General features: G+C 40.3%; 5 protein-coding genes across 6 annotated transcripts in view; 2 read left to right on the plus strand and 3 right to left on the minus strand.

The window, feature by feature from the left end:
• Positions 1-658: 658 nt before the first annotated feature.
• On the plus strand, positions 659-16,145 carry LOC308090247 (plastin-3). The gene is made up of 16 exons (XM_080435315.1): positions 659-817; positions 6,057-6,164; positions 6,520-6,671; positions 9,943-10,072; positions 10,316-10,448; positions 10,604-10,685; positions 10,772-10,937; positions 11,162-11,304; positions 12,037-12,132; positions 12,290-12,485; positions 12,809-12,887; positions 13,028-13,145; positions 13,242-13,375; positions 14,573-14,696; positions 15,055-15,179; positions 15,396-16,145. The coding sequence occupies exons 2-16, from the start codon at positions 6,104-6,106 to the stop codon at positions 15,526-15,528; spliced, it is 1,872 nt and encodes a 623-aa protein (XP_080291441.1). The 5' UTR covers positions 659-817; positions 6,057-6,103; the 3' UTR covers positions 15,529-16,145.
• Positions 16,146-18,687: 2,542 nt separating this feature from the next.
• On the plus strand, positions 18,688-23,578 carry cnga2b (cyclic nucleotide gated channel subunit alpha 2b). The gene is made up of 7 exons (XM_080435314.1): positions 18,688-18,813; positions 19,953-20,058; positions 20,266-20,376; positions 20,795-20,974; positions 21,183-21,290; positions 21,444-21,550; positions 21,934-23,578. Exons 2-7 carry the CDS (start codon positions 19,961-19,963, stop codon positions 23,406-23,408), a joined length of 2,079 nt encoding a protein of 692 aa, XP_080291440.1. The 5' UTR covers positions 18,688-18,813; positions 19,953-19,960; the 3' UTR covers positions 23,409-23,578.
• A 1,430-nt stretch (positions 23,579-25,008) lies between these two features.
• On the minus strand, positions 25,009-31,866 carry rraga (Ras-related GTP binding A). 2 transcript variants are annotated; one of them, XM_080435330.1, is made up of 10 exons: positions 31,791-31,866; positions 30,195-30,319; positions 29,609-29,708; positions 29,428-29,494; positions 29,102-29,324; positions 26,114-26,209; positions 25,905-26,027; positions 25,710-25,801; positions 25,487-25,602; positions 25,009-25,376 (listed from the first exon to the last, which is right to left on the minus strand). In XM_080435330.1, exons 2-10 carry the CDS (start codon positions 30,219-30,221, stop codon positions 25,273-25,275), a joined length of 948 nt encoding a protein of 315 aa, XP_080291456.1. In that variant the 5' UTR covers positions 30,222-30,319; positions 31,791-31,866; the 3' UTR covers positions 25,009-25,272. The 2 variants fall into 2 exon arrangements, with proteins under 2 accessions (XP_080291456.1, XP_080291455.1); XM_080435329.1 differs by having other exon boundaries at positions 31,786-31,848.
• Positions 31,867-34,260: 2,394 nt separating this feature from the next.
• chmp1b (charged multivesicular body protein 1B) lies at positions 34,261-38,617 on the minus strand. Its single transcript, XM_080435345.1, has 8 exons — positions 38,436-38,617; positions 37,160-37,257; positions 36,911-37,057; positions 36,667-36,735; positions 35,996-36,103; positions 35,854-35,897; positions 35,682-35,754; positions 34,261-34,985 (listed from the first exon to the last, which is right to left on the minus strand). The coding sequence occupies exons 1-8, from the start codon at positions 38,449-38,451 to the stop codon at positions 34,941-34,943; spliced, it is 600 nt and encodes a 199-aa protein (XP_080291471.1). The 5' UTR covers positions 38,452-38,617; the 3' UTR covers positions 34,261-34,940.
• An 8,493-nt stretch (positions 38,618-47,110) lies between these two features.
• The window catches only part of brwd3 (bromodomain and WD repeat domain containing 3), a 23,942-nt gene continuing 597 nt past the window's right edge, over positions 47,111-70,455 (minus strand). The window contains exons 4-40 of the mRNA XM_080435310.1: positions 70,237-70,296; positions 67,772-67,922; positions 67,502-67,600; positions 67,252-67,412; positions 66,942-67,163; positions 65,000-65,100; positions 64,809-64,879; positions 62,671-62,771; positions 62,531-62,571; positions 62,292-62,396; positions 61,567-61,717; positions 60,724-60,858; positions 60,243-60,371; positions 59,896-60,121; positions 59,650-59,790; positions 59,332-59,512; positions 59,043-59,136; positions 58,737-58,919; positions 57,289-57,359; positions 55,151-55,349; positions 54,916-55,026; positions 54,351-54,458; positions 54,137-54,261; positions 53,955-54,037; positions 53,726-53,837; positions 53,556-53,617; positions 53,075-53,230; positions 52,761-52,881; positions 52,531-52,656; positions 52,360-52,435; positions 52,194-52,247; positions 51,694-51,837; positions 51,335-51,487; positions 51,041-51,219; positions 50,791-50,879; positions 50,561-50,689; positions 47,111-50,142 (exon numbers count right to left, since the gene is read on the minus strand). Of these exons, the coding sequence (XP_080291436.1) occupies positions 49,334-50,142; positions 50,561-50,689; positions 50,791-50,879; positions 51,041-51,219; positions 51,335-51,487; positions 51,694-51,837; positions 52,194-52,247; positions 52,360-52,435; positions 52,531-52,656; positions 52,761-52,881; positions 53,075-53,230; positions 53,556-53,617; positions 53,726-53,837; positions 53,955-54,037; positions 54,137-54,261; positions 54,351-54,458; positions 54,916-55,026; positions 55,151-55,349; positions 57,289-57,359; positions 58,737-58,919; positions 59,043-59,136; positions 59,332-59,512; positions 59,650-59,790; positions 59,896-60,121; positions 60,243-60,371; positions 60,724-60,858; positions 61,567-61,717; positions 62,292-62,396; positions 62,531-62,571; positions 62,671-62,771; positions 64,809-64,879; positions 65,000-65,100; positions 66,942-67,163; positions 67,252-67,412; positions 67,502-67,600; positions 67,772-67,922; positions 70,237-70,296 (5,259 nt within the window). The 3' untranslated portion in view covers positions 47,111-49,333. The remainder of the gene's footprint in view (positions 50,143-50,560; positions 50,690-50,790; positions 50,880-51,040; positions 51,220-51,334; positions 51,488-51,693; positions 51,838-52,193; positions 52,248-52,359; positions 52,436-52,530; positions 52,657-52,760; positions 52,882-53,074; positions 53,231-53,555; positions 53,618-53,725; positions 53,838-53,954; positions 54,038-54,136; positions 54,262-54,350; positions 54,459-54,915; positions 55,027-55,150; positions 55,350-57,288; positions 57,360-58,736; positions 58,920-59,042; positions 59,137-59,331; positions 59,513-59,649; positions 59,791-59,895; positions 60,122-60,242; positions 60,372-60,723; positions 60,859-61,566; positions 61,718-62,291; positions 62,397-62,530; positions 62,572-62,670; positions 62,772-64,808; positions 64,880-64,999; positions 65,101-66,941; positions 67,164-67,251; positions 67,413-67,501; positions 67,601-67,771; positions 67,923-70,236; positions 70,297-70,455) is intronic.

A 70,455-nucleotide genomic window follows, 5' to 3' on the forward strand; every position in this document is an offset into this window, starting at 1 on the left:
ATGGAGTGAATTTGACCAAGGAGTATCTGTACTCTTACTCAAGTACTGGGGTCGAGTACTTCGTCCACCTCTGTTTAAATAGTATTGATGACATATCACAGGGTTGGATGAAAAATGCTTTAAAACAGCTATAAACAGCTTTATCTTTGGCTGTAACATGATAATCTTGGGTAAAAAAAGATCAAAGGTCAAGGAACAATCAAGGTCAAAATCAAGAATGATTAATTCCTGCACAGATGTTGCCCTGTTAATACTAACCTTGCCAGGTTAAATATTGACAAGTTAATGTTATTAAATGTTCTTAAACTCAAGTATTTTTGGGTTGATCTCATGGGTAGACTTACTAATGTGTAATTTATTATTATACAGCTTTTGATACCACAAAAAAGGAAGCAAAATAGACCCGGCAACTACCGCCCTTTGGGCCTTTTTTGATTTTTTAATAATTTATTTTGTAAACTCTCTCCACATGAATTGATACGATTCTAAAATATATACTTTATATATACACACTTTTCATAGCCATAGGTAGGCTAAAACCTTATTAGTGCTTGACTGAGCCTACCCAGGCAGCATGGGTGACCAATGTACGTACCAATGCGGTTCTCTGTGCAATGTTTAGAAGGAGGTGTTGGTTTGGGAGGTTGAGAGGCAGAGGTCTACATTGAATAACCCTACCTAATGTCACGTCAGTGCCTGGGCGGGGTGAACAACATTCCAGTCTCTCTTTCTACTTTTTTTGTGCTCCTACGTGGATGAGGGAGGACGTCTCCGCTCCAACTGGACGTTGTCTGGAATAATTTCAGGCGCACAGAAAGTGAGTATGAAGTGGCGCGGCTTGAGGCGTGCTACGCTCTTCTTTTCTTTTGTTGTTGTTGAAAATTGGCATACTATGTGGTCCAATCCGACCTGTCGGCCACGGCTGCATTTGTTTGTTTTATGATAAAACTGCTGTGTTACACGGGAATAGTTTCCTGCATGTCCGTTGCTAGCCAGCTAGCACTTTCACTGTGTAGCCTATTCATCTCTGTTCGCGACGCTACCGCATCGTCTATGTATGGTAATACATCATTTCCACTCCTCTGTGGAGCCAGACAACTTTTGGCTGGAGTTAACCCGGGCCACGTTAAGATCCTATGGTAATTAAACCATTGCTTTACAATGAATACTAAATGTTGCAGCGTGTGTATTTAAGTTAAATCCACACTTTTAAACGCAGAAATGTAAAGTATTTGTGACCATGCGTATATGTACCCACCCACTAAGCGTGAATTTCAAGGACTAGTCTAGGATCGCTTCTTTAGTAGACTGGCTTAAGCGAGCCTGCATTTCTGTTAAACATTCGTCATGTCCAGACTAGTTATGTAGTGGCAGCTTGTACAACAGCGACATGGACACTCTGGAGTAGGAATTGATGCCAACTCTGCGATGCGATGTAAAGTGAAGTCTTCACTTCACATCTGTGGTTCTCAAACTTATACATTTCAAGGACCCCCCCCCATTAACTCTGACAGCATAGAAGTGTCCATTTGTATACTATACTGTCAGAGTTACAGACTCGTAAGGGTCAATTTGGAGCCCCCTCAAGGAACCACGAGAGTCCCTGCATGGACCTCACTTTGAGAACCACTGCTTTACATAGTAAAGGTTTTTTGCTTTGACATTGTGAAGAAAACGACAATAAGCATTACTTTAATACCGTCAGTTATTTGGGACCAAACTCTCCTCTGGTCATTCTGACTCATTTAGTGTATGTTAATGTAACTGTTGCCATGTTATTTTGTATCATATCATATGGTTCAAATCAGTCATCTTTTGAGGTCTATGTTGTTCCAACATTGATGCAATTGAATGCAAGTGCATGGAGGAGGGAGGGGTGGTTATTTGCAGAGACCATGGGGGGGAATAATGCATGTGTTGAAAAGGCAGCTAGGGCACCTGTTTGTAGCCTGTTGTTTGAATGCCAGCCACATAATACACACTACAGTATACACACAGACAGTAGGCTATCTAATGCTTTACACACACTCTATAGCCAGGTGCTTAATGTTTCACTTCCTGTCCTATGGATTAGTAAATCAACTAGCCTGTGTGTAGAAGAGATATCTCTTGAAAGCATTCATCAAAACTGTAATCTTTCCAACAGAGAGCATAGAACATGGATCTTTGTTTTTGTTGAGTGGTGGGTCAGAGATGAGGGATCCAATGAAATTCTCATTTAACATCTCTAGACAGTCAGTCACCCAACCTCTCCTAATGCCTCACTTACCAGTTACAACTATTGATTCCTGATAACATTGTTCTATAGACTCTTGCTTCCCGTCTTTGTTTTGTAGATCCTCTTTAGGGAAATCTCTTGCCCCAGCTCTTGGTATCAGTAGTATAGGACTGTATCTATAAGTGTTTGTTTGTACATTCTATTGAAGAGAAATTATCATTTGTCCCATCTACAACAGTTGTATTGGCCATGTGTTGCCAGATGGTCAAAACCAACATTGGCATTATTAAACGCATGTGTGCTTATGGTTTGTACTACATGTGTCCAGTTGCGTGCAATCTAGTTTGGAGGTATGCCCTGCTCATGCCCATCCCTCACTGTAAGAATGTCTGTGTGTTCTAAATGCATGCAGCAAAAAAAGAACAAAACTATTATCTCTCTGGAAAGAAACCAGACTGTCGAAAAAGGAATCTTGCATAATATTGGTTTCCACCCAAGTACAACTTCACACCTGTGGGATTGGACAGGTTGCCCCACTCCATTCAGCATTTAATCCACATGCTGAAATGTGTTACTCAATCCAGATGGATCCACAAGCAGCTGTGCACAATGTGCAGGCCTTTCAATAATTTTGGTTTTACCTGTTTTATTATTGTTGTTTCTGCCCATTTTATTCCTATTCTTCTTACCTGTATAAAGAAATGCTTTGCTGTTTGCAAAGCATTTTGTAACTTATTTGAAATGTGTTGTTTTATTATGGGGGCATATTGTGAACTTTCCATTACCTGACAGTGTACAGCATTAAAGCTTACTGGCAGGCCACAGTACCTAGTATAGATATGTTTATAAAATAATTAGGTGTAGCAATGGAAACTCATCATCTTGTGGATTTGGATTATTTGAAGCTGAAACAACCTAACCGGCTTCATTAGGAATTCAGCAACCAGCCTGATGACATTCCTCTGATGGATATTTAAAAAATAATCCTTTGTTTACACCCTGCAATGCAGGTGACTGTTACATGCTGCATTTCACGCAAAACTGGTAACACCTTTCCCTCCAGGGATCAATAAAAGGTTTATCTTATCTTAAAAAGCAAATGTTTATGAATGGACTATAAATATTTGCTAGAGATGCATGGTGAGGGTTCCACCTCATGAGCATTTGATTTGAATATTCATGAATGACCAAGTGGCCATGTAGCCTTGTTTTGGATGCTTTTCCTCCTTTCCTTGTACGCTAAGACACACCCTATATTATATTATTCTTTGGGCGGTAAATGACATAATTCAGAGTAGTGCAAACTGAAATTGTTTGCTGCCTTACCACGTTCTTACCTGTCTGTCAGTGTGGTTTGTTGTGCCTATTTACTTGGAGTTAAAGGGAAATGAAAGGCTTGTGTTATGGAGTGTGTAGGCTTTGAAGCTATCTGCGTGTGATTCTGACAGGGCTGAAAATGTCCATGTTCTTGCAGACTATGTTGGGTGTGTGCACATGAACTTGACCACACTTGGGAAGGGTGCCCAATCTATTTGTGTTACTTATGTTTCCCATGTTACTCTGTGGATGAAGCATAGGCAGGGCGGGGTCTGTTGGCTCTTCAAATTTTACTCTGCCATCTGGGAACACCCCTCCAAAAATTGAAATAACTGTAAATGGTGTTGATGTGTTGTTTTGGCAAAGTAATTAAAGCTGGTACTTTAAGCCAAGTTATTTCCCCCTACATTCCATAGTATGATCATCCATGAAAAGTACAACAGCATAGCTCTGATCGGCATTTTTTCTTTTCTTTTCTTTTCTTTTTGTTTCAACAGAGCTTTGGCTTTTTACTTCTGAACTTGAAATGTAAACAAATATTTGAATTGTAAGAGCTTAAAGAGCTATCACTGTCATGCCTCACGGCACAAGGCTACTTCATATGATATGACAATTTGCCACCATTAGCTTACAGTACCTTTGCATGAGCACTGCAGTGTGCAAGAATGTTTCTGTTCCACGAGCAAGTGTCGTTCAGCTGTCAGTGACAGCAACTGTCTTTGGAGTCTTAACATTCGGGACTTGTTTTCTAGGGTCTCTGGGGATTTATTGACACAGTTTATGAATGTGACACAAGCCCTCTATTCTTCTGTACCACCAATGATACCCCTAACCCCTCACATTTGTCTATTGCCATCTGTGCCCTGTGCTCCATGTACTTAACTCCCCTACTACTCCATTCTCCCCCTCTCTGTCGAGGGTGTGACAAGAGTTGGTAAATGAGGTAATGTTTGTAGTCCTTTATTGTAGCCTGGCCGACATCTGCAGTCTCATTTCACATCCTTCTGGAGAAATGAGCTAAATATAGGCATAGTGGCTGGCACACGTCATTTTCCAAACTGTTTAGCTAGGGGTTTGTACTTGCCCTAAATTAGCAACATTTTGCAGTTGTTTTGAAAATATTTGAGCTTTTTTTTCTTATTTTGAGTGTGTGGGAAAATATATTTGAGACTGTAGATTATCATTATCACCTATGTGATTACATAGAAATGACTCTTTATTGCACATTGCTGTGTCAGTCTAAACAATGATGTTATTATGGGAGTTGGGAAACTCCCTTGAGTAATTGTGAGGCAACGTGTTTTGTTTTCATCAGTAATGCTTTCGTAGCCTTTTGTATTATTTGTAGACACTTGAGTCACTTGGGTCTCCTCATAAATGCTGAACCATCATATCCTCAATCAATAGTTTATTAATAGTAATTAGTTAAATAATTAATGCTGCCGTTGGTTAGAAATGGCCAACTTGCTGAAATTACCATGGATCAATATATCAGTCAGGAAATTATTATTTCAGCAGGCTTCCCTTTTTACAATTACAATTTGAATATATTGTAACAGCTCTGTAATGATAACATGTCTTAATGAATGTCAAAATGACAAAACATTGTTATGAAAAGCTAGCTTATAAAATACAGACTTCAAAGTAAGGAGTAACACTGTATTTTTTTAGAGAATCTGTGCTCCTTGAGTATGCAGTCAGATCCTTTTCTGTTGTTGTGTCACTTTTATCATAGAGGAATGCTATCATTCCAGTTTAGCTTTAAGAGTACCCTGAATGAGAAAGCAGCACACCCTGCTCACCTCTGCACAGGCCCACTGCATTCCTGTTCCACTAGATCTAGAACATGATCGGAGTCGCTTAAGTTAAATGAATTCCTGTTCTTTATGTGATATTCAGATGGCTCTTTGGTCTGAGAGCCGTGCAGTTGCAAGGTGATTCCCTTGGCTTGAAACTTAACTTGGGAGAGGCAAAAGTCCCCCAGCTGTCTGATTCCTTGTTTTTCTATTTATGCATTTGAGTGTTCTGGAAGATTTGTGATTCCCACTTATCATGGTTTTTCAGTTCTAGAAGGATGAAAGTTGTTGTTTAAGTTCCACAATGTAAGCCGCCGCCACCACCACAACCACCACCCCGTCACAGTAGTAACCTTATGTTTCAGAAACTGGTGCATCCAGCCCACAAGGGCAAGTGCCCTTATCTTCCCTAGCTTCGTTCCCAGCCTTACTCATCTGCAAAGAGAAAAGCCTGGACACGATCTAAAGCAGAGAGTGTTTACAGGGGCGGAACTTCCGTCGTACCTGTTTCCCCCGGATTTTTTCCCCCGACCAATCACAACACTCGTTTCATTCACAGATTTGTAAAGCATCAACGTCATTTCCTTGGGCGGTACTTCCGTTTAGACACTCAATCGGCCAGGTCTTGCCCAGTGTGTATCTTCCCTTGCCTGTTGGGCCTAAATAGTTCACTCTGTGTCCTACTGCTGTCCTCCTTTTTGACTTTGCGCTCTCTTTCTCTTTAGAGGACCCACCTCTCTCTGACTGACCACTTCAGGTCAATCACGTGAAAATGGCAGGAAAAATCTCAAAAGACGAGCTGGAAGAATTGAGAGAAGCTTTTGGGAAAGTTGGTGAGTTTGAGTTCTTTTCTGGTATTATTAGATGGATGGAAAAAAGGGCTTATAATTTGACTACGACTTTGTAGGACTTTTCTATTTGTCTGCATGGTAATCTTCAACATATTTTGTTTTATATAGTTTCTTTTCTTGAGCCTTTTGTGTTTTTTAAGTTGTGTATGTATTTGTATCTGTTTTTTGTTTCGTTTTTATACATGATGCATCTATTCTACAGTATGTCTAATGCCATAATTGTATTGCTGATATGATAAATAAAAACAATTGATAACAAAAAAAAACATTTGTTTTATATAGCCTCAGTACCTTGTTTGACTCTATTGTACAACAATTATTTTCTGGTTTCTCATAGATCTGGACAGCAATGGATATATCTGTGACGATGAACTCCATGAGCTCTTCAAAGCTGCAAACGTTCCCCTGCCTGGCTACAGGGTCAGGGACATCATCCAGAAACTGGATCGCAACAAAGATAACAAGATCAGCTTTGACGAGTTTGTGTCGGTATGTTAAGTTATTCACTACTCCTTCTGTTGGTATTCCGTGAAACTTGTCGCCAGCAAAGCAGGTTTTACAAGTTTTTCACCTGTTGGTCAGAAATTTCTTGTTGGCGGTTGGTGTCTGGTTCCTTGTCTGGCAAAAGAACCACTGGCTACTGAGTGAGACCACTGTGTGGAAAGCACCTTTTTTAGCCACTGAGCGTTTCACTCTGTGCACAATAGCATTGAACCCCCTCCACATGCGCACACATGGGGAATGAGGAAATGAGGTCAGCAAAGTGGTGTGAGTTCCAGTATTTTGTTTCGCCAGCGATGAGAGGGCAATAATTTGGACAACATGAGGCATATAGTGTTGTTCTGTAGCGGGATTCAAAATGTCCAGTTACTTGTTTTTCTTTCTACACTATATCAAATACACTATATCCTGACATGAGTCTTTGCCTGCTGAGTCACCAAAGAGGACCACAGATGTTTTTTCTTTTCTCTTTTCATAACTTCCATGTCTCACAGTAATGGAATGGATGGTGGTGGGGGAAAGAGACTGTTACTGCAGAAGTAATTTGGGAAATAAAAAACACCCACGTCTGAAAAACAGCTAAGTTAGATCTGTACAAAACAAATAAGATGTACATTACACAGAACCATTTAACTTAGGTTTTCAGGCTCTGATAGTCATATAACATGACAGAAAAGTGGACAGAAGTGTTGTAGTTGAGGTCCTTAAAAAGTGTCGATTTAAAAATCTTATCAGAATCCTGAATTAGAGGTGCACAAGCACATTCTGCATTGGACAAATATTTGTCAGATTTGTCCACATTTCTTTTGAAGGGACATGTTGCTTTTTAGTGCAAAACGAAAAACTATATGAAACAAAACGCCTTATATTGATTAAGAATCGATAAATATCAGATATCACACAGTGTTTATATGACGGAGATCTCCTTAAGGTCAGGTACACATTATCATTATCATCCTATTTAAATGATGAGTACAGAAAAGCTCTGTAAAATGGCTTCATTTATTTTGGTTTGATCATTGTGTGAGACTTAAGTATGTGAATTTAAAATGTTTATTATACACAATGATCTATGTGTATTCTCATATTAAAAGTTAATTAATCATGGAAAATGTCACTTCTGTCAGGCCACATCTTAACAAAAAAGATGTGGATGATATTATAATAACATAGTCATTAGTGTTAATTGTTGTAGGACATACAGTGTTTCACTCTACTCATTGTGTGAGTTAATATATCAAATATATCGGACTATCTTTTAGGGCCAATTTTATGTCTTCATTGTGAGGAGAGCGGAACCATCTAGGCTGTATTTGATTAGGGCCAATCAAATAAACCAAGTACTAACCCGGTGTCAAACAGGGGTAAATATTGACAATTTTCATTATGTTTGTCATCGAGGTACCTCCCCGGGTCAACAACATACCGGTCAGCTCTTTACATTTTCACAGGCTGCTATTTGTTTGTTCAGCTTATTATCCTATTACACTGCACTGTCACTTAGGCATGTTGTCTTTGCACCTTAGTTTTGACCGATGAGGCTCTTCAAGTGGTTATTTTCCTATTCACTTTGTAAGATGAAAACTAAGTAGCACAAAGCTAAATCTATACACAACAAACACAATGTAGTTAGTATACACAAATAACATAACGGTAGGACAGAATTTTCCCACTGTAGAAATTTTTTGAAATGGGAGATGCTGGTTGTTTCCACTAGTATAATCAAGAGTGGATAAGCGAGTGTATAGCTATTTATTCTTATGTTGTATTTTATTTATTATTTATTTTATTTATATAATAAGAATACTAGTGCAGAATTTCCTCTGCACTAGTATCCCTGTTCAGAATGTGCCCACTGACATCTGGAGAGTGGCTAGCCGCTAGAGGAAAGAGAGGTGTGGTGGGCTCATTTGTAATCTTACTATTTTTAGGGATGTGAGGAGTTTTAAACTTTTTTTCTTATTTTGTTTAAACCACAGTTATGTAGGATATGACCACTTTAAGGGGGAAAACAAACATGGTTTGCTTTATTTATTGTTTGGTTGGCTAAGTTGCTAAAACGAAGTTGTTTTATAATGAACACAATATGTCTCTTTGGTTAATTATGTACATCCTAGATTAGATCAGTCAGAAAACCTATTATTCAGTATCCATAAACATCAATCTGAGCTACAACTGTTGGCACTTTAATGCATTTACACATTTGAAAGAAACAATTGTCTGCAACCCAAAGCCATCATTGTACGTTGTGGTTACTTCCTCTTCCTCGAGTGTACAACTACAGTAACGTAAGCGTAGACTTTGTGGCCTTGTGTTTGTTTTATGGTGCATGGTATACATTTTTTTAAAGTCACTAAATTCCAGGCTGAATAGCTCATTGTGGCCTGAATACAATAAGGCCTCTAGGGCTGGTACTGGGAGTATCAGACTCAGTAAAATGTCTTTGTCAAATTGTACATTGTAAAATATTTTTTTAAATGAAACCACATACAAACCATACCACATAGTAGGGCTGGGAGACAACATCGATCCTTCAGACTTTTGCCTCGATTACGAAAAATAGTGAAAATAGCAGATCTACATGCTCACAACGTCTCGATGCAACACGTTCATTGTGAGCTTGTAGATGGGCTATTTTTGCTTATTTATTTGCACGCCACATTGTACAAGAAAGTATAACACAGGGTTAAGTGGTTAATCAGACTAATCGACGATTTTTTTGTGTCGATTCCTTGATACCAAGGAATATAAGAAATTGTAAAAAAAAAAGTGTGTGTGTGTGCGCATATTAATCTAAACCTACAAGCAAGCAAGATTAATTTGGTTATTGGTTTCGACAGCCTGCCTTCCCATAGTCTTGTCTTGTTTGAGTAAAGAATGTAAGGTATTTGTATTTTATTTGCTAGTACTTGATGTAAATAGTTTTAGCCTTTTTAAAATTTGTATTCTCAGATTTATTTATCTATGTATGTTTTTTGATTTTGTGTATTGGGACCACAGTGGAAATAAGTGTATGACTTTACTGTGTTTTTATTATCCTCAATTGTCTTTTAACCTTCAATGTATGACGGTTGCTAGCAATTGTATAAATCAAATGAAATCGTACAATGTACCGTATGGGATATTTTTTTATGTTTTGGTTGCTACTGTCTATCAATTGGGTTGGAGGGTACCTTTAGAACAATCTGCTACCAGATGTTTTTGTAGACAATGGTAAAGATTTGAATACAGTTTAGCATTATTTTATTTTATTTTACAGATATTCCAAGAGCTGAAAAGCAGTGATATTGCTAAAAGCTTCCGAAAGGCCATCAACAGAAAAGAAGGCATCCTCGCCATAGGAGGAACATCTGAGCAGTCTAGTGAAGGCACGCAACACTCCTTCTCTGGTAAGACACAACACTAAAGCCTGGGTCATACTTAGTTGTGCATCTTATCGCACTGCGAAAATAGCTGGAAGATCACAACGTGTCGATTTTCAATGTGCGACACATAATTCCTATGTAAATAAGAGACCACGATGGACGGTGTTGCCTACCGAAAGTGCCTTCCCAAGGGGAAATATATAAAAATGGCTTGCTTTTCTCTTTTTTTGTTGGCTGAATGATGTCTTAATATGTTGGCCCTTGCAGAGGAGGAGCGCTTTGCATTTGTCAACTGGATCAACACTGCTCTGGAAAATGATGATGACTGCAAACATGTCCTGCCAATGGACCCCAACGCAGACTCTCTGTTCACGGCCGTGGGAGATGGTATAGTACTCTGGTGAGATTTATTGTGTGCTTCAAAGCCAAAATCATGACTAACTTCGTCACCTAGGCACCCTACTGATAGGAGCTGTATAAAAGGCAAATACCACTATCATATTATGCTTAGATGGCTCATAAACCTTTTATGTTTACCTTTCTGTGGTTGTATAGCAAAATGATCAACCTGTCGGTGCCAGACACGATCGATGAGCGAACCATAAATAAGAAGAAGCTGACACCGTTTACAGTACAGGTCAGTGCAAATGAAAAAATGGGACACATTGTTTTTCTTTTCCCTTTCATTGACACTTCCTCCAGCTAATAGTTTGTATCTTATAGGAAAATTTGAACCTGGCGCTGAACTCTGCCTCCGCCATAGGCTGCCATGTTGTGAACATTGGAGCTCTAGACCTGCGGGAGGGGAAGCCTCATTTGGTGCTGGGTCTTCTGTGGCAGATCATTAAGATTGGCCTGTTTGCTGACATCGAGCTCAGCAGGAATGAAGGTACAGTGCCATGTCATTATTCAGATGGACCATTTTCCTTTGGAATAATGGGATGTCGGAATTATGAGCAGACCCCCCCGTTATTTTATTGTGGTGTTTTCTTAATTGTGATATGGATCTTCCTGGGTCTGAAATGAAGATTGAATTGAATTCTACCCGCCATGTAATTTGAAATGGTTTAGCTGTGTAACCATTAATAATATCTCCTTACATCTCACCCTCAGCATTGGCAGCCTTGCTAAGAGATGGAGAGACCTTGGAAGATCTGATGAAGCTGTCTCCTGAAGAACTTCTGTTGCGTTGGGCCAACTTCCATCTGGAGAATGCTGGCTGGCAGAAGATTAACAACTTCAGCTCTGATATAAAGGTGAGCCTGCTTACCTTGAACTAAAATAGATTTTTCTGTTGATGGTGTCACCTAGTTCCATCTGTCGTTTAATATTTCTGCCTTTTCTCTTCCACTTCCTCTGTAACTGATGCTTTGTCCCTATTGACACAACAAACACAGCAGTGTTCGATTTCTGCCTGTATTGTTCACAATTCAGCTGGGTGACTGAAGCAGCTGTTGTTTGAATTAGTAACAGTAAGAGATCAGAGTTCCTGTCCTGAAGTTGATATAAACCTACAGTAACATTGAATAACTCAATAACCACCAATTGTAACAGCTGTGACAATCATAATTATATCTCTAGTGACAAGATCCTCAGTAATTGTTTGCTGGAATAGAAATCCTGTAATGTTTACACAATATTTCTAGTTTGGTAGGAAGTATGGCAACTTTTCTTCTGTTTGGCAAGGATCTTAATAGCTCAACACTCAATTCACACCAGCAGCATGAGCATCATAACACTGACACGTTCTGATTGAGCATCGAATTTCAATGCAAAGTCTATGGAGACGAGCATCGCTGCACTTTTCCACAGTGTCTGGACACTCAACAGGAAAAAGTGTGGCTTCAAAGTTGAGAAAACCTCAACTTTGCTGCTTGTGCACTAGGGTCCAAACAAATTTCAAAGCTGTGAAAAAAAAGCTTTGTGGAAAGTCTTTGTTGCAAACGGTAGAATGTCTATCTATGAATCTATTCATCTGTCTGTTTCAGGACTCCAAGGCATATTTTCACCTCCTGAACCAAATCTCCCCTAAAGGCACAGAGGAGGACCAGCCACGCATAGACATTAGCATGGCAGGCTTCAGTGTAAGTGCACTGTACATGTATAAATGGGGCTTAAAACGGTTCTGTCACATCACAAATGCCTTGTCTACATGGGTCGCGAGTATGAAGTAAGAACAAAATGGCCACTGTGTGAGTTATGATCCATCCCTGACCTGAACTGATGCTCTGTGTTTTCCAGGAGAAAGACGACCTGAAGAGGGCAGATGCCATGTTGGTACAAGCGGACAGGCTGGGCTGCCGCCAGTTTGTCACTCCAGCTGATGTCGTCAGTGGCAACCCTAAACTCAACCTTGCCTTTGTGGCCAATCTGTTCAACAAATATCCATCTCTAACCAAACCTGAGAATGAGGACATTGACTGGGGACTTCTGGAAGGTGGGCAAAGAGTTGTAGAAGGCCTTGAAGTGGACTTGGGGCACTTTTTGTGAAACTCAAGAAATGTAATTTAATGTCAGTTTCTGAAAATGATGTCCCCATAGATAAAGTTCAGCTCTGAATGCCGAATTATAATGGCTCTAGGAATGTGGCTTGTTGTTGGCATTGGTTTAAAGACATGGACAATGGTCTCACTGAGAACTCTTTACATTCTATTCTAATTCCGTTTCCTTCAATCAAGTACAATTTTGATGCCAGACTGTTATACTCCTATTCCTGAATGGCCATTTAACTTCACCTGTCCTCTCTATTTTTCTCCCTAGGTGAGTCACGAGAAGAGAGAACGTTCAGAAACTGGATGAATTCCCTGGGGGTAAACCCACATGTAAATCATCTGTATGGGTAAGCTAGTTCACAATTTACCTAATAGTAACATAATGCATCTTGTATTTATTTAAGCACTGTATTTACTATAGGTGTTGTCTAATAGTTGTTTGAAGTTAATGATTATCAAATGTTCCATGTTCAATGTTCTTTTGTAGAGACCTACAGGATGCTATGGTCATCCTTCAATTGTATGAGAAAATCAAAGTACCCGTTGACTGGACGAACAAGGTTAACAAGCCACCATATCCCAAGATTGGAACCAACATGAAAAAGGTAACCATTTTCACATGATTGTTTTAATCCTCTGTACACCATTTAAAGAATATTAAAACAGCAATGACCCCTGATTTTTGTATTTTTTGCTCCTAGTTGGAGAATTGTAACTATGCAGTAGAGTTGGGCAAGACGACGGCAAAGTTCTCCCTTGTAGGCATCGGCGGGCAGGACCTGAACGATGGCAATCCCACCCTTACTCTTGCTCTGGTGTGGCAGCTGATGAGAAGGTAATACGGCAATGCTTATATATATGCACATAACTTTTCAAATAGAATAAGATTAACCCATTAAAACCGGGAAAGCATCTGTGTCATTTTGCCGTCCTTGGGGACGACAGTGGTTATAAAATCATTTTAACCACTTTAAACATTATTTTGTACTTTGGCTATTAAAAAATAGCAGATATACAAGCTCATAGCGCTTCACTTCGTGCGGCGCTATGAGCTTGTAGATCTGCTATTTTTGAAAAATCATGAAAATCTGTGCAAATCTTTGAATATATATATTTTTTTAAACAAACATTTTGTTCGCATTTTGTTCCGGGGGGTCCCTGGAACAAAAATTCTTGAGATGGGGTCGGCACCCAAATACATATAATTTTGTGTGTCCTTGACATGAAAAGGTTTGAGAACCACTGATATAGTTATTCAGAAAACTGTTTGGATTTTTTTAGAATCAGCCTCAGGTCTTAATGGGTTCAACAATTATTTGTTTTGCTATCAACAGTTAAAGAGAGAACTTAATTGGCCACCCATGTTGCAATTCATAATGACCTTGGAGACCAAAATACACTGCAACAATTTGCCTCCATTTAGCATTCCCAGTGGTCCTACAAGGTGTGACTATGATTTGAAATGCATAGTGTATATTGTTCAACCTGATATAGTTTGTATAACTCGGGCCTTTCAGTTGCTTTGCTGTTATCAGCATTATTTATGACTTAAAGGTTTGTTTGTCCTTTGACGCTTTCACACATCAAGATCATACAAGGAAAACGGGAGCATAAGTTCCCACTGGCAGAACACATTTATTGCACTCTACAATATATCATGGTTTTAATTATTTTGGTGAATGCACGTCAGTTGTTGATTGATGCATGTTGTCCGATTTAACGGTTGGTAGAGCGCTCGCCTTTTGAGTCACAAGGTCCTGGATTCAATCCCTGGTACTGGAGCTTGGCGTATTAGTAGCACGGTTTTGGTAACTAAGACATGCCGTAACCCTTAAGTACTGGGAGCTGATGGTGTGTCTCCACGTTAGCAATCCATCTCCCAGGGGTCTAGCACATTGTAAAAGGGATAGACTCCCTCAGTGCTCGGCTGATACTGACAATAAGCTACTTCGACCCGCATACTTACTGACTGAATGGATGTGCAAATGCTTTTTGTTCAATTTTAAACATGCTTATTTGTTATCTCTTTCAGATATACACTGAATGTACTGGAGGATTTGGGAGATGGACAGAAAGCAAATGATGACATTATTGTAAAATGGGTCAACGCAACTTTGTCTGAGGCTGGGAAATCTACAACGATTCGAGGCTTCAAGGTTTGTCGGGTGTATAGGGCTCTTTGGATTAGGTTTCTCATGACTTTGTGGAAACAATTTTAACGGTTGCATAGGTATTATTTGACATCTAGAGATAGTTAATCATTGAATGCGACCCCAGAGGAACACCTGGCAGTTTATTACCTTTTAACTTTATTATCATGCAATTAACTTGTTATATCTCACTTGCAATTTATTACAGGTAATTTATCACAAATAAAAATATATTGGCATATTTCTCTGAAGTTTTAACAAATCTGATATCTCCCCATATTTATTCAGTAAACCCATTCTTAATTGATTAAGTGTGTATTTTATATCACTGGACTGGATTAACATCTACTTCTATGCTTGTCAGGACAAAGAGATCAGTAGCAGTTTGGCAGTGGTTGACCTGATAGATGCCATCCAACCTGGAAGTATCAGCTATGACCTCGTAAAGACAGGCAGCCTCTCAGAAGATGACAAGCTGGACAATGCTAAGTAAGATATTAACAGAACCCAACTTCTACATTAAAGGGATAGTTCGCCGGTGTTGCACAGGGAAATGTATATCTACAAGCTCACAACACGTGAGCTAATATCATGCTAATATCACGTGACGCGTCTGTGAGCTTGTAGATCGGCTAATTTCAGCGTATGACGTGTCATGCTTATGTGTTATGTTATTCTATGCATTAATCTTGATGCCCCTCCCAGATATGCTGTGTCTATGGCGAGGAAGATTGGTGCACGTGTCTACGCGCTCCCAGAAGACCTTGTGGAAGTGAAGCCCAAGCTGGTGATGACAGTCTTTGCCTGCTTGATGGGCAGAGGAATGAAGCGAGCATAATGGACTGGCTTTGTTTGTGTGGCACTTGATAAAATACCCACCTACCAGCCATTTGGTTGATGAAGGAGACCCCCCCCATCCCCAATTTGAAGGAATGATATTTTTCAAGAAGTAACAATTTTAGGATGAAAATAATATCACCATGATTGTTTCCAATCAAATTTAAAAAATGTTCATCTTGGTAACCCAACCTCTTGTAATGTACTGAAGAATAATATGCTGTCTTGTTATTTAAGGTAAGCCCCAAATGTTACATTCCTAAAAGGACACGGGCATTGTGTTATAGAAAACAACTTGGTATGTTACTTCTCAATTATGCAAAACTTTTGATTAATGTATAAAAATGATTTTTCTTCGTATGTCTGGATATTTCCAGCTGCAAGGTTGTTTACATATTTTTACTCAGACTGATAAGTTAATTATATCCTCCATGTTAACAAAGAAGTAAGCATTCCGCAATACCATACTCCTTAATACTGTATCTGTTTGACTTGGCAAAAACAGAAGTGGGAGGGGTTAGAGGTTTAGGTGTGGCATCTCCTACAATGCACCCAAACATTCCCTCTACCTATTATGGAAGTGCATGCATGTCTCTTTTTTTAAACTGGTATCATGAACCGCTACATATCTATACAGAAGCCGTAAGGTCAAGCTATAGTAATGACCAAGCCTGATGTGCTCTCTGTATTCTTGAACATCAATTTCTTGGGGTTATAAATTAGGTGAAAGCTGTGGTGGGGGTGACTGGCTGTTTTTGTATCAATCTGTTTTTTTTGTTTTGTTTTTCCTTTATGTTGGATGAAATTCAAGGATCAGACAGAGTTAACTCTCCTGGCTTCTTCTGTGCCTTTTTGTCTCGATGACAACTTGTATTGCGCTTTGAGGTTCTCTCTTTTGTATTCAGCATTACCAAATATAAACAATGGCTCCCTTACAGGTAGCTTCATGCTATTCTATGACAATGACCAAATAATTTGATTTGGTCGTGTGGTTAAGTGCTTTATACATAACAATAAATATGACATTGAAAAAAATGTAGGCTCCCTTCTATTATTTCCCCCCCTAATTTCAAATTGTGAATGAGACAACAAACTACTGACTGGAATGCCATGGTATTTTATGTGCACCTTCATGAACCTGGGTTTGTTTTGGATGAGCCCATAATATTTAGACCTTTTTGAAATTCAGTTTTCAGCTTCACCCAGCTGATTGCTACCCAAGTGGTCAGACTTGAGAGCAGGGGGTGAACAGTGAGGGGTTAAGTGTCTTTCTCAGGGACACCTTGACACATGGCTGGGGCCGGGAATCGAACTTGGGACGTTCCGTTTCCCAGGTGGGCTCTCTAGCCATTCAGCTGAATTCAAAAACTGCTGCCTTCATTGCCATGGAATTTGTTCTTCACCTCCTTAGGCCACCATTTCCACTGGCACACGATTGCCATGCAACTCGCTGAGCACATACATGCTCCCTGGAGGATGGCCCCTACTGATTTGGGTGACCCAATAACTTTTCCTCAACCTAGTCCAAAATGTCCAATTACACACAAGTTATCTCAGAAACTCACAGCACACTAAGTGACCCCATGACCTATCCTCTAGTGCCACCCTCAGGCTAAAATGCCAACATTTCACTCAATATATCTAATAATTTGATATGCTGATTCCAGGATGAACCCTACAGATTCCAGTAGGCTACAGCGGTGGTTCTCAAAGTGGGGCCTGGGGACCCTCGGGTTCCAGGAGGTCCCCACTAAAATTAGTTAATACAGCATCAAAATCAGTTTAACTACTTTAACTCTCTTATACTTTTGCTATTCAAAAATAGACAATCTTCAAGCTCACAACGTGACATGCTTTGAGCTTGTAGATCTATTTTTGGAAAATCTAGAATTATTTTGAAAGATATGGAATCATTTAGAAAGCATTTGTTTACAAATCTCTTCTGGGTGTCCCTAGCACAAAATAATTTCGTGGCCTAATACATATCAATTTGGGAGTGCTTGATATGAAAATGTTTGAGAACCACTAGGCTAGAGTTTAGGGTTTGAGGAGTAACATGGCTTCTAGGGGCTACTGGTTGTGCTTTTAGGCTGTTATTGAAGGTGAGGGGGATGGAATAACAGACGACACTGTTCATAAGGAACTGCTACAATTCAGGGAAAAAAGTTAATACCCAAATAAGGGTGATTTGCTCTATTGAATTGAATTAAGGAACCTATGTAACCTCAAATACCTTTACCATCATAGCTGCCTTTCAGTACACAGCTATTGCACAACTGCAGAGAAAAATCCCTGTTGGCCCATGTTTCATTTTATGAGCACAGCCGTTGTGTATTTATATGAGTTGAACATTCATTTATTAGAGTTTAGAAATTATCTGTGGAATTTGATGCATTATTAACTGGGTACTACTCCTGAGTTCCCTTTTCACAGTGGTCTTACATTCACAATGGTCCCCATACATATTTCAGTTAGGCTATATAACATACTTGACAGAAGACAAATTTCTCCACGGTACATTTGATAGCAACATTCTGGTCTGGTTCACGGTCCACTGGGTTGAATCGCTAACAGATACAAAAACCTACAGCATAGAGAGGGCCTATAGAGACCCTAGCCTAGGGCCTCAAAGCTCCACTCTCTTAGGGTATTTCATTAAATATGAGTGTCATGCTCTGTCAAACAGCTTTACGGCAAGGAAGACATGAAACGCAAATGCATGTCTCTTGTGGCCTCATCATCTGTGTTCTCAAGCGCTCTGTGCTTCATTAATACCCAGGTGTCTTTGATAGGTTATATCATGTAGGTCTATGTGTATTGCCTGACAACGTATTCCTTCCTGTTCACTTTAAGCCATTTCTTACAGGTCTATGTAACGAGAGACACGACCACCAGGTTTGCACAGAGGATTGTAGCATCGGTTTGAACTCTGGTAATATCTCTCCGCCCTTTATTTCTTACAGCAGCTTGCCCACCAACCTTCTCCAACTAGTCCATCAGTAGACCTGTTGACACACCTGAGGTGAGGCTACAACTGTATTTATGCCTGTATTTAGTACAACGCCTGACGCCAAGAGGTGGAAACGCACACAAAGGCAAAGTGTTACATGATGTTCAGCAACAACGGGGGAAGCAATGGTCTTGGGAGCTCTGAGTAGAGTACAACAGGAACAGTTTGAGTATAGACCTGTAATGGATATTGACAATGGACTGGTTGGGAATGAGCTCTGGCTGTCTCTGTGTGAAAGCACCAAGGATTTTGTTGGAGTAACTGGACAAAACTAAGGTAGGCAAATATCCCTCTCAATCAATTAATTGATAATAAATGTATTGCATTTAGCATTCCAGGGACATAGATATGATCAGGATTTATACATTAATTAGTTTTCACCATATAATGTTATTGAAATGGAATAAAGATGAATGACAATTGCATTAGTAAAAACCTTTTGTCATACATTAGATACATTTATAATCTAGTCTTGTAACTAAATAGAAATAAAATAAAGCCAACTGTCTGGATATATTTTTAAAGGAAAAAAAGTAGTGCAATAAGTCAACCAATTACAATTAACATAGTATAGTGGTGTCACTGTAGTACTAGAATATGAGTCAATTGTCTTGCCATAATTTCAAATATTATTATAAGAATACATCTTTAAAATAAATCCCCCCACGAGTAAAAGAAAAATGGAGAGAGGGAGAGAACAAACAGCATACTACTCTGCAGTGTTTGTTTAACTGTGCCTACAGTATACCAGGGTCATGAGATAGTATAGTATACTACACAGTATATTACATTGAGCTTTGTAGTCAGTGCCCTGGTTTCCTAAGTGATGAAGCTCCTCGGGGAGGTGGAGTGACTGACTGTCTCACTGAGCGCTGTGCTTAAGGATCACTGTGTGTGTTTTCCTTAATGATCTACCAATTAGTCACACAATGGTAACACCGTCTAAACACCTCATCATCTGTGTCCATTTCCAAAAGACACATGCACCACAGGCTCTGCTGTTGCCCCTCCCTTTGGTTTTCCAGCTCTGGATGCAAAACCACAATTTTCTAATAGATTTGTATGTTTAGAGTGCAATATCCTTGTACTTATTCTCAAATAAAAGCTACATTTTAAATGAAGTCATATCAGATCCCTACGCCATTGTTATATTGTAGTATGTGCTAGTCACCAGACTCACCACAGCAACCACTTGCTCTGCAACAGGCCAGAACAGGGACTGTGGCAGGCAATCCCAACCGTCCTATGTCCCTTGACTATAATCTGTCAAACACACAGCATAAACACTGAGACTCCAGACTTGTTTCACCCTCTTTCCCCAGAGACTGACACTGCAAGAAACATGACCATAGAATCGAGATGGCTTGTGAGGGGTACAGTGACATACAGTAATACATTGTTTCTCCTCATAACAGATTTGAAGATGACGGGCCAGGTGGCTGGGAGAGACGTGTCGCCCCATAACCTTTCTGTGAAGACCACTTTAGAGGAGGAGATTGACAGAGACAGTATTCTTAGCAGGTTGGCCATTCAGAACTGCAGACAATTAGTATTTCCCAAATCAGTCATAGTCATAGCCGCTCACTTTATTTATGCCTTCATTCAGTAATTTTGTTGTAGTAAAAATATGCTTGATCTATGTACCCAATGTGACCATGTTGTATATAAATATTATAAGTTTTATATAAACGTTTCTATTCAACATTTAACATATTTTTCTGTTTCAAGGGTGCCATCAGCTTGTGATGACACATCTTCAGAGCTACAAAGAGTAGCTGACCTTGATCCTCAAGGACGAAATTCTAGAAATTCTTTACAAAGAGGAGGTGCTTTCACAAGGTAAAGCTTTGGCCTGGCCTGGTATATTAAAAGAATTTCCAACACATGCAATTCCTAAACACTTAGCAGAGAACAGGCATCATCAGCCTTTAGCCCTTGTATACATGGAATTAGGACCAGTTCCACACACTAGTTACCTAAAAACACAGAATGCTCCCACTAACAAACCAGCAGAGTTGAAAATAGGTATGAGTGGACTAGAAGTCTGTAGTGCTAATATTGTTTAGGTCAGGCACAATATAGAGTAGGGATATATAATACTAGAGGTTTGGGCCATGTCATCTATGCATTTACCAAATTTCAAAGGCAATTGTCCAGAATTTCACTTACCGTATGGTTCATACGTGCATGCCTAAATACAAAACGTTTTTAAAATGTAAGGAAAACATAATGTATGATTTGGATATTTCTCTTTTAGATTCGTGAGCTTGGTGGTGACACTGAGAAATTGGGCACACAGACGCTTAATAGAAGAAGAAGAGCGGCCAGACTCTTTTCTGGAGCGCTTTCGAGGTGGGCCTGAACTAAGAGCTGCCCCCAGTCGCAACAGCAATACGCAACCTGACGCCAATGGCAACAATACTAAAGGGATCTTTAAGTATGAGTGCTACTACTATTACTATTCAATATGAGTGACACACAATGAAGTAATATCTCTCAACCAACGTATTAGCAAGTTTGAGAGCTTTGTGTCTGATAATGAAGTCTGTTGAGCTGTGTAGGAACATAGACATGTTGTTCAGTCAAATATACAGCAGGTCACAGAATAAGATTATGTCTCCTTTATTACCACTCCATGTTTTTAGGAAAAAGTGGGAGGTGTTTGTCGTGTCCCCATCAGATGATGCATACTATCGCTGGCTATTTGTAATTGCAACAGCCGTGCTGTACAACTGGATCCTTGTCGTGGCTAGGTACTGAAAGAAATAAAAAAATTAAGACAAAAATCTGTTTGTCTTTAAAAACCTTACAGTTTAAATGTTTATATTTTTATGGGAAAAGCTAACTGATGTGTTGTCTAATACTAAACGAATGCTTTAGTTAAATGTCAAATGTTTTATCCATAGGGCATGTTTTGACAAGTTGCAGTTGGGAAATTATATCTGCTGGCTGGTGTTGGACTATCTCTCTGATCTTGTCTACATAATGGACACAATGGTCAGACTTCGCACAGGTAGATCATTTCAACACAACACACTGTCACAAGATAAATTGAAGTATTGTTTAAATGCAGTTAGAATGCACTTACAATTTCCATACAGCATACAGTGTTTTTTTTTTAATTTTCAGCCATTGGATTTAATTAATTTGACTATGGTATGAAAATCAATTTGCCAACTTGAAACTGGCTAGAGATAATCAGATGCGCAAAATATAATGCTAGGGTTATTTTTTGGTTTGTCACATTATCGATTAAAAGGTGTGCAATGACACCCACCCCAGAGCCTAATTAGTTTAACTCATCTCAGGGCAGTTGTGGCTGTTTATAATGATAATAAGCTACGGTAGACAAAATGCATTGCAGTATGGTCCTTTAATTTGCTTTATTTGTTGTAGGGTTCCTGGAGCAAGGTTTGATGGTGAAGGATCATGCCAAGCTAAGAGACAGCTACATACGTACATTTCAGTTCAAACTCGACGTAGTGTCCATCCTCCCCACAGATTTGGCTTACATTACTACAGGCATCCACACGCCACAGCTCAGATTCAACCGTCTGCTGCGCTTCCCACGCATGTTTGAGTTCTTTGACCGCACTGAAACACGTACTAATTACCCCAACATCTTCCGTATCTGCAACTTGGTGCTCTACATTCTGGTCATCATTCACTGGAATGCCTGCATCTACTTCGCTATCTCCAAGTCTTTGGGATTTGGTTCTGATACTTGGGTATATCCTAACATCTCCAACCCAGAGTATGGATCATTAACCAGGGCATACGTCTACTGTCTGTACTGGTCAACCCTTACTCTCACCACCATTGGAGAGATGCCAGCACCAGTGCGGGATGAAGAATACCTATTTGTTGTTTTTGATTTTCTTGTCGGGGTGTTGATCTTTGCTACAATTGTGGGAAATGTGGGCTCCATGATCGCCAACATGAATGCAACACGTGCAGAGTTTCAGGCCCGCATTGACGCCATTAAACATTATATGCACTTCCGCCGAGTCAGCAAAGAGCTGGAGGGACGTGTCATTAAATGGTTCGATTATCTCTGGACTAACAAGAAAGCTGTGGATGAGCAAGAGGTGCTTAAGAACTTGCCTAACAAACTACGGGCAGAGATTGCAATTAACGTACACCTGGAAACACTGAAAAAAGTCCGCATCTTTCAAGACTGTGAGGCGGGACTATTGGTGGAGCTAGTGCTTAAGCTCCGCCCACAAGTGTACAGTCCAGGCGACTATATCTGCCGTAAGGGCGATATAGGAAAAGAGATGTACATCATCAAAGAGGGGAGGCTGGCTGTGGTGGCAGATGATGGCATCACACACTATGCCCTTCTAACTGCTGGCAGCTGCTTTGGGGAAATTAGCATTCTTAATATAAAGGGCAGCAAAATGGGAAATCGTCGGACAGCCAACATCCGTAGCCTTGGTTACTCAGATCTGTTTTGCCTCTCTAAGGATGACTTGATGGAGGCAGTGACTGAGTACCCAGATGCAAAGAAGGTACTTGAGGAGAGGGGTCGGGAAATACTTATGAAAGAGGGCCTACTGGATGAGAATGCCGAAAGTGGGGGGCTGGGCAAACCGGACACAGAGGAGAAGATGGAGAGACTAGAATCTTCTCTAGACACCTTGCAGACTCGATTTGCCCGACTTCTTAGTGAATACACAGCCACTCAGCAACGGCTGAAGCAGCGGGTCACTGTTCTGGAGCAACAGCTGAACCACACATGCTGTGGCCTGTTGGCAGATGATGAAATTGACACAGATGCAGAAGCTGTCCCTGAGACAGAGTCTGCAGCTGTTGTCAACACAGAAAGATTTGCAAATGGAAATAATATTCAAACTAAGCCCAATGTATGAATGTGAACTGTACCAGTGAAGGTTTTTAAGGTCAATACATTTCAAACTCCGTAATGTCCCATTGACTTCCATCATGAGAACGAATTTAAGTTTTCAGAGTAATTGTTACAGGAGGGACATGAAAATATTGGACAAACTACAGGCTACTCACTTGAGGCTCAGTCTTTGAGTTCTACTGTATGTCAATATCAATTTAATATGAATGTCTTGAGGACGTTTATTACTGTGCTAAAGCTTTAAAATAGGATGAAAGTATGTATTAAATATCTGAAAATAAACTATGGTTGCCTCAAAATTTTGAAGAAGCAGTCTTTGGGTAAACATCTAAATTTGGGTTGCGATATTTGGGTGGCATCAGTTGAGGAAATATTTCTCTCTTTTTAATAGGGTATTGTGTTCTAGCACTGCACATCTTGTCTCTACTCCTCATAGCTAATAAGTCCTAGGAGGAATGATGTTGATTTGTCAGTACACACAGTAAAAAATTGAACTGCAGATTTCCACATGAAGCTGGACTGGTCCAGTTTAAACAATATATCAAAACATGCCCTTTCTTTAATAGATTAAATCTGAACATTAACAAAATACAAAGCCCTAAATAAATTGCAAGGAAATGCATTTTAGGGAAAGAGGGGAAAGGCTTAACAAATTCCTACTTTGTCAATGCAGATACCGCCTAAATGCGGTCAAGGAGAGCATGACAATTGCTAACCTTGGCATAACTCGGTGGGTACTGCGTGGGTCAATAGCCCTCTGGTGTAAGCTGACTCACACCAAGTGGGATAATGTGTCACCACATGACAGACATCGCTTTTCAAAGAATAAGGGGTTCCGTGTTCGATAAGGCCGTTTGTTGTATAATCAACACTTGGAAGTCTTGTGCTGAACATTACTGCTCGAAAGTGGTCAGTGACCAGTGTGGACTACTACACCATCTAATCCCAATATGTTAAAGATTTTGGTTCATATATATGCAGCCTGTTTTAAAGGGGTGTTTCACTTTACAACTCTGGAGTGATTTTAAAGTATACTCTGGCTTGTGTGCAGCCCAGATGGTTAAGCCGCTTGATTCAATATTTAGATATTTGATATTCATTTTATCAGACCTGCCACCTTCCTATATAAACCCATTGAACTTCAAACTCAATTTGAACCATGTTAGACTCATTGAAAACACAGGTATCTGCTTCTGATATTGTCCTAATGCTTGAGTCTTTTCCAGTTACTTTTTAAATCCATTTTACACCTTTTTGTAAACATTTATAAAAAAATATTAGTCACCAGAACCAGGCGTGTTTTCAATTAGTCTAAATGGATATAAATATAAAATGTCTAAAATAAAAAGCCAGAGTAATGTTAAAATGACTCAAGTAGTCTTTTGAAGTGAAATACCCCTTTAAATAAATATGAAATGGATGGTTAAACTTGGTTTTAGTTTAAAATGTATCAAAACAAGATTTAGCATACAATTCATTTGTGCACATGTTCTGACCTTTTGTTTTGAGTTTTGTACTTTTATTAATGACATCATAATTCCATACCAATATTAGCATGGCAAAGCATGACAGCATTGTTGGCCCTTTAAATGTAAACACAAGCATTTGTTTTTTCTCCTTTAATTCTTAATGTTAGGACAAATATTTCAACAAAATAGCATCACTGATCATGATACATATGATCACTGTAGAAATTAGACTAAACAAAAACTGATTTTCAAACAATAACTCAATAATAATTGTGATTGAGTGTGAAGATACAGGAGAGGCAGTGCAGGGCTGCTCATTTGAATCACGGCTGGACCACATCCTGTGGTCTGAAGTTTGGACTGATTGGTTGAGTGTATCCACTTACTCCATTCCTTTAGCTAGCGCATTCGCATATGCAGACTGTGCTTGGGTCCATCCACACGCTCCAACTTCTCAAAGTGTTTCCTAGCATTGCGAATATTGATGAGAGTCGCTGCAGATGCTATAAAATAAAAGACATTATGCTGATGATTATTTTCAGAAGTCCTGAAAATTATAATATCCTTTTATCATTTTAATGCATGGTTCTATGCACTGAATCTTCAAACTTACGTATGGAGGGGTCTGACATGATCACCATGACGTATGTGTTGGAAGTAAAGACATCGATGAAGGCTGCAAAGTTGGAGTTCCTCACCTCCATACTTTGGAAGGAGGCTGCAAGTTTACTGAAATAAATCAAGTCTAAAATCAGAATCACCAAGTACATGTATCAAGCAGTCTTGGAAGGGGGGGGGGGGTCAGTGAAAGCTGTACATTTGGAATGTGTGCTTACCTACAACTGAGCTTGAACTGTTTAATTATGTTGCTGATCTTCTCAAACCGGTGAGCATCACGCTGTTCTTTGCACTGATAATGGGAGATCACCTACAACATAATGTGTATGTGTATATAAAACGCACCAATCAGAAGAGAAATACATTTTTAAATACAAGCATGAATACATCCCAAGCAGCCTGCTTTCTCTTACCAGAAATGTGGCTCTCTCAAACAGAAGAACTTCGTCTGCTTCTATGATTTGTGCAAAGTTTCTCAGGTTTGTCTCCAACTGCTGTACGTTTGGTATCAGCTGGTATACAATACTGGACCAGGCCTAAGAACACGGAGAGACAGCGGTTTGTTAGAGATTGCCAGTACTGTTGGCACACGGTTCAACATGTGGTCAAATAAACTCTCAACCTTGTACAGTGTTTCATCCCAAATTGACGTCCTGAAGCATGTGCAAGCCAGTGGTCTGGACAGTCTCCTCAAGTCTTCTTCGCGCTCCTTGAAGATCTACAACATCAGTCACATGGATTGAGGGAGTTACTTTAAACTTTAAGCAATTGAAACCATTCTCACTTTCCAATAGCACATTATCAACAGTGAACCTTAAACATTAGTCACCTATACAGTGGTTCCTAAACTTTTTAGCTCGAGACCCAAAAGGGAAGACGTTTGCCCGGGACCCAAACTAGTGAAAATAGCATATCTCTACAAGCTCACAACCTGTCACTTCGCACTGCGTTGTGAGCTTGTAGATCTGCTATTTTCACAACTTCTTAAAAGTATTTTATTTTATTTATTAAATACTTTTGAAATTTTTTAATGAAACTTGTGATTTGTTTGAAAAAAAAATAAATGTAGGAAAAGAGAAAAAAAAACAGTAAATATTTACAACCCACAAAAATCGATCCGCGACCCACAAATGGTTCCCGACCCACTGTTTGGGTAACAGTGACCTAACTGTATACAATGCATATATTCACTGCTAAAATGTTGTATTATAAAGCAAGTAGAAAAGATTACATTAGATGGGGGAGAAACAAAAACATTCCCCACCTGAGTCAATGTGTCAGAATTATGATATTCGAATTTAATTTTTAATCAGTGATTGACTGCTGATAATTGGTGAAAACCCTTAGGTTCACTACAGTTAATAACTATAATGCTTTAATACATCAGGAGGACCTGTCACTTCTAGAAAATTAATACATTTCAAATGCAGAGGGGTAGACATTTCCGTGGATCAGTCAGCATGTATTATCTGTGCTACTTTAAAGCTTCATTTTGAAACTAATACATTTGTTTAGGCAATTCTTTTTGTGGTTTAGAAAATAAAGGCAAGCAACTACAGCAAGGCCCTTTTTTGTAAATGTACTTTTTTTTAACTGTAGTTGCTATAACTGAATGTTGATTGCTTTTGCTAATATGACCACCCAAACTTGACCATCAGCTTTATAACAGTGGGTCATTCTCACCAGCCAATGTTCTCTCTCGGTTTCTCCAAAGAGGTGCATTTATACTCTACACACATTGAAAATACATCAATTTTGTAAAGCATAAGTGTGACACAAACTATAAATTGAAGCCTTAAGGTCCTTACACACCGGGGCGATTTTTTCGTGCGAATAATACGCTTTTTTTAAAAACCTTATAAAGTCAATGCAAGCGTACATGGCGCTAAAAAGCGGAAAAGCGAAGCGAAAAAGCGTCTTTTAATTATTCGGAACGAGTCCGAATTTTGCGTATATTCGCACATTCGCCGGTGTGTAACCGCCTGTAGCCTTCACTAAACTATTAATACATGTTAGCAAATGGGCTGTTAAACTATAGCTGCGACAAAAGATTTAGGAGTTTTACTATGGCAAATATTTATCCCCATACAGTCCCAAAGGAGCGGATCAACTATGATCATAAAGACTGCAACAGCAAATGGGAAGTTATATTAACCACTTAAACCCTTCATTAACCAGAGGCCACCAGCAGTCTATACTTGGTCCCCTCCTTTTTTCCCCTCTACGCCAAATCTCTTTACTGAAATTAGCCGATCTACAAGATCACAGAGTGCCACGTTGGTAGCTTGTAGGTCTGCCATTTTTGGCAAATGTTTTTCTTTAACACATTAACTGCCAGAATTATTTTCATATTTTTTTAGCCAGTGCCAGAGTTTTTCATTGGAAAAAAAAAAGTACTCGGGAGCCGAAATACAGCATTTTTAAGTTTTAAGTTAAAATTGAAGTGGATAGGAGTCTAGATCTTCAACTAATCATATCTCCTTGGTCTTTGGGTGAAATTGGACAAAAAAAAAATTAATTTTTTTTTTCTTTTTTTTCACTTCACGTAGATCTACGCGATTGGCACGTGACGGCTTTAAAGCGGTTCGCGTAGATCTACGTGATTGGCAGTCAATGTGTTAATGGCATGCCCAGAACAGGGACGCTAGTGTTCATGTGGTTAACTGTGTCATGGAACACAGTAGTTAGTAGCCGATATCAACATGACGTTTTCAGGGGTTATATTAGCTAAATTTACTAAATGAAATAATGGCATTTGTTATATGAACGTGCTTGTTACATAATATTTTCTACATGTTTTAACCATTCATTTCTAATAATTTATACTTCATGGTCGTGTAGTACCTTATGTGCTCAAACTGAAATAGAAGTGGTTGGTCAACATGTTTATATGAAACTACCGTAATTTAATAAAAATAATATTGAATTTGTTTCTAGAAATCAAAACATTTCCTCTTGTTCCAAAAAAACGTAAGACATTTGTAGCGTCGAAATTGAGGTGTTCTTAAAAGTGTACAATCTGTGTATGAATTATGAATAATTGTTAATACACAGATTTTAAACCAAAGTGAATTATCACCTGGAGTGATAAAGCACCATGCCAACGTCAGTCATTTCACAACTTAGGTCACACCGTACATGAACATTGACCAATTTTCCATGAATGGTTTTCTTTTTTTAGACTGCTGGTATGCTTGGTCTACGAACCCCCTTTCCCTGCCATTCATGTCTTAAAGTTGTGGGAAAACACTTAGTGAGACTTAACTTGTAAGTAATTCACATTGTTTTAAAAAAAAACAATTGTATTACTGTACTACAAGCCGAACAAGCTGTTGAACATGATTTTCACATTTCATTTTTGCATTACATGCTGTGATACGTTGTTGACAGACTATAACATAGTGAGAAGGGTAGGGCCCTTTAGTTGCATGCCAATACTGATGACATCCTGTCACATGATGTATGACTATCACATTTAGGCCTTAAACCAGAACAGAATTTCCACAGAAGAGCAGTAATAGCAGCCAGATTTGGCGCGCGTGTGTGTGTGTGCGTGTGTGAGAGGGGTGCACTGTTGATTTCCAAAGTATCCAAACCACATCTGTCTTACCAAATCCCTTTGGTCTTCCTGCACCAGATCCATTTTGTGCACAAGGCAGAACACTTTTGCATCAGGGGAGTTCTGCAGGATGGCTTCCAGGCAAGACTGGTAGTAATGCATGTCTTTCTCCAGCTCACGGCTTTCAACATCGAATACATAGATCAGCACCTCCACGTTCCGGAAAATGTTGTCCCGCTGGCTTGTGAAATAGTTCTCCATGAAGTTGTCCTGTCTGATAGTAAAAAGGGATAAAAAGAAAACAGTATTGTGAGATCATATTAGCTCAAACTTGTTTGTAGCTGGTCAGAAGAAGGTGAATAATAAATAAGGTTTACCCTCCACAATCCCATAGGTTCAGAACCAGATTGCCGAGAAACCGCACATGGGAGTGTTCCACATCAACTACATTTTGAAGGCGAGATAGTTATTTGCAGATTAAAAACATAAATGCATTATTGATTGTTATAAAATAAACGCTCATCATGTGATACGATGATGTCAGTCCATTCTACTTACTTGTGGCTCCAAGACGCCTTGTGTCTCGGGCTATGTAATTGGCAAATATGATTGACCTCATGCTGGTCTTTCCAGACCCACTTTTCCCCATCAACAGCACCTTGAACACAGTGCAAGACAGGGTCATCAACTTATCACTCAATGGCTTGTTATTATTATAAGCGACTTTGGGCTCCCTTTTCTGTAAAGTTGCTTGTAAAAATTGGTAGTTGCGGGTTGCGTTTTTTTGGGCTTGTTTCTTAAGTGTACTTGCTTGTTTAGGCTTGCTTCCAAACTTTTATTATTATTTAAACCAGTGATTCTCAAATATTTTCATGAAAACGTTTTGTGCCAGGGAGCATTTGTGTTAGAATGTTTCAAAAGAAATTACACATTTTATTGCAAGAGTTTTTGAAAATAGCAGATCTACAAGCTTGTGAGCTTGTAGATATAGGCTAGCCGATGCATATAGGTTTAAAGTGCTCATATGTGGCCTAAGTTGCTTCTTGTTTTCCTAGACTTGGTTGCTTATTTCTCTCACAAAATATGGCAACACTACCCAGAATTTACAGCGTGAGGCTCAACAATGGTTAATAATGAGACTCACCTTCTTTTTCATAGCTGTGCTTGACATTTCCTTTGGTGGAGAAGTAGAATATTACTTTGAATGTCTTGCTTCTGTTTTTTTCCCAGGTGTGGCCTCTCACTACTTCAGTTACTCTGCTGTGACAGCTGCAGTTCAGATGAGAACATTTTCACTTATGTGTTAGGGACAGTGGTGGGAAAAGTACTCACATTTTGTACTTAAGTAAAAGTATCAATACTGCATTGTAGAAATACTCTGTTACAAGTAAAAGTCTGGAATTCAAAATTTACTTGAGTTAAAGTACAAAAGTATTGGCATCAAAATGTACTTGAAGTACCAAATGTATAAAGTACTCATTAAGCAGAATGTCCCATGTCCCAAGTTTTCAAATGTATGAAAATATTTTCAAATGGCCGAAATAAGGCTGAAGTGGTTAATGTATGTTTTGTAATAATAATCAAAATCTACAAAGTAACTAGTAACTTAGGTTTTCAAATAATTGTAGTGGAGTTAAAGTATAATATTTGCCTCTGGGGTGTAGTGGAGTACAAGTAAAATAACTGAAAATTGGAAATACACCAGTAAGGTAAAATAAAATACCTAAAAATTGTACTTGAGTAAATGTACTTAGTTACTACACCACTGGTGTTAGGGACAGGACAGCATAAGTTCATCTTAGTGTTCTCTTTTAACTCATTAACTCATCACTAGCTGTAGAATACAACTCTCGTAGACGTATCTATGATTCTGACGTTTTCAATCTACGATTGTTGTAGGGTTCACCCCCCATGGACACAGGGACTTTCAGCACTATACCACGCAGACACTCCAAACATGTACAAATTGAAAATAAAGGTGTTTACCCGCACGCCTCAAATGTTAACTCTCGCTACGGGGTGGTGGTGTAATGTAATAATCCATATCTTTCAATGTGTTTTAATGCCGTCTGTGGCCGAATGCCATTTTTTCACCCTCGTTTACTTCCTGTTTACATTGAATGTAATTGCGGGTTTCACCAGATGGGGCGCGTCACTACCGCCCATTGCGAACTTCCGACAGAATCGGCCACAGACGGCATTAAAACACTTCTTTATGGAAAGATATGGATTATTACATTAAACTACTACCCCGTAGCGAGAGTTAACATTTGGGGCGTGGGGGTAAGCACCTTTATTTTCAATGTGTACATGTTTGGAGTGTTTACGGGGTATAGTGCAGAAAGTCCCTGTGTCCATGGGGGTTGTGAACCCTACAACTCTCGTAGATTGAAAACGTCAGAATCATAAATACGTCTACGAGAGTTGTATTCTACAGCTAACTCATCACCATAATCATTGTTGGGGTAAACTGAGCCATGTTGGCGTAACTTTGAGATTACAAAATAAAACAACACCTTACGTCAATCACATTTTTGCTCATGCAATAAAGCTATGCTAAGCGCAAGCTAGCATATTATCAACCAAACAAACCGAATTAAGTGTTAAAACAGCTTAGCAAAGCTATGCTAAAGTTCAAGCTAGTCATGTTCCAATAGTTTCCCTGGCATGGTAGAGGGGCTAGCACTTTCATATGGACGGTTTTGTTTGTCTTTAAAAGAAAAAACATGTTATACATTACTTGGTCTTATGATCACAAGCTGGCAGTGAAGTCCAGATCAGCTGCTTCCTGTTTACGCTGATTGACTCTCCATTCCAGTGTTGCCAGGTTTTGAGAGAGAGAAACGAGCAACGATGTCTATGAAAACAAGCCCAAAAGTAGCGACTTATTAGGCCACATGAGCACTTTAAACATCGGCTATTTATTTTGAAAATAGCCGATCTACAAGCTCACACAGCGTCACGATGCGACGCGTTGGGAGCTTGTAGATAGGCTATTTTCAAAAACTATTTATTTTAAACATTCTAACACAAATGCCCCTCCCTTGGCACAAAACTTTTTATAGCTCCAATCGGAACCTCACCCTCCGCTGTATTGCTTCGGAATCGGAGCTACATAGCGGAGGGAGAGGTTCTAAATGGGGCTAAACTTTTTAATGAAAATGTTTGAGAACCACTGGTTTAAGTAATAATTAAAAAAATGTGGAAGCAAGCCTAAATAAGCAAGTACACTGTTCCTCGCCAGAGCTGGCGAAAACGTCTGGGAACTCAGATTAGTACACTTCAGAAACAAGCCCAAAAAACCGCAACCACCAATATTTACTTCACAGAAAAACAAGCACAAAGTCGCTTATAATAAGCGGACATGGCAACGCGGATCCAGTCTCAACCTCTCCATGGTCCCAACTGATGGCCGCTAGGTGGAACCCGAGACGTCAGCTGGGTTCTGTGCTCCTGCTTCCATGAAAAAGTTTGAGACCCACTAGTATTGCCACGGACGAGACTTTGCTGCCATCTAATGGTCCCAAATGTCATTTGTGTGGTTGGTCTAAGCTGAGTCGGACAGACATCTCCAAAAATACCAAATACACAGAGACATAAAATAGACTATGTCCACCGCAAATCTCATTTTTTAAAATTCATTTTGCTGCAGGGAATTTCACAGTAACCCAATAACACGTGATACAAAACCCATAGGTCTACTACTATGGCATAGTGCAATGTTTCTGTAATATATATATTTAAAATGTTCACTTTCTGATTAACTTCAAATTGCAATAAATGAGTTTCACATGAAGATCAGACTTTCTACAGGGCTGTGATTTCAACTCAAGTACCCATTAACGGAAAAACAAACTTCTTTAATTAAAGCAGTCTAGCTGACAATGACATACATATTGAAGGAGGTATGGTCTTTAAGGACTTATCGATGTCCCCCAGCCAGGTAGGCATGTCGATGTAGGCTACATATGAACTATGTAACTTGGGGTACGGTACGGCCCGGGTGAATGGTAAATTGTCTGGAGAACTAACATCATCCACCGGCTCACCCCAAGGTTGTGTTCTTTCCCCACTCTTGTATATCCTGTGTACTAATGATTGCAGGAGTCAACATGACAACAGATACATTGTTAAATTTGCAGATGATTCTGTGATTGTTAATCTTCTGAGTGACAGTGAGGTCAGTCATGGCCCAGTTGTAGATGACTTTGTTTCTTGGTGTGAAGATGCATTCCTACAACTTAATGTCACAAAGACTAAAGACATATGTATTGATTTTAGACTAGCTCCTCAAAGTAGTGTCATAAATGGCCATACAGTGGATTTGGTAACCACTTGTACATATCTTGGCTCCATTATTTACAATACTGAAATGGTGTGTAAGAAAGGTCAGCAGCGCCTCTTCTGTTTAAGGAAGCTAGCCAAATTTCAGGTGGATAAGTCACTGATGATTTTGTTCTACAGAGCTTTCATAGTCTGTTGCTGCCATTTGTTGGTATGTAAACCTTGGCGTTAAGACAGAAAAATGGGGGTTAACGGGGTTGTGAGGGGGGCTAGCAAGATTGTGGGGGTACAATTCAGCTGCCTGAGTCATATATATGACCAGCAGGTGCTTAAGAAAGCATCATCTATTAGAGCGGACAGCTCTCACCCCCTAGATCCTGAATATGAATTATTGCCTTCCGGCAAAAGGTTAAAGACCCCTGCAACTAAAAACAATAGGTACAAATTCTCATTTTTACCTACTTCCATTCGTGCCATCAATAATGGAAGCAGGAGGAGGTAGCTATTAGTAGCTATTATTATCTGGATCTTGTGATCATGTCTATGTCTATGTTTATGTCTTGTGTATGTATGATTACTGTGTCTTGGAGTTTCTTACCATTATCTGCTGTAACATAAATTGCCCAGTTTGGGACATAAACTGAACTTGAATTTGGTGGAAATATGGTTGTCTTGGAGAAGAGGTCCATACCTTGTCTCAGTCTGTTTCACAGGAATGTTATACATTATATCTTTTTGATGAGAGGCTTAGGCTTAACATTACAACCTCAATTAGCAACTATCATCTCAATATCTTCTTACTATTGCGTTACTCTGCCCAGTCAATAATATTTAGTAGAATTCTAGTAGATCTCAGACTCATCCAGGGTAAAGCAAGAGGGCATATTATAAGTATCCACTGACATTAGACTAGATGAGATGCAATGCAGAGTTCTATTACATTCATTGAAAACCAAAGACAAAAGAATAAAAGGGTTATAAAATTTTATTATCTGCTTATGTAATTTCCAAGTTATATCCCATTTCCCAAAAGAATTGATATAATGGTCATCCAAAGACAACAGTTTTTAATCTACACCCCTAAAACACAAAAAGCACAATACACAACACCACCAGAGGTCAATTCACCTCCAGAACAGTGATAAGATAAACAAAATCCTATTCCAAATATATTTCTTTGTTTAACCACAAATTACAAACTTATGCCCAAGAAATATATGAAATAAAATTCCAATTTACGCACTTCTGAAACATACTTACATACTGATACAGTTGCATCATTGGTAAATATGTATTTTGAGAAATGCATATATTTTATACACACCACTCTTTTCAGTTTTTGGCATGCACCCACCAAAGTATTCATGGTGAGGTCATATTATACCAGAAACCAATAAAGGCCATAGACTAAAATATTATACAGTAGAACCCGAAGAGAGAAGTATGTGATGTAAAGGCAAAATAAAGACATCATTAATGTCACTTTAAAGTAATGGAGCAGTTTGGAGTAATATACATTTCAGATAGTACACAGTTGACCTGAAGCTCTCAGTTATGTCCCCCATCGACTGAAGTCTTCCTTTATTCCTGAAGTCTTCCTTTATTCCTACATTTGGTCTCGGAGTTTGGCAAGCCTTTGAGACAATTCATCCTTCAAACAAAGGAACAACAAACAGCATGTGTCTTAGACAAAGGCAGAACATGGAGGGTTTTGTAAGTGTGTTAGAGTGTGTTAATTCTGTGTTAATTCTTGATTGTGGCCTCTGTTCTTGCACTGTGTGTGTGTGTGTGTGTGTGTGTGTGTGTGTGTGTGTGTGTGTGTGTGTGTGTGTGTGTGTGTCACATTTGAGTAAAGACATAAATCCCAGTGACTATGTAAGCATTGTGCAGTGCGTGCGTGCGTGTGTGTACTTAAATTACTTAAATTTCCCCACAAGTATATTTGAATTTGAATAATAGACATTGTGAGGACAATTTTCCTGGTCCTTACAAGAGAAACGGTTGTTTTTATGGTTAAAAAGATTTGTAGAGTTAGGCTTATTCCTTAATTAGGAAAAGATTCTGGTTGGGGTTGAATTAGGATTAGACATTTAGAGCTTACATTTATTGTTTAGGGTTAGAGCTATGAGTGATTTATTTTTGGTGTTACACACGGCAAATGTCGTGACAAGCTCACAACGCGTTGCAGCGAAACATGTTGTGAGCTTGTAGTTTCGGTTTTAGGGTTAAAAATCAAATAAAAATGGCATTCATAAAATCGGCGTCCTAAAATAATGATGTTCTCACAACTATATAGTAAAACAAGTACAAATAATACAAACTTGTATGTGTGTGTGTGTGTCTGTACCTGCTCTGCCGAAGCAACGCTGGTGCCGACCGATCCTGTCTGTCCCTGGGGTAGCTCCATGTTCAGATCCAACCTAAATATGCAATTTGAACATATTATATTAACAATGATAAATATTATTTTACATTGAGATTTTTTTTTTAAACCAAGAGCAGTCAATCTTTTTTTTTACCCTGCTTCATCGGCCAGTTCATGCATCAGTGACTCCACTTGATTCTGAAACATAAATATATTTGTGCAAATGAAATTTGTTTTTCAAGAACATATTACAGCTATAACTGGTGAGGATAATGGGGGAAGCGGCGTATGTGTACCTGCGGTGTTGTAAGTGTTGTTGTGCTACTCATGGTGTCTTCCATTTGGGCGGTCTGAACATCCAGTGTTTCAAACTGATGTTCAAATTTGTCCATGAGAGCTGAAATCTGAGAAAATAACAACATCAAAATGTCTTCTCCAGTCCTGGCTCCAAGTTGATTTGTGATTTATTCTTACAGTAACAGGTAGACCTTCTTCTTAATGAACAGGAATCATTGAGCATATTTTTGTAATAAGCATATTCATCTATGAATTCACAAAACCTAACCTAATATCTGCACGTGTCATCCGTAACTCTGCGGAGTACGCACCAAATCTCTGTGTTTAGGAGGGGTGTAGCACCGGCTTCCCTGATCTGCCAACCCGACCCGTCGGCTTGGCAAAGTGGCCAAGCTTTGCGGCAAGTTTGCACCACTACACCAAGTGACGGCGTATGAGAAAATGTGAGATAAGCCTGAGACTCCAACATGCCAAAAATGATGTACGACAAGTCGACTACATCAGGTAAAGGAGTACTGCACAAACAGAGCGTGTGAATCGTTCTAGACTTGCATAGTAGTCTAGTAATATTAATACTTCATCAGATTATCAGCTTTACAAGGTACTCTTAAGTCGCTTATATTTATTCTCTCTTTGCATATTTAGTCTCTTTTACAAGCACACGCATTACCTTTTCCAGATTCATACTCTTCAGTGTAGAATCCATGCCTTTCACCACTCCAGCCATAGATTTTGTGACCTGTGGAATAATACATCATTATCTGAATGTAAATCAAACGTGTTGCTGACATACTGTAGTAGCGCTGTGTAGATCAGCAGCAACAACAACTTTACAAACTGCATAACTGAACACTATGACTGATGATGTAGACTAAGTACTGTATGTAAAGTCCAGGTATTCAGAACAACCCTACCTTGTTCATCGTGACTGCAGTTTGGACCCTTGCTGCGACCGCATCAATTCGAGCACTCATTCGCAGGTAGTTGACCGACTGATTCTTCTGTCTAATAGCATTTTCTGCATGGATCCTGGCCACTTCCATGTTTCCTTTTTGGATTGCCTAGTGTGAGGACATATCAAGGTGTTGAGGGACAGCTCTCATCAGCAGGCAAGCAGAGATATTTCAGTGCCACTTTGACTGCTTATTATTGTCAGTACTTACTTTCTTGATTTTAGCCTTCTCTATCTTTTCGTCTTTGTCACATTTTTTTGAATTGCGTAGAAGTTCTTTGGCAGCAAACTTTAGGTTGAAGAGTTGTTCTGTGATGGGAGGTTAAAGACTAACAACGCTCAAGGACATACAAGTCTTTTTTGTTGACCACCTTTATGGTCAAATTAACATAACAATGGTCTCTATTAAAGAAAGACGGGAAAAAACTGTACAATGGCTTAACCGTCCATTTCAGAGGGAGCATTTCAAGAACCTTTTATGACCAGCTATTGACAGGTTGTGGTATCAAGGCATCACGAATGTTGGAGACAATCCAAACGTCAATATAGCACTGCATGGTTGTCTCCTTCCATAATCTCAAGATCAAACTAGCATAAAATAATTAAAGGGTTAAAAACAATGAAATAAATCTAAATGAATGATGTCTCGCCTAATAGCTAAGTACTGGTATAAAGCTTTTTCCTATGCTCACAATTCCACGGTCTGGTCTATTACAATTATCATACAACATGCATAGGCTACAGGCTGTGTGTGTGTGTGTGTGTGTGTGTGTGTGTGTGTGTGTGTGTGTGTGTGTGTGTGTGTGTGTGTGTGTGTGTGTGTGTGTGTGTGTGTGACTAAAGAGCAGGCTTTTAGCTTTTAGTGGAAGAGCCACCCAAATAGTATGACATTTTACATTTAAAAAAAAAGACAATCTAACAGACATGTAGATTGTCATAGATATGACATAGACATAGATGAAGTACTTATCCATTCTAAACTGGCTAAAATGTAGACTCTTTAGAATTGATAAGTTCTTTATCCAATTTGTCAGTGTGACAATCCATAATAACTCAATGGCTTGCTAAGGGGCCTGTCTCTTAACTGTAAACTGTACAGTGCCTTCTTGATGGCCTGAGGCCACATCTTAGTTGCTCACTAAAATAGCCCTATGTAGTATTTTGGTGACCAGTTTTAATATGCACTGCACCCCAATCAACAGTCACTATAACACGAGGATCGAGTTTCGGGTGAGAAGTTATCGTGAACAGTTTTTCATGTACACACACGTCGTGATTCACTGCTTCGACAGGACAACCACAACATGTACTTTTCACTGTGCTTCGTTTTAGAACGACCAAAAATACTTGGGGCACATTGATAATAAGTAGTATGAAGTAAAGACCACTAAAGCTTTTACAGTGTTAGGTTGCTTTCTAGTGACTGTACATTTTGCTACGTTACCATTTTGAGTCATAACATTCTCACAAAGTTTTCAAAAGGATACTCTCCATGTTCGACATGTTGAGACGTCACAATCCCCCAAATGAAGCGGATCGAATCCTTAAGAAGGGCCGTCGAGGTGTGAATACAGTATTAAATAAAGTTAAATACTGTAAAGTTGATATTTTTGAGTCTTCTGTTCTTCGCCTCCTCTCTTTTCCTACTTCCTGACAAACTACCAAAATATGAACTACGTCATTTGTCACGTGGTCGCTACGTCACAAAAGCAGTGAATGCCCCTCGACGCTCAGGAAAATATTGTTGTTTTTAAAGCCTTATTATTGCCTTAAATTAAAACATTGTTCAAACACTAAAACTATGTAAACCAGAAGAATCTGTGATTAATAAGTCTATAACCTCGAGCTTTATTTTATTACAATACAAAATAAATACAATGTAATGTTAATTATGCCTTAATATGAAAAGAAAAAACTGATACCATTATGCAAGATCAATTCACCGTCGCGTCGCTCTATGGATGGAGCCTGATTTATACTTTTCCGGCCGATATACGACGAAAATAGCAGATCTGCAAGCTCACAACGCATCGCCAACCGCATCACACTGCGATGATGCCTTGTGAGCTTGTAGATCTGCTATTTTCGGCGAGTGACACCGTCGTACGACAGAGTAGATATAGGCTACTAAGCATAATTGTGTTTTTCCAGTGTGGCAGGAGGAGCAGCCAGGATGACTCACTCTCTGTCTGTTATATGCAGTGGTGGAACTGCTACTCGCATTTTTTTTACTTAAGTAAAAGTATCAATACTGCAATGTAGAAATATTCTGTTACAAAGTAAAAGTCCGGAATTCAAAATGTACCAAAAGTAAAATTACTCATTGAGCAGAATGTCCCTTTTCACAAGTTCAAAATGTTTTCAAAAATATTTTGAAAATAGCCGATCTACAAGCTCACAATGCCTTGAATCGTGACACATTGTGAGCTAGATCTGCTATTTTCAAATGGCCAAAATATATATATGGCTGAAGTGGTATAGTGTGTTTCGTAATAATCTAATCTAAATCTACAAAGTAACTAGTAGAAAAGTTTTCAAACAACTGTAGTGGCGTAAAAGTATGATATTTGCCTCTGAGATGTAGTGGAGTAGAAGTAAAAGTACTGGAAATACTCCAGTAAGGTAAAAAGAAAAATCAGAATAAAAAATACTCCAGTAAGGTAAAAAAAAAAGAAAGTAGCCTATAGTCCTTGAGTAAATGTACTTAGTTACTTTACACCACTGCAGGTGATATGATGACGATATTTCACCCTGCAGAAGCTCAGCAGTGGCCTACTACATTCCAGTAGAGTAGCAGTGCATTTTACAGTGAAAGAAGTTAAATTTTTTCTTATAGAATAGAAACTATGATCTAACTACGATCTGGCTCTTTCAGACTTTTGCTGATTATCTGATGTGATAATGTGAAGTCAGTGCTTTAACGTCAAGTTTGTGACGCCAGATTGCCATGGAAACACCGGTTCCCCGTTGAGAGCGTCTGATAAAAGAGTGAGCAGTATAAGCTAGAAACTTAAGCATTGCATTGGACAGTCTGTCAGCAGCACCTGCGCTTCCTCAGTGTCAAGGCTGTTGGAGATCATTTAAACCTGTTGGATCTTGTTTATAGGCTACTTTAATTCAGTTGTGTATGTTTTAATCACACAAGAATACTGCAGGTGAGTTCTTATGAGTCGAATATGTGCACGCTTTTATTTCATGGTTTCTGTCCAACTATGTGTGTTTTTTTAATCCTATATAGCCTTCTTGTTTTCTGTCAAATATATGTACAAAGTCTAGCCTATATTAGCCAATTTAAAACAGATTGAAAGTCTAGAATTTTAAACCGTATGTGGCTGCATGCAAGATGCTTTAAAACGTGCGGCCAATAAATGTTTTTCCAATATTAGATATCTATCAGCCTATCAGTTTATGAATATGAAAATGTAGATGGACTTAAATCAGTGACACAAAGAAAAGTTATCTACCTCAAGTAGATTTTAGCTATAAGTTCCATGAAAGTGGTGGTCATTATCACATTGCTACATGTGTGCGAATTGCCAATCAATATTGCATGTCACGACTAAAACCCTGTCATGTTTTCGACAGGTTTGGCAGGCCAGGCTAAACATGGCATAAAATGTGACTTTTCTAAACACAAGCAATTATGTCATTTTGTGCACAAAGAGAAACAATTCCAGAAAACACAAGGCAGGAGTGCTGCTTCATTCAGTATGACTCATACTACTAGTCTTGTTTAAAAGAAAGCACTTGGCAGCCACAGGGGTCCTGCTGCAGGACGCAGCATGGTGTGACCCCCATGATCCACTGGAGAGCGCTATTGTCCCGGCAACACAGCAGTTTGGTTTATTATTTCATGCATGGTCTCTAGAATGATCACTGTTTCCCAACAGCAATTCGAAACTGGACCCTGTAGCACGTTATTATGAAAGAGATCTTTACTCACACTTTTGATTGTAATATAGAATTCCTGCAAGCTTTAAATAAGTATAAATAACAGATAAATGGTCTAATAATTTGGGACCCAGCTGAAGTTTCCTTTGAAAATGTGGATCTATTGTGAAAAGACTTTGAATCCCATGCAAGGCAGAGTTGCAGTAGTGTCTGATAAATCACTCTCTCATTTTCCTTTACATTCCAGCTGTTCCAGGATATTCAGGCTTACTGTTTATTCTACTGTGTGCATATATGAAAAAAGAAATAAAACGTGAGAGTTGCCCTTAATGAAGTATATACAAAATTCTGTAATGATGGTAACTGCTTCTTTATTACATTAAATCAACACAACACAAGTTAGAGTGAACAAGCTCCCTAAATAAATCTAGTCTACTATGACTACACCTGATTTGGAAAGACAATTGTAAATACTCTACAGGATGTTACACAAGAGTGTGTATTCATTTTTAGATGGGAACATCATCACGTAAATAATTAAATCACTGGTAAAGTCACTGATGTGCAGAATTATGAATTTGCATCCTATATAAACTGTGTACAAATCTATTTGGACTGCAGTACCTTTTCTAATTTCTTGTTTTAACTCAAAACAATATACATTAGTTGATTTGGCTATGTTTACCTTTACTTAAATATTTCTTTGTGTTCACTATTAATATGCCATAATGTGATCTAAATCCTTTCTTTTTACAGATTAAGATCATGGCGCTTCAGATGAATAAAAGGTTCCATAAATTGACCCTAGAACAAGTCCAGGCTCTGGATAAAGTCCTGACTGAGGTCATTCCCATCCATGGGAGAGGGAACTTTCCCACATTGGAGGTGAGAGCAAAAGATATCATTCGTGTAGTGAAGGATCGGCTGGTTGAAAGAGACATCCAGGTCAAAGACATTCGCCTTAATGGCTCGACTGCCAGCCATGTGATGGTGACAGATAATGGCATGGGCTACAGAGACCTTGACATCATTTTCGGAGTGGAGCTGCCTCAACAAGAGGACTTCCAGGTTATTAAGGAGGTAGTGCTGGAGAGCCTCAGAGACTTTCTCCCTTGTGGCGTGAACAGGCGCAAGATTACTTGCCTTACCATGAAGGAGGCCTATGTGCAAAAGATGGTCAAGGTTTTCAATGAGCATGACAGATGGAGCCTTATTTCTTTGTCCAGCAACAGGACTAAAACTGTGGGGCTTAGGTTTGTAAGCTCTCTGCGAAGGCAGTTTGAGTTCAGTGTAGACTCCTTCCAGATTATACTCGACCGTATGCTGGAGTCCTACTGGGAGACTGAAAAGAAACAAGGAGAGAAGTTTAACGGATTAAAATTACATGGTGGGAAGTTGTCAGATGTCGGACTGGAGGGGAGAGAAATAGAATCACAGAAATCTTACAATCTAAGAGAGGACAAAGAAAAACACTCAGTGATGGCAGGCAGCAGTGAAAGTCCTTGCCAGGAGGAAGATGTCATTAGGCCTGAGGAAGACTTTCTGCATCCAGTAGTTGAGTGTGTAAAGGAAAAGAAAGAACCACAGGAAGTGAAACAAAGTGACGGTACTGGCCTTGATTTAACATCTCTGGAGGGTGAAGAGGATGTAGAAGACATAGACATTCCCTCTGGGGAAGACATGGCTTTTAAACTGCATGGAAGCAATATGAAGGAGGCAGGACAATTTAACAGAAGAGACTACGTGTCAACCTCATCCCCCAAACCTTCATTTGAAGATGCAGAACCTTCTGTGACGAATCCGCAGAAGAAGGAAGAAGAGCTACCAGAGTCTAAAGCTTTCAAACCACTTTCCTTAGTACATACAAAAACATCGATAGAAGAAATAATCCAATATCAAGAAACACCTCAGTTCAAAGCAGACTCTTTAATCCATGTGAGTGACAATGCATCAGTTCTACAAGACTCTCATTTTGAATTCTCATTTCCTCCCCCAGCTAAGAAAACCTGCAACACATCACAGGACATTGTACCAGATTATTGCCCCTCACCTAAATTACAAAGAAAATTATCACGGAAGAATAGCAGCAAGTTGTCGCTCCCTGAAAATGTGCCTTTACTGACAGATTTGTCAGACCTTACAGCACAGCTGTTCCCCCCAATAGAAATACCCAAAACAATCAAGCCAAAGCCTCCTGTACTGCAGGATGCAGAGGTTCATTACTCTACCCTGCCAGACTCCGTGCACAAATCTTCAAGGGATGCAGAAACCTGCACAAGTCCCACATATTATGATCCCCCCGTCACGTGCCAAGACGGAAAAGTCTCAAAAGATGTTTTAAAGACAAAACTCTCTGACACAAAGGCTCAAAGTCATTCAACAGACACAGCCATGCAGCCCATCCTGGCTGACCAGGAGCCAAGGCCAACAGACGCAATCAGAGATAACACAGAGTCAGGCTCATGGGCAGACTTATCAGAAGGGAATGCCACAATCATTGTTGAGGCAGAGTGCATGTACGGAGACTTTGAGCAGGCCATCAGCCACCTCCGAAACCACCTCATCGCCACACACAGCCCGGAGGAGATTCGAGGAGGGGGCTTACTAAAGTATAGCGACTTGCTGGTGCGGAACTTCAGGCCAGCCAGTGAGACAGAGATCAAGTCCCTGGAGCGCTACATGTGCTCCCGTTTCTTCATTGACTTTCCCGACGTGAGCAAGCAGCAGCGTAAGATCGAGGCCTACTTGCAGTGCCATTTTGTTGGCAATGAGGAGACAAGCAAGTATGACTATCTGATGACTCTGCGGCGTGTGATAGATGAGAGCACTGTATGTTTGATGGGGCACGAGAGGAGACAGACACTCAATATGATCACCGTACTGGCATTGAGGGTGCTAGGTGAGCAGAATGCCATCCCAAACACTGCCAACGTGACCTGCTTTTATCAGCCGGCGCCATACATAGCAGACCCCATTTTCAGTAGCTATTACATTGCCCCGCCCCAGTCCCCGCTGCTCTACCATCCCTACCCTTTGCATGTCCGTATGCAGAGTGGCTTAGTGTAGCTCTGGCATGTTAATGTGGAGAGAGCATGTACGCTGCATTGAGTTATAATGCATTATACTATGGAGCTCTGTAACCACCAGAGGCACATTTGAAGTTACAAAATAAGAGGCACGCATGGTTGCAGTATATTAAATGCTTTGAAAACCCCTCCTGCCTGCGATATGAAAGATGGCAGTAAGACTGAGAAGAATGGCAGCTCTGTCTTTTGTTAGAGGCCAGCATGTTTCAAGATGAATACAATATAGAAGTAGGCCTAGAGTAGAAGTTGATTTGGGGGTTGGAAAGCTTTGCGGTGGTTACTCTTCCACGTAGAGGAGAATACGATTGGACAATTCTCCATGGACAGAAGTTATAATTCTAACAATAAAAAAAAGGTAATTGTTTAGAAAAGGTCTTTATGACAAAGGCTATATAGGTCTGGACTAGATGAGTCAGAGTCATCGTAGCATAATTCTTACTGAAATCATGCTTTTTCCATTAGACGTGAGAGTATTTCTACACTGATTCTATAAATAACACATTATATGTTGTTGGCCTTTTTCTGTGGAGCCATACAATGGCAAAATTACACAATAATTCTATGATACCAGACATTTTATACAGTTAGTTCTGGAACCGAATTTCATTGAACTTAGGGTGACTGGGGTCAAAAGTAACAGGGGGCAATTATAACACACTCAATCATTTTCATCAGAAACAAGCTAGAGGGATGAGACTTTTTCTGCACATGCTCTCTGACTGTCCTTAAGAGTAGAATTATCATTTCACCTCAGCAAAAGCTTTCAACAAAAACTGATTTTGAGGTGTAAAAGTACATTTTTGAAGGTACAGTATTTTCCTTCTGCTGTCTAAAGTTTAGATGACAGCAAATGTAAACTTAGATTAATTGTATCTCTTTGTTATTGGTTACAAATTAACGTTGTCAGCCTATGCTAATATTGGTGTTTCTAGCTATGGGATTTTAGCATGGCTGCCCGAAAAGGGTCAATTGTAACACAGTGATCTGGGACAATTGTAACATAGTGTTACAATGCAAGCAGATTTTTTTTGTCTGGGATTACATGCTTTTATGTTAGAAAATGAACATATTTCACCGCATTTTTACTTAAATTGTGGTCTAAATAAAATCTAAATAAAAAATACACACATTTGAAAAAAATAAATTGAAAAATAAAGTAATGTAATTTAAATAATTGTAATTATATAAAAAAGTAACAGTATCCCTTTTGTTTAAGTAACAATATTACATTATAAAAAATAAATATTACTTAGTGATAGTGCTTTTATATGAGATATAGTGGGTTAATATGACCAACCACTAGGGTTAGGGTTAGGGTTAGGGTTGCCCCCGTCACGGAGGCAATTGTAACACTCTGACTTAATGCATTAAAAGTAATATTTTAGTCTTGTTCGACTCCTTACTAGTGAAAGCTTATAAATAGTATAATTAATTAGGCACATAGTGTGTTTCTTATGTCAAAAGATGACTAGTATATTTCAAGTATTAAATTAAGATGTATTGGTAGGCTACCTACACAAGTGTCTCATTGATGGATCAGTGGGACTGTTATAGTTAGCATCTTTTGATGGCATCACAAAACGAGTCTTGGGATTTATGTCTTTGAAAAGGCCATGCACACAAATATATACTAGATTTTGTGATTATAAAATGATCACCTGTCTTGGGGTGTAATTTTACCTTTAGGTTTGATTGTCAATAGATAGATGCATCACTCTGTGTAATAAATGGTGACAATTGTGTGTTATAATGTGTGGAGAAAATGCCTGTTTCTATATTGTGCAATACAGCTAACACAAAGTTAATAATTATAATTAATTTGGTAATTAATTAAACATTGTTAAACAGTTTACACAGCCATTTGTGCATACACATTCATTGTGTACAGACTACTGTATCACAAAATAATTTCAGCACAGGCTTATAGGTGATGTTCAAATACAAACTAGTAATGAAGCACAGTGTTCATTTATTATTGTTGATTAGGCTGTTTATGATATCTGTGATACTGAATACATTCTGTGTGCACAAGCTGTGCGGCAGTACATTGTGTCATTTTATGTCATTAATCACAAAACAAAATTAAGGTATTTCTATGATATCCAGTTGATACATTTTGTTTTGTCATTGTGATAATAAACAACATAACACATAATGATGTAATTTATTTGAAATCTTCCCTCCAAATGTAGCCTAATGTTACTCCTCTTCTTTAGTTGTGGAAAATGGGACTCTTCTTGAATAGTCATAACATCTTGTGAGAAATACAGTAATGAGAGTGTATTGCAGCATTCCCACATTGACATCACCATATACCACCATCTTAAGGTAATAGTAAATCTGGGCTACGTAGCTGTTTATAATTGGAATTACGTGAGTTTTGCATTGTAATTATAATAATAATAATTATTTGGTCTGTACTCCTTTGCTGTATTTGTCATACAGCAAAGGAGTACCCCCCCCATTCATTCATTTATATTCAGGATGTTTTTATTGGACAACTGACCGAAGACAAAAGCAAAGCCCATGGTGACCTGTAGGGCAACGCCAAAATCATACATACAGAATTCATGAGACTCCCAGCATACAGATGATAAGCCTTCCCATTCTAACATTCACAATACAAGCTGGATGTTAAAACTATGCAATCTTGGCTGTGTGCCATGGGACAAGTATAAAAAAGTTAATAAACCCAGGAGATGCACTTGGCCCATTATTCCAGGGACATGTGGTTTCATGGTGCGGCGCAGTGTCTTAAAATATGTCTGACACACCTCAGTATGCAGTACAACGACCATCGACATTGGATGCAAAATATTCCAAAAACAATGAACCACTGTGAATTGTCCGAGCATAAATTCATGTTGTGGAAGTGTTTTCATCATGGTGGGTGGATTAGCCATTACAGCAGCCTGTGGTGCATTGGTGACTCATCAATGTGCTCTTTGAAGGAGTAAAGATGACTCACTAACCCAGCTATAAATCAGGGAAAAAGGGAAGATTTTCTGATTTGCCAATTGTTTAATTGTGAGGGCTAAGGAGAAAATGGGGAGTATATTGACTGATGGACTATACCACCATCACAATCAGAGGAAATGAAACATTGTCAGATAAGTGTATTAGCATTTATTGATCTTTTTAACTCTGGTATTAAGAATATCTCAGCAGGGAAGAAAAATGACATGTCAAGATGAGAAACCCACTTCTTTATTTAAAAAAGAAAATGCATACAATCAAAAAACATTGTGTAAAAAAAAAAACCAGTCACATAAGTTTATCCCACCTAGAATGTCATTGTGTTCGCAATCAGATGTTTAGAGGTGAGCTTAAAAGCCTTCTATTAGATATGAAAATAACACATTCCCAAAATATTAATATCATACATATTGGCCCAATGGAAGCCTTCACACACACACTCTACCAGAGTAGTTCCAATACACCAGTTAATGCTACCTCTCAGAAAAACTATAAGACCAACGTTGATTTTAGTTTATTTCTGAGATTGTGACCCCTATCCATACTCTATTGATAAATGAAAAAATAACAGCCTGTGTAAAACATTAGGTCATTTCTGCTGATATTTGATAACTCTGACTGAACATATGAATTATACCACTCTTTTTAAGGAAATGGTGCTGCAACAAGAGATAAAAGAGAATGCAGTTGCAGTGAATGGGGTGTTATACAATGGGCAGAAAAAAAACAAGATAGTGTGACACAAACAGATCAAATAACTGCTAGTATAACATGGCAACGGCCAGTCAATAAGCCCAAATTATACTTCATGTATTTATCCTTCAGGTGTCACCTGCCAGCTAGATCTGTTCCAACCCAATAAAAGCATAAAATAAACCAATATCTAGCTTTTTGTTTTGTTGGGGTGTATATAACAGGATAAATTTCTCTTTTGTTTGAACTTTTAATTATGGCAAAACATTATTTTTTTAAATCCGAGATGGAACCAAGTATGCTGGCACAGTTTAAGCATTCTTTCACAAAAAACAATAAGTCTAGGGTTTATTTTTCCATATTTTGTCACTTATCCAATATATTTATCACTCAGCTGCCACATAGAGTAGATCATGTGCAAAAATGTCCCTTTCCTCATTATTTAGGAATAGTTAAAGTAAAGACACTGAAAAAATAATAAATTCTGTGGAAGAGTTGGCCGTGGGTAACCCTTTGTTTTTGAACATGCTGAGCAGAGACAGTGCCATGGAAGCCACTGTGGGTGGATGCATCTGATGTCGGATCAATCGTGGATTACAGCAAGACCAATACCATGTGGTGCCTTTATACCCAAAAAAAAAGAAGAAAACACCACCACCATTTCATTTTGTCCCCTATAGTGGAAGACAAGCAATGACACATGATGAAAGGCCAAATATTCCACATACCATAATGCTATGAAACAGTGTATGCAACCAAAGGGAAATGGGGAGACATTTAACATTCAATGGCCCAGGAGGTCAAACTGTCTGATTTGGGGTTAGGTTTCTTTTTCATTGTGGCGTTGCAGTATTCTATTAAAATGATTATGCTTGTCACTGTGTTTACTTAGTATTGCTAGTGCCCACTCCTTATCTGAGCTGCAAACGTGTGACAGAGTCCATACGAAAACTAAAACATAATTAATGGTAGGAACAGACGATTTTCTTCAAAAGATTAATGCTAGAGAATATAGCAAACACGCGGAAAGTTGACATCAGTTACTGTATGCAATACTTTAAATGTGGGGCATGAGTTTACAAAAACACTAACAAACGGGTGTTATTTTATCAAGGCGGGGTATATGTCGGGAAAACCAGAACCAATACACTCCTTGAGAAACGCAACATGAGCACCAGTATTTTGGCATCTCTGAACCTTTCTTTGGTGACCTGGAAAGAAAGCCGAGGTGGTGGGTTGGGAGAAGAGAGGAGAGAGGAAAAGATGTAGGGAGGAAAGCAGGTAAAGTAGTGGATAAGAATGACAGCGGAGAATAAAAGACGAGGTTGAAGAGCAGGCCCATGTGGAAGGCTTCAGAGAGCGGTAAGGCGGAGGTGAGTTCGTTGAGTTTTGAAGAGGGTCCTTGTGGAGCCGTTACTACTACAGACCAGGGAGGGATGCTCTCCTTGGCAACATTATCAAGAGCACCAGCTGTCAGTCTCAGATAAAAAAGAAAGTCATACATATTTTTATATATATATATATATATATATATATATTATATATATATATATATATATATATATATATATATATATATATATATAAAGAAACAAAAACAAAAAATCCCTGCAGTATATTACTTATTTCTAGACACCAGTCTCTTCATTTCAGCCGTAAGCCTCGTTTATACTTTGTCGCACTGTCCTGTGACAAAGTAGAAATAGGGCTTTAGAGGGCAGGGTTGGCAGGGCAACGTGTCATTGCTTCCAACCCATAAGGTGGCTGACACGGGCTTTCTCAGTCATGCGCCGTACCCGTCCCGAGCGGGACTTACCCAGGTTCAGGGGGTCATCCTTTGACCCGTGGCCATCGTCCTCAGAGTCGTCCCCATACATTACCGTCCTGCGGCCCCGGTTGCGTGTGTTCACCGCCGCCTTCCCACCCTGCCCCGCCTCCTCTTCATCAGGCTCCTCCTCCTCTTCATCAGGCTCCTCCTCCTCTTCATCAGGCTCCTCCTCCTCTTCATCATGCTCCTCCTCCTCCTCCTCTCCCACCTCCTCCTGTGGTTGTTGTTTCTGTTCCACCTCTTCTTCCTCCTCTTCCTCCTCCTCTTCCTCTTCTTCCTCCTCCTCCTCATCCTCTTCCTCCTCGTCTTCCTCCTTCTCCGGTTCTTGGAAATGTACTCGCAACCTTTTGGGCCTCTGTGAGATGTCCTCTCCTCCCTTGTGCCTCCTTTTCCCTGAGGTGGCCGTCTGGCCCTTAGAGGCCTGGCTATGTTTTGATAAGCAGGAGGCCTTGCTGTAGTCATGGGTAGGTACTGATCCACAGGGGGCCTTGCTGTAGTCATGGTCTCCCCCTCCCACTCCCCCTTCCATCTCTGAGTCAGAGCCGTCCTCGCGGTCAAATGAGGATGAGGACCAGGACGAAGAGGATGACGAAGACGAAGTCGATGAATCTGACGAGGACCCACTGTTGGACTCAGGTCCCTCGTCTTGATTTGACTGCATTAATGCTCGCCTGTGGCTCTGGCTGGATCCGTTGGTCAAAGCCTTGGTAAGCAGTTGCCCTGACACAAAGAAGAAACAAACAGTTAATCTCTGTGCCACGTTGGAAACATCACACTTAACTCCCCTCTACTCTGATGCACACTGTGCCAAAGGGCCATAAATTAGAGCTTAATTTCAGGGGGAAAAATGCCCTAAGCTAACTCTCAGATAAACATGCCAACATTAATTGGCTTTCTGATGTAAAAGGTACATTTCTCTTAAGGATGGCGTTCTTGTAATGTCACCTTGCAACTAATCTTTCAAGGCAGATTCGGCTAACAGCAGAATCTGTCAGCACCACTGCACTAAACATATAGTGTTGTTGTTAATAGGAATAAACACAGAAGCACCTGGGAAGAAGTGGACTAAGAAAGGGGTATCTTTTGTTTCCTTCTTTTTAACAGAATGGGTTCCCAGATTGCCTTGCAACTAATATACCTGATTTCCTCTTCTTAGTTGGCGTTTTTTGGCTGCGGGTTAGCCGAGATGGCTCTTGGTCCGCGCTCTGACTGCTCGTCCCCGAACTGGAAGAGGAGGGTTCCTCGTCCCTGGCTACGCTCCTGCACTCTGGAGAAGAGGAGAAGCAAAGAATGTACATTGCTGACTAGCAAACCACTACACCACAGAGGTGCGTAAAAACACACTGCACCACAACATTATATTCATACCATCATTCGGCCGACGAGAACGGTTCTTTGAGGTGGTCATGGATTTTTTTGGTTTCGACGCCTTCCCTGACTTGTGCTTCCCTTTCGGGCTGAACATTAAAAAAGAAAAGTAAGATAAAGAATAAAATAATGATTACACGAGCAGAATACTTTATATAGATAGAGTAAAGAATGACGTAGAGGTAATCTTCTATTGTGGATGGGCCCAATGCCAAAGGGGCTCCAGTGAGTTGGGACTCGGGTCCAGTACCTGGGAGGTGGACTGGTGGGAGGAGACTCAGGAGAGCTGCCTCCGTCGGGCAACCTATTCCTGTAACTGACTCTCTGGCGACTCCGTCGCTGATTCTGAATGGCTGACTTGTAGTCAGAGATGACGGGGATAATTTGCCTTTCGAAGTAGGCCGACAGGCTGAGAGTTATGTTGTACATCTGGGAAATAAACAGGAAAGTAGATTTAATTGACATACCGGGAACCATTAGAATCAAACTGTCACAGAGGGATTTGACACATTTTATATCCACGATCTCAGGGGCCATTGCCTACCTGTGATTTCTTGTTAGGTGTGTATGCTTTGGAGTTGCTAAAAATGAGCCGCATGTCTTTGGCAAACTCCATCGGGTTCTCATAGTTCGCTGCAAGCAGTGTCTCTGACACCACGCCCAGATCCATTGGAGTGTCAATAATGTCTCGATAGTCCTGAGTTGAGATTTAGAGAAGTAATGTTTAGTAGACAATTGATCTTAGACAATCACAGCAGTTTCATTGCGGCCACTGCTTTTGAATAACACACTATGATAGGCATTTTATAACATTTAGATGTCATTGCACATCAAATGAAGAAATGACAGTATTATGAAATCAGTCGTTCTGTAGCTGGTGGAAATTATCTTTCTGTGTCTTACAGGGTAAACAAAGAGATCCACAGGCTGTTTGAATGGCTCTGAATCTGGGTTGTCCATAATACAACGTAGCAGCTCCCGACATTGGCCTTGCCATGCTTTCACGTTCAACACCACACCGCGTTTCTTCGGACTAGGTTTGGGCCGCTGATAGACAGAGAAGGCATAGCTGAGAATGAATCTTCATGAGCAAAGATTTACAATGTTGCAGTTCTAAGTTAAGTGGAATGTATGCATCATTTATTGAAAAAAATTAAATTCACTCTTCCGCTATAACTGCGTCATCCATAGACAGGAACTACATATATTTTGCTATGCTTGTGTCTGTGTGATTTATCACTTAATTTACACACCATCGTACGACGGTGTCATGCGCTGAAAATAGCCGATCTACAAGCTCAGATCGGCTTGTAGCAATTTTCAGTGTTTGACACTGGCACATGACAGAGTATACATCAGGCTTAAGAAAGCATGAAGCTGAACTAGCATCCAGTCTAATTTACCTGTCGGCCCGTGGATGTCCCTGGAGTGTCAGAGTCCACTTCCACCTCAACTGCCTGCAGAACGATAGACACACAAATGCATATTATTACCCTGTCAAAGAACAATCAGAGGAAGCAGCCACTGATGTCGATTAGCAGCGGAGTTCACGCAACACCATTCTCTCACCTCCTCCTCTCCTCCACTGCTGATCTCAGACTTCAGTTTGTGGTAAAGGTCCAAGATGTCCGTGCAACTCTGGTCACTGGCCAAATAATAATGGACACATTTAGGGTTACAAATTATGAAAGTCCCACTTAATGAGGGAAGACATGGATCATTCTTTCACTGGCGGCTTACCCAATGTAATGGAGAAGCACGTCAGTCACCACCTTGGCAGCAGCTACGATGGGGCTCTGTGGCTCGTTAAAAGTTCGGGCATTGTGCTCGATGTAGCGCACCTCCCACATTAACGCCGAGATCCGCCTGCAGGGAGAGGAAGCAGTTGATTTTAAACTCAGAACTTAACGCAAAACTCCCAGTGTGATGTTGTTTGGTTACAATATGGAACACAGGTAAAAGGACGGGACCTATAGAAGCGGTTTTCCAGTCGTCGGCGTGTAGTGCTGAGGTCAGTGGGGTAGGCGACCACGGTGCAGTACAGCGGGTAGTCCCTTAAGTCCACTGGTAAAGCAAATGCTTTGGCTACATCTGTGTACAAAAAAAAATAACAAATCACACTCCAATGCCTAATAAAAAAATACTTTACTTTAGTTAAGCCCATACCCATAACACCCAATAATTACCAGTAACGGCTGGTGATACTACATACAGTAAATATGATACATGGAGGATATGACAACTTCAACATAATCATCCGGTTCTTCTATTTCCATTGACCTACCTAGTGTGAGGAGGTCATCGATGGCGTGGATGACCCTTTCGCAGTCCTCATCCCGCATGTGAGCCCCCCATTCCCCCTCCTGGGGGCTGTAGAGTAGAGCCTTCACTTCCTCCTCTGCCACCTCCACCCCATCAACAATCTGTTCTGGCAACGTGGCTGATATACACAATCAAAAAAACATTATATGGCAAAATTGAATCGATTATTTAGCTACTAATCACAAACAAATACACTAATTATATGGATTTCAGCCTGCAGTTCATTTTTAAAGGTGTACTATAACACAAAGATTGCATGTTTACTTTTGACATAAATGTGTATGAGGTTTAAAACTGAGGACATCAATAGCTTTAAAAGAATAAATCACAAGATGTGCAAGTAAATGACAATCTCAACTACTACAGATATCACTTTCTTTCTCTGACCATCATTATGCCAGAAGTGTTGTTGAATCTTGATCAGAGGTAATCACAAGACTGACCTTCCTCAGGAATAGGCTCCATGTCCCATGGGCTCATCTTCTCCCTCTCACCATTATCCCACCTGAAGAGTGAACACCACATTGCCAAATCATGAAGCTATTCAACCATGCAGTCCATGTCAGAATCACCCTCAGGTCTCCATACAAGGTTGGAGTGTCACACAACTTACTTTACTGCATAGCACTGAAACAGGCTGTCTGGATACTCTGGCTGCAGAGGCCGCTGATCCTCCACAGAGCCAAACCACCACGCATCATCAATGATGCTGCGAAATCGCATACCTTTTAGGGAAGAGGAGGTACTGGATTAGCATGCAACACGAGTTGTAGCATGAATATCACACTAAACACTAAAGCTTACACAAAGTTAATAGCAAGGGAAGTTGGGGAGTGACAAACCTGGCTGCCAGTTGCGCTCTTTTGCCTCATCGTAAAACTGCAGCAGTACCAGGAAGTCTATGACATCAGGCATGTCATGGTACCTGGAGGAATATGGGAACAGAATATAATAGAAACGCGTAATATTTACAGAGAATTCATTCATCGTTAAAACAGTCATACAACAACCTTAAAACACTCACTTTAAAGAGAAAGAATCATTGGTCATTTTCCCTGAGATGGGGTCCAGGAATGCCAGCTTTAGGCAGCAGAGTGTGGGAGGTCCCAACTCATACTTAATGCCAACCACCTTCACTGACTCCTGGTCCTGAAATGCACAATCGCACAAGTTACAAGATGAGGGTAAAATGAAGGAACGTAAAGTTTGGTGGTTAAGTAATTAACAATGGATCTCACCCTGAGTTTGAGCTTGTAGCAGGGCTGTTTCTGAGGGTTGATACTGTAAGCTTTGGCCCTACGGACAGCCCTGACATACGCCTGGTGGCCCTGATGGAAGTACATGAGCTGGAGGAGGAAAGTTGGGGGGTAAGATTTAATTACCAAAAAAATGACTTATTTTCTATCAATTACACACCTCATGAAGCATTGAATTCATGGAGATGTTTTTGTTGTTGTCGCATTCCTAAGCCAATAATGTGATTACCGGCGGAAAGATGCTAATGTATCTGGTAGGAGACTCAAAGTAGACTCTTTGAGAAATTATTGGCTCAGGAATGCGTCAAAACAAACAAATCTCCATGAATTCAAGGCTTCATGGGGTGTGTAATTGATAGAAAATAAGATTTTTTTTGGGTGAACTATTCCTTTAAGTGTTGTAGTAAAGGTGGGGTCATTGTGGGTAGGGTGAGGGGGAAGACACTTATTTGGATGAATGTTGCTGGCCATACCTGGAAGAAAAAATAATAAGAGACCTTGAACTTTGCCTTTTCTGTTTCACTGAGGTAGTGTCTCACTCTCTTACCTCATCTCCCATTTGTGGAACGAAAGGAGACCGGCGAGGGACTGTCTCCATTATCCATGACGGGGGCAGCCACTCCTCTGCATCGACCCCAGCCAGGGAGGAGGTGGGTTTCTGACAGAGACAACCCGCAAAACGTGACGCTCAGTATCAGAACTCGGTTACATGATTTTGCCTGGTAAACAAAATGCACTGTGCTTTTATGTTTCCAATCATCTAGGACCCCTAGTCCGCTCACCTGTTTAACCTGTTTGGGCTTCTTCCTCTTCGCGCTCTCCTTCTTCCTGGCCTCCTCTCCCCGAGTGTCTGCATCCCCTTCCTCCTCCTCTGAGCTGCTGTCAGCCTGCGGGGGTGCCTGCCGCCTACTCGATCGCTTTGGGGGCTGGAGGTTGATCCCGGCATCGGCTGTCCAATCGGAATACTCGCTGGAAGACTCACTGAGAAAAGAAGGGTGGTGAGGTGATACAATGTTCTAATGCAGAGCTACACAATAAAATCCTCATTCATTTAATTTACAAAAGTTTTTTTGTTAAAAAGTTATAGGTCAATATTCTGATAATCAATCAATAAAAAAAAATGAAACATTCAAAAGAATCTGAAACTTCCATAAAAATAAATAAATAAGAAATAGTTAAAATAGCAAATCTACAAGCTGACGCGTTGCGAGCTTGTGGATCTGCTATTTTCACTATTAAATAGGGCTTAAGTGGTTAATTGTCTTTTTTGCACCAGAACCATTGGCTTGCAGCAAAACTGTGCACAAACACTCCCAGGATGCCAGAGCAGAACCTCTGCCCCAAATCTTTCACATGGGCCTGTTACAGCGCCACCAGGAGGATGATTTTTGCAACAATTTTTTTTTGACAGTGCTCCTACAGGTTTTGTCCATACATCACGCAAATCTAGACGGATCCATCCAATTTTTCATATTTCATCCTGATTGGCGAATTCCAAACATTGCTGGTCCAGAATAACCTACCTGACCTGGAAGAGACCTGTGCTCCGAGGAGCACTTTTTCTAGTTCATTATGTATTTTCGTAAGTTTGGGTCCCGGCGAGACATCAAATGTATCTTTTGGGTCTCCACTGAAAAAATTTGGGAACCACTGCTATAGTGTGTTCAATAACAGGGGTCTGTCCATCTCACCAGCCCTTTAATAGACAGAAAATACATTTTCAGGTGGGTTGCCAATTTCAGCCAATCAGTAGAGAGTACCCACTTATCAGCTTAAATTTTATAGTAGTCCAATTTCAAATTTGTCTGCTCACTTCTTTGTGTCATCGCTTCCAATGTCCTCGTCTTTCCTGTATTCTGTAGGAGTTCTCTCTCATGATTGGATAAAATGTGAATCCTGACCGGAAAATGCATTTTCTGTTTACTTAACACATTCCCTGTCATTGACGGAGATCTCCGTCATTTAAAATCCACCCGTTTACAGCCATTGACAGAGATCTTCGTCATTTCCCCCAAAAATAATATATGTTTTTTGAATATTTTTTTTTGTTTTTCACACAGAACCAGGAGATAACGCGATCCAAAGATTTGCTGCTCCATTCACTTCCTGGTTTAAGTATTTGGGAAATATTCAGTATCTCGGCTCCTGTGTTTTACTATGTATTTTTTGCGAAACATGCTATTTTCAACTGGGTATAACAAGCGAACGGGAGGTCGCGATGACATGTTTTTCCCCCACGGAAGCACAGTGAAACCCTCCGTGATTAGCAACCATCAGGGGATCGATCATACTGGAGATAAATATTCTGTGGTTCTTGAAAGATTAGTCAGAATGCTTAAAAATGCTGGCAGAAGCTACAGCCTGTTTTAGAAAACGCCTGGCAGTGAATGTGTTAAGTGCTGGAGAGACAGGGATACACCCAGTTACTAAACAAACTCTATAGAAAAATGCTATTTCAAAATATAGACCAGACCTATTCAAATGAGTAGTTCACCTCAAAAATGACTTATTTTCTATAAATTTGAGTCCAGAAGGAGAATCAAAAACTCAAAGACTCTCCTACTGACCGATGACCCGGTCATCAAATTATTGGCTTAGGAATGCAACAAAAACAAAAAAATGCATTAATTCAAGGCTTCATGGGGTGTGTAATTGATAGAAATTAAGATTTTTTTGGGGCGAACTACTCCTTTAACAAAAATGTAACAAAACATATCATTTACTCCACCAATCTAATATGAAGGGGTAGGCTATTCCAGACCCTGGGGCCCTGGCTCAATCAACCCTGCTTTTTTACCTAGATCTCAGAGCGACCAGTTCAGCCGATCTCAGAGATCTAGTTGGAATGTGGCGATGTACAAGATCGGCCAGATAGGGAGGAGCCAGCCCATATGAACATCACTCAGTTAAGATCGTTTACCTGGAACTGCTGTCCCTCTGCCATTGTGCCTCACCATCAGAGGAAACATCACTGGCCGGCTGTTCCGCTGCCTGTGGACAGACCCACACATTGATTCAGTCATTCAGATTCATCAATATTGTTCAGTATTATGTTGGGTGGCCTGTTAAATAATACGGTAATTGTCTGTTAGACACTTTGTGTGGTGACTTTCTTAAGTTATCAAACTTCTAAATTAATTAAAAGGATCACTTCATCCATTTTCAACCTTATAGTCATATAATTGGTCCTCACTAATGCTTATATAGGATGGCACACTTTACGTCTTCTCACTCTGTAACTGATGCGATAAAAGAAGGTCAACCACCCTAAGGACTACTAACCATTGAGTTTCCTGCATCTCTACAGAGTAGACCTCTAGACATTTTAAATCTGAGGCTTTATTTGTATACTATTTAAATAGTTTTTAGAATAATGCTGCCAATTGTCCCAAAAGTGACTGCAAAAGATTGTTGCTATTTGTCGCAAAAAGCTTTATACCCTGTATATATAACATGTATATAATGACACAATGTGACATAGCTCTATTTAACACAATGCTGTACCCCCCCCAACTGTACATACTTTCCCCATTTTCCTAAATTGTTTTTTATTATATTTTTGACACTTGCTTTGACAATGTAAACATATGTTTTCTCATGCCAATAAAGCTCCTTTGAAATGTAATCGTCTCATTGGTTGGCAATAGACAGTTCAGAAACCTGCCTACCAATGACGTCATCAATGGGGATTCCAAGCTAATAGAAACTACAGCCTTTCTCTTCCTGGAAAGTTGGAATGCTGACTACAGCCTTTCTCTTCCTGGGAAGTTAGAATGCTGACTACAGCCTTTCTCTTCCTGGAAAGTTAGAATGCCGAAATACTAGAACCCATCGTTCTTGCATTAACTCATTGACTGCCAATCGCGTAGATCCACGCGAACCTATTTAAAGCCGCCACGTGCCAGTCGCGTAGATCTACGTGAACTTTAATTATTATTATTTTATTTTTTTCAATTTGACCCAAAGACCAAGGAGATATGATTTTTCGAAGATCTAGACTCCTATCCACTTCCTTGTTAACTTAAAAATTCTGTATCTTGGCTCCTGAGTACTTTTTTTTTTCAATTAAAAATCTCTGGCACTGGCCAGAAATAGCCAGAAATACTTCTGGCAGTTAATGGGTTAATAATAGTAATAACGAGTAATAAGTTTGAAATTTGTCTGAAATTACAAAACCTGCCTACCGATGATGTCACTGGTAGGCAGGTTTCTGATCTGTCCACAGTCCTCCTCTGAGACACAGAGTGAGTAGACAGAAATAGAGCCATCTAATATTGTGCATTAGTGGGGACAAATTATATGAAGATAGGTTGAAAATGGGTTAAGTGCTCTTTTAAGTATTAAGTGCAGACATGCTGCCCCACTCACTTCTCCATCACTGTCCGAGTCTATCTGACTGTCAGAACTATGGGGGCTGGTGACGGTCCTACTCCTGTTGCCACGACGGCTGCCTTGAGCTGAGCGGGTCTGATAGGCATGGCGCCGCCGCTGCTGCGGCTTCTTTTTTGCCGGCCGAAGGGAATTCATACGCCTGGTCAGCGGGCCTGAAGTCTGCCATCCAAAAGAAAGAGGATCATGAGTACAACAGGACGTACTTTAAAAATGATAATGACAACAAATGTATTATTAGTTTGTGATGCAGTGTGAACAAAGCATTTTGCAGACAATAAGAACCTTAGGTGTGGTGGTCACTCGTTTCTTCTTCCTCTCTGTATTGTACAGGGAGCATTCCACCTCCCCCTTGGCTCGTCTACAGTCCGTCATCGTCCTAAGTACAAAAAAAGACAAGAAAGTACTATAAATACAACCATATGAAACAAGCCAAAACGCCCAAACAGACTTGGTGAGGTAGCCTGTGGCTGTTTTGAGCACAAACAAAAATCCGTCCTAGGGACACTGAAGTAAAAGGTATCTGGGTGTAAAATGTGTAGTGCCCATCTAATGGATGCTGTGCCTGCTTCACCTTAAAGTCCCCCGAGGGACCTCAGTGACCACAACTCGCCGGCTCCAGGCTAGCAGGTCCCTTTCAGTGGCCATCTGACTACGGAGAGTATTTTGGGGCATCTGCCGCACACCTTCCCCCTGACCGGCCCTCTGTTGATCCATGACAGGGGACGAGGCCTCCATCTCAGCTGCTTCGCCCGCTGGTAATGGAAAGATGAGATTATTCTCTAGTGAGGGATGCCGCCAACAAGGAGTTTAAATCGTTGCCAACAGTATCTATCTGAGCCCTCAGGACATCAAACCATAACAATTTGTATAAGTAAACACAGTAACGTACCCCCTGCCTCTTCAGGCGGTCCCTCTGTGTCCTGCTGCCCATCTTGCTGATTCTGAAGCTGTCTGATGATGTTGTCCAATATACTTTCTCCATTCTCTGCCGTCTGCTGATCCATCACCTGCTCAACCACCTCTCCATCACCTAAGCAGCAAAGACACAGATTCAATGTCAGCATCGTCTCAACAGTGTTTGGTAAAGTAGACATTTTAACATATTCTTTGATCAAAGAGAAAGTTCTGATTTTACGGTTAGCCATGTAGCCTAGCTGGGGCACGAGCTGTTCCTCCTTGCAGTTCTCCCTGCCTGGCACCAAGCGCTGGAAGTGAGGCGGGTGGGGGTTCCCGTCAACATCCACTAAGAAGGGTGGAGGCATGAGATGTGGGGCCTGCTGCGTCTGCTCATCCAGGACGTAATTATTAGCGTCGCGGATGAGAGGTCGGTAGTCCGTGTGGAAGAACATCTGGTCAGGAATCTGAAAGGGAGTTAAGGGAACATTACTATTGTTTGTGATCATGGTTCCTGACAAGTGGAGTTAATACGAAGGAGCTGAACATTAGATGGGGGGGGGGGGGGGGGGGGTGGGGGGTTGTCACCTTCTCATAGGGCCTGCTGCAGCCAAAGCCAAAGATAAGCAAGTGACCATGGGAATCAGTGCAGGCAAAATGCTGTCCGTCGGCTGAGAACTTGCAATCGAAAATAGCACCGTGGCCTTGTCCTTCAATCTGTAACATAAAACAATTCATCTAAATATGAACTATAGTTATAATAGACAAAGGGCTCGACTATATGAATTAAGTGGACCAAGTGTCGCTATTTGATATATTCCAATGTTATGCTTTTCCTAACCCCCCACACACACACACACACACACACACACACACACACACACACACACACACACACACACACACACACACACACACACACACACACACACACACACACACACACACACACACACACACACACACACACACACACACACACACACACACAGTATAACCTATATCCCCATTATACTGTACAAAATGCTATATTGTCCAGCCAAATTTAGCTATACTGCAGGTCATTTACCATATTGAAGAAATTACGAATCTTGGCTCCTTTGGACAAGTCCCACATGAAGATATTGCCATCATGGCCAGCAGAGAGCATGATGCGAGAATCATACGGATGAACCTCCATCACAAATACCTCGTCATCATGACCCTGGAAGAGTAAGAGAACATAGGACATCAGCTTGTGATAACTCCCTGTGTCTGGGGCATCTGGCTGGCATAGATGTATAACATTCGCCTGCCACCACAGACACCCAGGTTCAATTCCCAGCAACAAACACAATTGGCAGTGTTGAAGCCAGTAGGAAATCGGCCGGAATTATGTCCTTGTTGCTGCACTAGGCGACCCCTGCTGGTTGGTCGGGGTGCCTGTTATTAAAGTTAAACAAAATCCCCAATCTGCTAAAGGTAACGTTATAGGGGTGACTGGTGGTGTAACCAGTTGCCCTAACATGCTACTTGTGAGTCATGAGAACCCGAATTGAATCGGACTACCATCTCTCTGCACTCCCGTCTCTCTATACCTTCCAATTGAAATAAAAGCCGCAAATCCCCAGAAAGAAAAAAAAGAGAACTAGAAAAGGTCTCCGCCAGGCCGGGTTGCCTACCCAGGCCCATGAAATTTGGAAGACAGTCGTATTCCAATTGGAATGGAATATGAAAAATCTGACTGATACATCTTGATCACATGAGATAATGTGTACCAATTTGTGTGAGTTTTGGACAAAATCTGGAGATTAGAGCTGCTCACACACACACACACACTGACTGACGGACGAGAAAATATAGCAGTCCGTTCGGCCTCGCGGAGACAAAAAGTCATGTTATTGTACAGGCAACCAGACAATCCAACACTCACAGATAGCACATGCTGCAGCTGTCCAGTTGTAGAGTTCCACACTTTGAGCAGGTAGTTAGAAACAGCTGTAATGACACATTGGTCTCTGCGGTCCCAGGCCACCATGGTCACAACCAGTTTTGTTTTATCATCCCCACTGACAACAGCACTCCTGGAGGAAGACAAGAAATAGAAAATCACACACAAGTAGCCAATTTACTACAAAGGAGACCATGTCAAAGGGATCATGGTATAAAAACAAAAATAAGACTAATAACAGCATGGTCTCCCTGTCCAATTTGTGCAGTCTGTAAATGAAACTACACAAATCACAACGTGGTGTTCAGCGGTGAAGCCACACTATACAGGCTGGCTGCTTGTGTGCATGCATGTCCTAGTGTGGTAATGCTCTACGCATCACTTGGAAACAGCAATCTTTATACGAATAAAAGTGCTTCACAAGAACAATGTTGGTGTATGTAAGAGATTCGACAAAATATGATTTACATGCATAGATTTTTAACTACAACCAACTTTCACACTGTTCAAACGTTTCCCTTGCACTTTTACTTCCCAAGGCATTTAAGGCTTTCATGGCCAAAAGTGGTTATGCTGCCTCTTCATGCACATAGCAGCATGAGTTTTGATCCACTTTTGAGGGACAGAAAAACCTTTTGGCCGTAAAAAACAAACAAATATTTGACACGGTAGAAGTTCACAACAGTTATCTGAAACACTTAACTTACCCTGGCAGCCTGGTAGCAATGTCTATAGTGATGCTCTTCCATTCTTGTTGCTGGTATTGCCAGATCTTGGCGGTGCCATCACGACTGCCACTCACAAATCTTAGGCTAAGGACATACATACACACAAAAAAAAACATTCGCATACGCACAAAAAAAACATTCACACACACCAGTTAGAATTCAAGAACAACGAACATCATGAGGGTTGATACTTTCAGATATTCAGTACACACACTCACCTGTCGCTGTTATTGCAAAACTGGACAACTACAACCTTATCCTAGAAAAAGAGAAAACATAAACATAACAAAAGTTAGTACTATAAAATTACAAATTTGCTTAGCAATCAATCAGCACTACTTTTAGTTTATTTTCTCACTGTGTGCGCGTCCATCTCAGAGAGCTTCATGGGAGTTTCACCACCAAGGTAGTACACCCTGATCACATGATCTGTGCCACCAGCAGCCAGGAACATCCCTCCTGTGAACATTGACCATAAAACAACATGTTAGTCATACACATTAATCAACACCTGCTTTATGCAACTTTCCCTAAGATCAGCATCATGAACACACAAGCACAACTTCATCGGCCATGTCTAGTTGTCTATTTTTTCCAATTTCTTGACAAGACTGAAGTTAAAAGGATTCATAGGCCTTACAGATATACAATGTGTGGGAAAAACAGGACTTATTCAGCAAGAAAATCTTTTGCGTTAGAAAGCCAAGGCAAGATCCAATCACTGCTGAATTCAACTGTGTCTTAATACCAGGGGTGTCAAACTCATTATAAGACACGAGCCATGTAAAATAGAGACTATGGACATAAACCATCAGCCAATTAGGGCACAAGATCCCACTGCTGCAGCTGCACAGGGCAAAATATGGCTTCATGCAGGACAGACCTGTTGTGCAAGTGTGAAAGCTCACGCGTGCGTGCAGCTGCCTTTGTATTTTTAAACAGTCTCATGTGGCTCTCTGCTATAATTGTCTCCGCCAGGCCGAAAGGCATGGCGAGAGAGTATGTTTTACCCCCTGTCCGTCCGTGTGTCCGTGTGTCCGTCCATCTGTCTGTGAACAGCTAATCTCAGGCACCGTTGGCCCGGTCGCTGTGAAACTGTGCACGCACTCTCCCTGGATGCCAATTCAGAACCTCTGCCCCAAATTTTTCACATGGGCCTGTTATAGCGCCACCTGGAAAAACCCTTTTACTCCTACAGATTTTATCCAAACGTCATGCAAATCGGTACACAGTATCTCTATAGTCATGTGATCAACACTGATCTGTCCGATTGTCCATATTCTATCCTCATTGGCTAAGGTTGGCTTCCAAAATTTGCAGGATTGGTCCGTTTTGAACAAAATGCCTCAAATCATGAACGCAGCTTGCGCTTTCCGTGCAATTTCACACGCAAATTCCCATTAGGCCGAGGAAGAAATGCCAGCCTTTTCACATTGGCCTGTTATAGCGCCACCAGCAGGTCTAATTTAGCAAAACACATTTTTGGAACAAAATGCCTCAAATCATGAATGCAAGGTCCGATTGCCGTGAAAGGCCTAAGAATAAATGGCGCCCTTTTCACATTGGCCTATTATAGCGCCACCAGGAGGCCACAATAACCTACCTAACCTGGCGGAGACCTGTGCTCCGAGGAGCACTTTTTCTAGTTACTACATGTTTCACTTTATGGATTTCATTTGCTATGAAGATTTCTCAGCCAGCATTCATTTTATGATTGGTATTTACTTGGGAGAGAGATTAAAAAAATACAATGCCATTTCGGTTGTATAAGCTATAGTTTTTGGTAAAATAAGAGTGAACTAATTCTATATTTCTCTAGTAATCATTGCTATAGAGCAGGGGTAGGCATGTAATTCACGATATGATCACATGACTCCAGAGATAATGTGTACTTTTTGGACAAGATAAGAGTAAGAGTAGTAGTAAGTGTGTGTAAGTCTGTGTAAGTGTTTTGAAGAAAAGGAAATGGGCGTGGCCTAAATGGGAGTTGTGTCATGATCAAAGGAATGCAGGGGAAACTATTTTGATTGTACAACCTACTGTTCAAGAGTTATAGGCCAAAATGTGAAGCGGCCTGTTATAGAGCCACCATGAGGCTGATTTGGAAAATTTGGGGGGAAGGTTCTTCCTTGGCCTAGTACCGGGAGTGTGCGTGCAAAGTTTCACACTGATCGGTCCAGTGGTGCTTGAGATTAGCCACACACACACACACACACACACACACACACACACACACACACACACACACACACACACACACACACACACACACACACACACACACACACACACACACACACACACACACACACACACACACACACACACACACACACACACACACACACACACACACACACACACACACAATTAAGCTGATAAATGGATTGCACCAGTTTGACACCCCTGCTTAAATCATACATCTGGAATAAAATATAATCTATGCATATAAAAACAGGACCAATGTAAATTCAAGGTGAGTGACTGACCACCTACCACTACTGAAGGATGAAGTGGACACCTGTACACCTGGACGTGAACGCTCCACAAACTTGAATGGTTGATCACTGAGGAGAAATATAACATTGAGGAAACACTGACTTGCTTTGAAAAAACTTCAGCTGAACCACAGGTAAAACAGCAATAACTGTACTCTATAACAGTGGTCAATGGTCACAAGTTCTTACTTAAATTTCATGCTGAGCGAATGCCATTGCCAAAAGCACACCATGCCATCTGCACCAGTGGAGGCAAGGTACCGTGTTGTCCCCTTAACTGCTGGACAGAACTAAGGAAAGAGAACCAGTAACTGAGGGTCAGTGCAAAAGTTCACAAAGGCTTCATTAGCCGACATACCTAATTTTAAGGGTTTTATATATTAGGTATCTCAATCACCTTCCCCGTAAAACAAATAGCCCCTTTGGCCGTTCCATCGCATAGTCCTGGCTCGGCACACCACGGCTCTACCCTAATTTTTTTCCTTTCCATTAGTACCCGGTATAAGGTACCAGTAACTTGTAGGTACTTTTTTGTGCTGTCGCACCCAAAGTTCCATGCGAGCCAAGCGTGGCTAAGCTGATACCAAAGGTGATGTGAAACTCTGCCGATTACTGATTGGTCAGAGAATCTTCACAGCCATGAACAGATAGTCCATGGACGGACTCCTTGGAAGGTCAGAAGTCGCGAATACTGTTGTTATGTTATCATTTTATATTTGCATTTTGTTTGTGATGATGTGTGATTGCTGGTGTGTTAAAAATCGGTGAGATTAGACTGCACTGTGTTAGTGTTGTAAGGAGCCTCTGAGGGTGTACAAATGAAAATAAGTGGATACTTATAGAGCATTAGCCTCGTGCTGCATAGTACCTTTCTGTATCTACATGCAGTTGTAGATGCATCTAGCAGTAGGGGTGAATCATGCCGCTGGAACATTTTCTTGCATTTATCTCATTCAGAGTCTCTTTTGTGTTACACTCTGTTAGAAGCATACAATAGGGAGTTCAATAATACAGACATTTTTAAACTACCTATTGTAAATGAGAGCAACTGCATGGCCTATTTCTTGCCTTATTGTTACCAGAAACTGTTTCTGATGGGCTGCCTAGATTAAAACAGAGATCATTTCCAGGTAGCATTAGTATTAGCTGAGCATTGTTTAGACAGGGGTACTAAGAGGGGGGGCCAGTACAGTCTGAGTACAGTGGGAAAGCAAAGACAACCAGTAGAGCAGAAGCGTTCAGAGCCAGGACTATGGAAAAGGGCCAGAAATCAGATTATTATTGCATATTGGTATAGACTCTATAGTACCATATAGTATAGAGTTTATTATTGAAATTCTTTATTAGGAATAGCCCCTTGAGATGTAGCATCTCATTTTAGAGGGGATCCTAGGTACATGATACACTTTAGACATCCCCCCCCCCCCCAAAAAAAAAACAGAGGGGGAAACAAAACATTATACAACAAAAAGCAATTACAACAACCAATTCAACAAACAATATCAGATATGACAAAACAATTAAACAACAAGACAGATGACAGGATACACAACAGAACATGTAAAGCATAAAAATTGATCATTAAGTCAACACAGACAGATCAATATCGTAAATGTCAGTATATTTAGAGTGATTAATAGAGGTTATATGACAATGTTATAGTTATTAATTAGTTATAGACATGTACATACACTCTCAAAATAAGAGTGTATGTACATGTCTATAACTAATTAATAACTATAACAGTTTATCTAAAACTGATTTTGATTGATTGATTGACTATTTTATTAGGCAAAAAATGTAAAACAGCACAGTTACATTTAAAAATACTTTGTCTAACAGGTCCGTTCATAAAAGTCCTTGCGGACTTGTTTCCAATGAGGGCCTTGGTATTCAATTCATAGGCTCTCAATTACAAAAAGCTATCATATGTAACTGTATTTTATTCCACTTTTTGGATGGGGAATTAAAGACCTAGATAAGGATTTGGGACAAGCCCAGTGTTGTTTCAAAAGCTTTATTGTTTCACAAATTCTGTCCACAATTTGTCACCTGTTGGGAAATGGGAACCCTTCATATAGACCTCACTGAATGAGCATAATCTTAAAATATAGCATAAAAACAATCTGACCTGTATAGAAGTGATGGAGGCAGCATGGCTCTGCAGAACAGTAATGGGAGCACAGGTTCGCAAGCACCACAATCTGATGACCTTGTCACAGCTGGCTGAGGCAATGAGAGTGTTTTCATGGTTCACAGCCATGTCAGAGATCTCTGCAGCATGGCCACGCAGTGTGGACAGGAGCCGGCCATCGTCTGTAGCCCAAATTTTCACCAGGCAGTCATCAGATCCCTGATAAAACAAAACAGCCACATGACAAGTTAAAAAATATATATATCTGATTATCATTTAATCAGATGACAAAGAAACCTTGACCCACCGTAAATATTCGCCGTCCAGTACGGTCAAACGCTACACAGTAGACTGAAGAAAGGTGACCCAGGATACGTTTGTGTATCTTCATACACTGGTAGGTGGAAGACGGCAGGGTGTGGTCAAATCGGGCCGTGCCTGTGGCCTGGCGAGCGCCCATGGTGGACACTAGAAAAATATAGAAAAGAGCAATTGATAGAGGCTTTGCTGGCTTAAGCACTTTTGATCATGGCATAATTAAAACACACTTCACATACCAACACTGGGAGGGTTTCCATCGCTGACTGGTGGTTCTGGTGGTCGCCCTCGGTGGAGTGCAGCAATGGCTGAGCCAGTGCATACTTTATGGCTACAACCTACAGTACAATAGGTGGCAGATCAATAGACATAAGGTTAGCTATTTTGGAGACAACCAACTTCAGTATTGCTTTCAACAAACCAATATTGTTTTTGTAAGAAGAATAAACTGTGCTTGTAGGTTTATTGTAAGTTTAATACAGAAAAAACAGGACTTTAAGATCACACACTTTTGGTGGTACGAAGCAAGGATTGTTTTCCCAAACCCAGGAGGGTCTGGACGCCAGGGACGCTAGGTGGGATCTCCTTCTCTATAAGCGGGCCAATCTGCTGACAAATACGCAGCAGGTAGTCGGCAGGAATGTGCTGGTTGACAATCACCTAGGACAGTCAGAGAAACAGATTTCATACAGTCTGAGATCACCTGCATACCAGAGAAATTAGTTCAAAACAATATAATAAATGATGTGTTCAATGTTTCTTAGGCTATGGAATGGGAAATTGGACTACACATAGATGACTAAGTTGTTACAGAAAGTGCTTGAATTGGGCCAGTACCCGGTGGACTACTCAGTGGTACAGTGGTACCAGTTCTGCTTACTATTGCGCACCCTTATTACCTATAATGATGCATCGCCACAACATACTGGTGAATCTAGGTACACATGTTGGGCAGCCTTGCGCAATCATGTACGTAGTTCCCACAGCGCTTTCACAACTGACCGCAGCTCACAGTGGATACTGCCAGGTCAAGCGATCCCACAGCCCAATACCACCTTCTCTATTGAACAAAGGCTATGGTCATTCCGATGCTGTTCGGATTATACAACCATGTTCGAGCAGCTAATGGAGAAGGTCCTGGCCAAAATGCCTAGGAACTGCTATGTGGGCTACCTCAACAACCTATTCGCTCACGCAGCGGATTTGGATGGAGCCCTGGCCAGCCAGGCAGGCCTCTGTCTCCATCAAGGGAAATGCAACCTCCGATGGAGGGAAGACAGTGCTCCTGGGTCAAGGAAGGGAGGTCGCAACCAACCAAAGCAAAGTCACTGTCGTAAAAGACTGGCCAGTCCCCTGGCACATCTGAGCACCTTTCTAGGCTTAGCGTACAATTATTGCCAGTTCGTTTTTACATTAACCACTTGAACCTTAGCATACTTATTCTGGGGTGACCATTTGCCGATCTGCAAATAATTAGCAGATCTGACAAAGAGGTTTGGTGTAGAGGGAAGATCATGTGCAAACAAACAAAAACATGAATGAACACAACACTGACTATAATGCTGTCTAACTTCCTCAAACAAGTATATGAAGCCATCTATGAAATCTATTAAAATCTGCAACACAATTTTATACAACATGTAGTGGGGATCCCTGCTTCATCTCTCTCTCAGCTAAAGGGCCTGAAAACGTGGAAGACCCCTGCAATATTATGCATTATAGATCTACATTTTCTTTTGACCAGTTTCTTGCTTATGTTCTTCCACTTGCCGTCCCTCTCTCCTTACTGAAAACTATGAATAAAGGAGCTTGTACAAAAGTTAATTATTTGATTTAGTCATTTTACTACAAAAGCACATTTTGGAAACAGAGTCCTATGTGCTAAGCTTGTAAAACAATATATTTACATATAATTTGTTTAAACATCTTGATGTATGTGTGTATATTTCATGTTGTTGTTTCCCCCCACTCCATAATAGCCACATGTCCTATTTGTTGGGGGAAATATAAACATGATAATAGCTTATACATAAGCATTCTCTTTCACAAACATGCTCGCATCATGACACGCCAACGCACACACAGTTGCTTAATGCTAATCAGGGATCAGGGCCAATCAAAGGCTTCCCCTTCCAATTCTTCCGCTTTCTACAGCGGTAACTGCGATTTGATTGGCTCTAATGTAAAGATTGACAGCCTCTTTGTCCATTCGCAGCACCCTACTTTAGCATTAGCCTTAGACCCTCCCCTCGTCCCCTCATAGCAGTGTTGCCATATCCGCTTATTCTAAGCGACTTTGGGCTTGTTTTTCTGTAAAGTTGCGGTTTGCGGTTTTTTGGCCTTGTTTCGTAAGTGTAGTTGCTTATTTGGGCTCGTTTCCTAATGTTGTTTTAACCAGTGTTTCTTAAACATTTTCAAGTCAAGGACCCCCAAATTAACATGGATTTGTCTGCAGACCCCCATCTGAAAATATGTTGTGCCAGAGACCCCATACAAGATGTGTGTTGTTAAAAATAAAATGGTTAAAAAAATATTCGTATCTATATATATATATATATATATATATATATATATATATATATATATATATTTTACATTTCTTCCCAGATATTTTTTAAAATAGCAGATCTACAAGCTCACAGCGCCTTGTGAACTTGTAGATCGGCTATTGAATGTAATTTGTTTAAAGGGCGAAGGGCTGGCTTCTTTTCATAGACCTGGTTGCTTGTTTCTCACAAAACCTGGCAACACTGCCTGAGATCGCCACACAATAGATAATCCCGGATAAAATTATCACCTATAGGCCTACACTTTTATATAAGCTTAAAATGACAAATAATAAACACAATCACACGGGTGCACAACATAAGGCTAAAAGGTCAATCATGTTGAAAAAAAAAAAAAAAAAGATTTAAAAAAGCCCAAGTCTCGTTTTTATTATATAATAAACTTAATTCTTCAAATTTACACTCACCCAGTCTTCGAAGGTTCGTCTGTATATCTTCCCGTCCCAGCTCCATCGTTTAGGAATCAACTATTTAAAATGAGAAACGCGCTGTTAAAACCGATACAACAATGTTGTAAACGGGCTCAGCAGCACCTCTGCTGAGCGCATTGCTAATGATCCAAACAGTACAATGTGACCAAAAAGTCAGGAGTACGGAAATCACACATGAGAAATAAACACAGAAAG

The sequence above is a fragment of the Gymnoscopelus braueri genome (genome assembly GCF_963280865.1).
Source record: "Gymnoscopelus braueri genome assembly, chromosome: 8".
In the NCBI taxonomy this organism is placed as follows: Eukaryota; Metazoa; Chordata; class Actinopteri; order Myctophiformes; family Myctophidae; genus Gymnoscopelus; species Gymnoscopelus braueri.

Excerpts from the sequence above, each read along its gene's own strand:
- LOC308090247 (XM_080435315.1), top strand. The coding sequence starts at position 6,104 with ATGGCAGGAAAAATCTCAAAAGACGAGCTGGAAGAATTGAGAGAAGCT. Across the intron at positions 6,672-9,942 it reads GCTTTGACGAGTTTGTGTCG|ATATTCCAAGAGCTGAAAAG; the intron begins GTATGTTAAGTT and ends TTTATTTTACAG. Across the intron at positions 13,146-13,241 it reads TTGGAACCAACATGAAAAAG|TTGGAGAATTGTAACTATGC; the intron begins GTAACCATTTTC and ends TTTTGCTCCTAG.
- cnga2b (XM_080435314.1), top strand. The coding sequence starts at position 19,961 with ATGACGGGCCAGGTGGCTGGGAGAGACGTGTCGCCCCATAACCTTTCT. Across the intron at positions 21,291-21,443 it reads TGGATCCTTGTCGTGGCTAG|GGCATGTTTTGACAAGTTGC; the intron begins GTACTGAAAGAA and ends TTTTATCCATAG. Across the intron at positions 21,551-21,933 it reads AATGGTCAGACTTCGCACAG|GGTTCCTGGAGCAAGGTTTG; the intron begins GTAGATCATTTC and ends TATTTGTTGTAG.
- rraga (XM_080435330.1), bottom strand. The coding sequence starts at position 30,221 with ATGTCAAGCACAGCTATGAAAAAGAAG. Across the intron at positions 26,028-26,113 it reads GGGATGAAACACTGTACAAG|GCCTGGTCCAGTATTGTATA; the intron begins GTTGAGAGTTTA and ends CCGTGTTCTTAG. Across the intron at positions 25,377-25,486 it reads CATGTCAGACCCCTCCATAC|CATCTGCAGCGACTCTCATC; the intron begins GTAAGTTTGAAG and ends TTTATTTTATAG.
- chmp1b (XM_080435345.1), bottom strand. Across the intron at positions 36,104-36,666 it reads AGAGTATGAATCTGGAAAAG|ATTTCAGCTCTCATGGACAA; the intron begins GTAATGCGTGTG and ends TTATTTTCTCAG. Across the intron at positions 34,986-35,681 it reads GCGTTGCTTCGGCAGAGCAG|GATGAATTGTCTCAAAGGCT; the intron begins GTACAGACACAC and ends CTTTGTTTGAAG.